Source organism: Rhinatrema bivittatum, chromosome 8 (genome assembly GCF_901001135.1).
Source record: "Rhinatrema bivittatum chromosome 8, aRhiBiv1.1, whole genome shotgun sequence".
Taxonomy (NCBI): domain Eukaryota; kingdom Metazoa; phylum Chordata; class Amphibia; order Gymnophiona; family Rhinatrematidae; genus Rhinatrema; species Rhinatrema bivittatum.
In genome coordinates, this window is record NC_042622.1 from 77654052 (window position 1) to 77726140 (window position 72089).

At 45.8% G+C, this 72089-nt stretch overlaps 1 protein-coding gene across 2 annotated transcripts; it reads right to left on the reverse strand.

Moving 5' to 3' along the window:
• Positions 1–300: 300 nt before the first annotated feature.
• Positions 301–49178, reverse strand: CERCAM (cerebral endothelial cell adhesion molecule). Of its 2 annotated transcripts, XR_003858281.1 has the most exons (14): positions 48756–49178; positions 47856–47966; positions 47026–47143; positions 46569–46703; positions 45292–45496; positions 43841–43960; positions 36079–36155; positions 35521–35627; positions 33843–33975; positions 12943–13070; positions 12504–12707; positions 11474–11700; positions 3723–3861; positions 301–792 (listed from the first exon to the last, which is right to left on the reverse strand). XR_003858281.1 is itself a non-coding variant. In XM_029613238.1 (13 exons), exons 1-12 carry the CDS (start codon positions 48953–48955, stop codon positions 11484–11486), a joined length of 1755 nt encoding a protein of 584 aa, XP_029469098.1. In that variant the 5' UTR covers positions 48956–49177; the 3' UTR covers positions 301–792; positions 11474–11483. The 2 variants fall into 2 exon arrangements, 1 of the variants encoding a protein (XP_029469098.1); XM_029613238.1 differs by lacking the exon at positions 3723–3861 and having other exon boundaries at positions 48756–49177.
• Between the last annotated feature and the right edge of the window lie 22911 nt (positions 49179–72089).

Genomic DNA, 72089 nt, shown 5'->3' on the forward strand with positions numbered 1-72089 from the left:
GAAAAAAGCAGGACACCTACTACAGCAGTCCCTGTTTGTCATAGAAGAGATATGAGCAGGCAATAATTTAAAAAAATAAATATGTAGCCTGGCCCCTGCCTGGCAGCTGGAGGGGTAGAGGGTTAAAACAAGGAGAAAAACGGGTGTGGAAATAATGGAACTATAGATATAGAGAAAAATCAGAAAGATAGGCTCAGTGAGCTTTGGCGCAGGGGGCAGATGTTGCTGGTCTTGCTCTGCAATAGGATTATCCCTGCTCTACTTCACTCTGTCACATCAAACAACAACAATGCCCAGATATCCACTCACGCTGTACGTGAAAGCTTTACAACAACACAAGACCAGTCAACAATGAAAATGATTTTACATTTTGTAGACAAAAAGTATGGTATTTTCAACTACTGTGTGAGGATGTAGAGGAAGAAGTCCTTTAAACAGTGCTGTCCTTTACTTTTTCTGTCCAAGTGTCATTGGAATGCTTCTGACTATTTTGGCCAGGAGTTGCTGCAACAGAGGGGCTGAGTTACTAACACCAAGACAGAAAAAAAAAATGCTTCTGTGCATGGCCAAAAGGGCAGGATAAAACTTGCATCTGCACTGAACTGTAAGAAAATTGTTCCTCTGATGTCCACAGCCAGTGTCCATCTGGTAGCGAGTTTAGCAATGCCAGCCTCTGACAGATGCCAGGAGTTGCAAGTCCTGAGCAGAAGCTGGAGAAGACAGTGGCCGAGCATTACTCAGGACAACAAACCTTGCCAGTGCAAACAATCCCGGTCTGAACCTAACAGCCACCTGCAGGAGAAAAAGAGAGAAGAGGCAGATATTACTCACACCAGAAGGGGGTTAACACCTGGCAAACACAACAGCAGTTGCCAATTTCATTGTGAGGGAAAAAGAAAAGTCATATGAACTGATGCTTAACTCCACCATATTCTTTCTTCAGTGGGGTGGGAACAGATAATCTCCTCAGCCACCCACAAGCAGGGCAACATTTTGGACCTCATTTTTGTCAATAATGCTGTATTTGACAGTTGTACAGAGTCAGTGGTAATCACCACCGGGCCGTGGTCTGACCACTTTTTAATTAACTTCAAAGTTCCGTGCCCCTCTACCTCCAGGATACTTGAGACCAACACTGGCGGGTCCCTCGTTTCTAGAGGGTACATTGATATTCCAAAACTGTTCTAACTTCAGTTCATTTTGCCCATCTATTACACTGGGGAACACAATTTTCGTTGACTTAGATCTGACACCTGTTTTTGACTAACTTGACATCTGAATCCAAAAATGACCCCAGTTTTTCTCTATCACGTCAACCTTTTAAGGTTCAGGACACCCTCCCTTTGTCCCAAAAATCATACAAAATGTACATACAAAGGAAATAAAAGAAAAAGTTACCTGAATATACTGTTTATTTAGAGTTATTTTATTCATAAAAAGGCTATATATTGCTACTGTAAGTCAAATTGTGTACAAGTAGAAAAGTTCTGCTACCAAACATACATCTCTCTCTCCCCCCCCCAGAGGTGGTAGGCTGTGCTCTGTCTCCCCTAGCAGCTTAAAATACTGAAAAAGCTATTTGCAAAAACATCTCTCCTCCCCTAGTGGTCGTAGGTAGGAATTACAACAATTCTGGCACTTACCGCAAAATGCGAAAAAGTTATCCAGATAGGCTGTTTATCGCAAAGTGCGCTATTACCATAAAACATGCCCCTTTTCCTATCGCATGCGATATTTAGTGCATTTTGATCCAGGCCTACGATAGGCTGTAGAGAAAAAACTTGACGTGATAGAAGAAAACTAACTGCAGTTTTGAAATCAGCATGCCTATTTAAGTCTAAAACAGCTGAAAAATCGAACTCAACAGGAATTATGTTAAAAATTGTTCCTCAGTGTTATTGATGATGGAGTCTCAAACTGGACCTCCATTATGGTCGACTTGCTCAATAGTGTTGTCCCATTAGTGTCCAAGCATAAATTTTCAAGGAAATTTTCCCCTTGGTTGACCCCTGCTGTGAGATCCCTTAAACTTCAATTGCGTCGCAGTGAACATCATTGGCAAAAACATCGCTCCTTGCTAAGTTTGTATCATTCTTCGGTTCAGGATTTGAAGTATGCCTTTTATTCTAAATGGATTCATGATAGTGGTTACAACCCCAAAGAACCTTTTAAAATAGCTAAATCTCTTACCAACATATTACCAGGATCATCTGGTACGGCCTCAGTTCCTCCAAGTGGACTTGAATACCATGACTTTTTAGACTATTTCATGGGTAAAGCTGCCACACTTTCTGCCTCCTTTTTCACTGTTCCGATTGGCTTTCCTCCTCTAGAGCCGAGCTAAAATCCACTTTGAGTGAATTTGACCCCACCTCTTCTCTGGAACTTGGTCAGGTAATTGCTAAATTGAATCCTGCACGTTGTGCCTTTAACCCCTGCAATATATCTGTGTTGACGGGGATCAAAGACGCATTATTACCCTCTCTTCAAGTTTTAGTCAATCCTTCCTAAACTGAAGGGGTGTTTCCTATTTTCCTCAAGCTTCTTTTAAACCTTTTCTAAAAAAAAAAAAAAAAAATCCAATTTGGATCAGTCAGATCCCAATAATTACAGGCCAATCTCTTCACTTCCCTTCTTAGGCAAATTGATGGAGAGTTGTGTTCTCATTCAATTGACTGACTTTGAGACCAAGCAAATTCTGGATCCCCACCAGTTCAGCTTTAGAAAATCACTCAGTGCTAAATTACTGATATTCTCTTTGATTCATTTAGAAGAGGTCTCAATTCAGGTAATAGCTACATCCTTGTTTCTTTAGATATCACAGCCGAATTCGACACAGTAGACCGTGCCATTCTTTTACATTGCCTTTTCTTTTACGTGCCATTCTTTTACATTGCCATTCTTTTACATTGCAAGACTGTACCCGAAATACCGCAAATGCGGTATTTCGGGTACAGTCTTGCAATGGTTCACCTCTTTTCTTTCATATCAGTACCAACGTGTTGAGTTTGATAACAAACACTCACATTGGGCTGAAATTATTACTGGTCTGCCACAAGGGTCAGCCCTTTCAATCATGCTCTTTAATTTGTATTTAACACTGCTGTGTAAAGTGCTAGCTGGGTTGTGCAATGGGTACAAACTTTACACAGACGATATTCAGTTTTTCGGCTGGGTTTAACCTTCCTGGACAGAGACAGTGGGCCTGGTGAATTTGTGCATGTTGACCATTAAGAGGTGGTTATTTTTCAATAAGTTGTCTCTTAATATCTCTAAAACCCACTTTGTGTTGATTCAGCACCCTCATTCTAAGACTCCACATCACTCAATCGTGATTGAGAACATCGCTTTTGGCTTAATTCATACATTCGCAATGTGGGCATTTTAATTGACCCTGCCCTATCATTTTGTCCCCATGTCAAAAGTATCATAAAGTCGGGTTTCTTTAAACTCCGCGTCCTCTGTGGCCTTAAACATTTGTTAGATAAGGCCAACTTTCGATCCGTAGTACAAGCTTCCATCCCTCATATTGTGGATGACTAATTCCATTCTTATGGGTCTACCTGCAGTTACTTTAAAAAAAAACCTCTTCAATTGCTCCTTAATACTGCTGTGCGATTTACTGCCGGCACTAACAGAAGGGATCACATTACCCCTGTTCGTATGGAGCTGCATTGGCTTCCTATTGCTGAACGCATTAAGTATTAGGTTGCAGTTATCACCTTTAAATTGTTCTCCTTTGCTGTCACTCCTTGGTGTAACACTCTGCTGCATCTTTATTGTCCTACTCGACTCGGTCCTGTTAAGCATGACCCTCTTCCCCTGGTGTCACAAGGGCCCTGTAGTATTTACTCCAAAGAACTGAAAGAATAGTTTATCCTTTAGCTTTGTCAATACCCTGATCACATATGTATAAGATCAGGTTTGTTTCAATTATAATCACACATCTGTGTAATACAGGTTGGCACCTTTATTAAAAATGGAGAAATTACTTACCTGATAATTTTGTTTTCCTTAGTGTAGAGAGATGGACTCAAGACCAATGGGTTTATGCTCCCCTGCCAGCAGAAGGAGATGGAGTCAGATTTAAAAGCGGACGTCACCCTAGATACACCCCTGCAAGAACCTCAGCCCTTCAGTATTCTCTTCAAAAGCCACTGTGGACATAGTATTGAAAAAATGTGATTAAAAACAGCTAACCGTAACTGTACTCAACCAAACACTGAACCCCAGTACGATTATAGATACCCTATTCTAGGGACTGTATGACGGCTTACCCGTAATGTCTTGGAATTGATATCCACTCCACAAGCGAATCCTTGGCACCATTCTTGGGCAGCTGTGGGCGGGATGTTGAGTCCATCTGTCTACACTAAGGGAAACGAAATTATCAGGTAAGTCATTTCTCCATTTCCTAGCATGTAGCCAGATGGACTCAGGACCAATGGGATGTACAAAAGCTACTCCCAATCGGGTCTGAACATTTAGGCAATAGAACCTGTAGAAGGTGTGCAAGGAGGACCGCTCAGCAGATGTCGATGGGAAACAGCAGCTAGCTTCCACCCACCCACCATGAGACTACCTGAGCTCTAGTGGAATGAGCTTTAACCTGAAGAGGTAATGGCTTTCACATCTCCACAGTCTCCTGTGACCACCTCTTTAATCCAATGAGCTATGGTAGCCTGCGAAGCTGATTCACCCTGCTTCCTTCTACCATCTTTCGGATCGGTTCTGAAACTTCCAGATACCGCACCAAAAGCCTACTGCCATTCAAATGGCAGAGGCGGCGGTATTCTTCCGCATCCTTGTGCTTATCTAGGGATGGCAACAAAATGAACTGCTTCAAATGAAACTTCAAGACTACCTTGGGCAAGAAGGATGGTACAGTACGAAGATGTAATGCTCCTGGAGTCATCCAGAGGAACGGTTCCCAAGACAATACCTGTAGTTCAGAGATGCAACGTGCCAAGCATATAGCCACCAAGAACACCGTTTTCAGGGTTATACCAAAGGATTTACTGCTCAGCAACCGAAAGGATGGCCCTACCAAAAACTTCAATATTAGATTAAGATTCCACAAGGGGACCAGCCACCATAGGGGTGGCTGGAGGTGCTTCACCCCTTTCAGAAAATGGGCCATATCCGGATGAGCCGACGGGCGGGTTCCGTTCACCTCACCCTGAAAGCAGGAGAGAGCTGCTACATGGACCTTTCAAGGAGTTAAGGATCAAACCTTTATTCAAGCCGTCCTGCAAAAATTCCAGAATTAGTGGGATTTTGACCATCTGAGGGGAAACACCACATTCCTCACACCAGGCCTCAAATACTCTCCAGACACGAAACATACGCTAGGAACAGAGAGAACGTCTGTGCGGAGTAAGGTGGCAATTACTGCTGCCGAATAACCTCACTTCATCAGGCAAGCCTTCTCAAGGGCCAGACCGTAAGACAGAATAGAGGCAGATCCTTGTGAAGGACCAGTTCCTGCTGTTGCAGGTTTCAACTCCACTAGGAATCTCTGCATGTCCACATACCACGGCCGCCTGGGTCAATCTAGAGCTACTAATAAAACTAATCCCCTGTGGCACTCAATTCTGAGAATGACCCTGCCCAGAAGGGGCCACAGAGGGAAGGCCTATAGCAGCTCTTCTTCTGGCCAGGTCTGAACAAAGAGGGTCGATCACCAGGGTCAACTGATCTCTTCTGCGACTGAAGAACTGGGGAACCTTCGCATTGTGAGATGCGATCAGCAGGTTGATGGACAGGAGACCCCAGCAATCTACTACCACCTGAAAGGCTCTGGCCAACAACACCCACTCTCCTGGATCCAGACTCTCCCTGCTTAAAGTCTGTACTGACATCTTTTCCTGCAATGTGGGAGGCTGAGATCTGTAGATGTATTTCTGCCCATTCTATAAGGAGATCTCCCTTAACACTTGCTGGCTTTTGGTTCCACCCTGGCAGTTGATGTAGGCTACCGTTGTTGTGTTGTCCAACATTACGCGGACTGCTTGACCCTGGAGTTTGTGGCTGCACTGTAGACACACCAATCTGACTGCCCGGGCTTCCAGACGGTTTATGTTTCAGAGGGCCTCTTACTTGGTCCAATGTACCTGGGCCCCCAGTTCCTGAAAGTGAGCTCCCCAGCCCTAGAGGCTCATTTCTTTCATGAGGACCAGCCAATTTGGAGGGGGCAGGGTACACCCCTGCCCAGATGAGCTTCCTGCAGCCACTACTGGAGCAGAGAGCATACTTCCATCGGTAAGTGGAGGCGAATCGAATAGTCTTGAGACAGTGGGTTCCAACGTGACAGCAGGGAATGTTAAGTGGTTGCATGTGTGCCCTCGCTCACAGCATTAGTTCCAGGGTTGTTGCCATCAAACCGAGGACTTGAAGATAGCTCCACACTATCAGGCGTATCAAGTTCATCCAAAGTCGCACTTGGGACATCAACTTCATTATCCGCATGATCGGGAGGAAAACCTTGCCCTGCTTAATGTCGAACCTGACTCCCAGATATTCCAAGGACTGGGAGGGTTTACGACCCAACCAAGTTCCTGAAGCAAGGAAGCCACCCTGTTGGGCACCCGGAGACACTCTTCCATGGACTTTGCCCAGATCAATCAGTTGTCCAATTACGGGTGCACCAGGATTCCCTCTTTTCTCAACGCTGCCACTACGACCACCATAATCTTGTAAAATGTTCTGGAGGTGGCAGCCAGTCCAAGGGGCAGTGCCCAGAACTGATAATGGTGGACCAGTACCCGCAAAGCATAAGAAAACAAGTGGGCCGATGCAGCGCACTGTTAACCCGCCATTGGATGCACGTTTTCGACGCGCTAGCGTTACCCCTTATTCAGTAAGGGGCCGAAGACACACGTCCAACCCACCGAACCTAATAGCGCCTGCAACATGCAAATACATGTTGATGGCCCTATTAGGTATTCCCGCGCGATTCAGAAAACAAATGTGCAGCCAAGCCGCACATTTTGCTTTCAGAAATTAGCGCCCTACCCAAAAGGTAGGCGCTAATTTCTTTGGGCACCGGGAAAGTGCACAGAAAAAGTAGTTTTCTGTGCACCCTCCGACTTAATATCATGGTGATATTAAGTCGGAGGTCCCGAAAGTTTCGGAAAAAAACAAAATTTGAAGTCGGCCCGCGGCTGTCGGGTTGAAAACCGGACGCTCAATTTTGCCGGCATCTGGTTTCCGAGCCCGTGGCTGTCAGCGGGCTCAAGAACAGACGTCGGCAAAATTGAGCGTCGGCTGTCAGACCCGCTGACAGTCGCCGCTCCGGTCCAAAAGGAGGCGCTAGGGACGCGATAGTGACCCTAGCGCCTCCTTTCACCTGTTTTTACGCCGGGCCTCATTTGAATAGAGAATCACGCGCACAGGAGAGTGGCCTGTGCGCGCGCCGGGAGAGCAGGTGTTTTGCCCGCTCTCCCGCGGACTTTACTGTATCGGCCCGAATGTTCTTAGTGGATTGGAATATGTAGGTAGGCCTCGGATAGGTCCAGGGAGGTTAATAACTCTCCTGATTGTATGGCCATTATCACAGAGCATAGGGTTTCCATGTGGAAATCAATCACTCATAGATATCTGTTGATGCTCTTGAGGTCCAGAATGGGGCGAAAGGAACCTGCCATCTCAGGTACGATGAAATAGATGGAATAACGCCTCGTATTTTCCTGGGGCACAGGTACTGGGTTTATAGCTCTCATCCTGAGGAGCCGTAACAAGGTAGTCTCCACTGCCTGCTTGTTGTGCTGGGAGTGGCAAGGAGATATCATGAATATGTCCCGAGGAGTACTGAGAAATTCCAGCACATATCCTTCTTGCATGACCTCCAGTACCCATTTTTCCGAAGTGATCTCGACCCACGTTGGTAGAAGAGAGACAGTCAACCTCTTATCTCAGTGTTCCGTGGAAGTTAAGTGGTTGCATGTGTGGAAAAACTTCACTGGGGGATTCGGGACGAACCTGAACCCGAGCCTGACCCTCTCTTTGGCTACCAACTCCGAAAGACAGAAATCCTAAAGGGCCGAGACCACTGAAATGTTGAGTTTCTGTAGGGGCAAAAGCGTTGGGAGCCCCTGGATCAACCCCTCATTGGCGAGAGGGCGCTATAACTGCTTTCTCTTATCTTCTGTTAGCCGGGGTACTGGAGATTCACCCCATTTACTGGTCAGCTTTTCTAATTCCATTTCCGAAGTAGAGTGATCCTTTAAAGGGCATCTTGTGAGATTTGCCTTGAGGTTGCGTCTGCTGACCAATTCCACAGCCATAGCTATCTTCTGGCCACCACCACCGAGGCCACTTCCCTGGCAAGTTATGGTCTAGGTCCGAGCCTGCTTCAGCTAAAAAGGCAGCAGCGGGTTCCATAACCATTCACAAGTTATCCACCTCCTGAGAGAGGAGTAGGCATGAACAAGCTCCCAGGCACAACAAGAAGCATCTGTAAGGTCATTGCTATTGCGTCAAAGGCCTGTTTAAGAATGGACTCCATCCACCTATTGTGCACATCCTTTAAGGCTGCTCTTCCCTCCACTGGGATAGTTGTTCGCAGAGACAGCCCAGAGCAGCACATCCACTTTAGGGAAAACGCAAAAGTTCTCTCACTGCCAGATCCAGTGGTTATAAAGCTTCCAACACTCGTCCACTTTTAAACTTGCTTCTGGGGCATCCCATTTCAGGTCAATCAACTCCTGGATGGCTTCCATTACTGGAAAGTAGCAAGAGGCTTTCCGTAGGGAAATCAGAATGGGATTCTTCTTTGGTTCTAACATAAAAGTCTTCCCCAGGAACTCCCAGCATATTCAGGATCTGGGAAACCAGGGTCGGCAATTCATCTCTATGGAAAAACTGTAACATGGTCTGATATGGATCTAAACCAGAGGGGATTTCCCCATCTTTCAAGGAATCTGGATCCTCTTCTTCATCCGTGCCATTCTGGTCCCTGCCATGGATACCCTTGGTGAGTCAAGGAATGCCTCAAGGGTCTGCCAATAGAACTGGGAGAGGGCGGGCTTACCGGCTGAGGTTCCGTCCAGACAGGGGCAAGTGAGGGTAGCAGACTACGCTTGTACAAAGGCTTGAAGGCTTTGAAAGAATTCCACCCAAGAGAAGACTGCTGGGTCCATGCCTAGCCCAGGAGGTACTGGGGTAGGTGCCACTAAATTTCCCTCTCCCATGGATGACCCAGTCCCGGGGTACTTCCGGTTAAGGCTATGACTGACCCATCCTCTGAATGGGAGGAACCAGGCTTAAAGTCTGGGGAGGCCAGCTCTCCCCTCACAGTGCTGACATAAGCAAGAATCCAGGTCAGACCATGCAGCCCTAATATGACAAGCAGCGCAGAGAGAAAAGCGATTATGTTTCTTTGCTGCCAGAGCCATTGGCGATGGTAACTGTGTTCAAACAACTCGCACTTAAAATTTTTTGCACACAGGTTTCAGGTACTTACGCGGGCCACAGGAAGGGGCATGCACGACTTTACTTGTATTCTGCAACTAGTAAGTTGTGCGTGTATGTACGTGTTCAATGTTATGCGCACAGCACATGTGCAGTGCCAACATGCACTGCATGTACCGAAGCTCTATGATGGGCAATATAGGCACTATAATGTGCACAAGATGGCGCCATTGCGGCCTACCATGCGGTGTAACGACCAAGCCTAAAGTGGTGCCTAGCCCACCAGGGGGCCACTCAACCTGCTTGGAAACCCACTTCCCTTTACCCCAACGGGATCGGGAATGATGTCGGTACGGCACGCCGAGCAAGGAGATCGGAGGAAGTCTTACCGAAACCACTCCAATGTCTCTGAATAGAGAGGAAATCCTCTTTTTTTTTTTTTTTTTTTTTTACAGTTACCTGGGCTCAACACTTACCGGCTGAGTACAGAGACGGTCTGCAGCTGCGGGGGGAAAAGGGCTTTGGCCATCATCGCCATGCTTGGCTTCCTACACCTGCTGCCTTTCAGCTGCTTAAGCAGCAAAGTCCACACTGGGAACTGGCACACCTGAGGGATCTTGGAAATCACCTCAGGAATTTTCAACTGGGGGAGGGACGTTTAGGTATCACCGCAGGAGAGTGGGGCTCAATCTTTTCTCCAATTTAAAAGGAGAATTTCTTCTTCCAAAAGGTACAGCAATCCCCATAGGAAAAGGATGTCTGCATCTGCTGGAGACTGAGAAATACTGAAGGGCTGAGGTCACCGCAGGGGTGTATCCAAGGTGATGTCAGCTTTGAAACCTGATTCCATCTCCATCTGCTGGCAGCAGAGCATAAATCCATTGGTCTTGAGTCCATCTGGCTACACGCTAGGAAATTTCTGAACAGAAAAAAAAAAAATGCACACATCTCAGCATCTCCTTCCTAACGGACAGCTAGTTTTAGTTTGTTCTAGGACCCACTAAAATCCATACTTGGGCACCAGCTAAGCCAGAGGCTGTAAGAGCAGCCTGGGGAAGTAACCAGTGTAAATATCAGCCAGCTTTTATGCAAAAGCAAAGCAGAGACTGCGCCTTGGTGTATGTTCCTGAGCTTACTTGCTCCCTCTCTAAGGCCGCTCTCTGGTGTGGGTCCCTAAGCTTGCTTACACATTCTCTGTGACTGTTCTCTGAGCTTGCTTGCACTCTCTCTCACTGCAACTATATGCTGGTGTTGAGCCCTAGCTCACTTGTGTTCTCTCTCTCCAACCATTTCCTGTTGCACGTCCCAGAGCTTGCTCGCTCTCTCCCCTCATAACTAGTCCCTGATGCAACTCCCCCAAGTTTACTTGTGTTCTTGCTCTCTCCTTGTGAATACAGATCGTGGAGTTTACTTGTGCTCGCTCTCTCTGCAACTGTTCCCCGATGTGGGTCCAAGGTTACTTATGCTTTTTCTCTGTGACTGTTCCTAGTGGGTGTCCCTAAGCTCGTTAACATTCTGCTCCCTAGTGAGGTCCCTGAAGTCACTTGTGCTCTCTCTCTCTCTGCAACTGCTCTCTGGTGCAAAGCTAAGCTTGCTTGCACTCTCTCTCTCTACATGACTGCCCCCTGCTACAGGTCCCTGTGCCCTTATGCTCTCACTCTCTCCCCCCTGTGACTGCTCCCTAATGCAGGTCCCCAAGTTTCCATGCGCTCTCTCTTTCTCTGCGAGTCCTCCCTAGCGTGGGTCCTTGAGCTAACTTGTGCTGTCATGTTGCAACTACTTCCTGGTGCGGGTCTCTGAGCTAGTTTACGCTTTCTCTCTGTAACTGCTCCCTGGTGGGGGGTCCCTAAGCTTGCTTATGCTATCTCTGTGTGACTGGTCCCTGGTATGGGGCCCTGAGCTTGCTTGTGTTCTCTACTCTCTCTGCTCTTGCTCCCTGGTGCAGATCCCAGAGTTCACGTGCACTCTCTTTTTTTAGATTGCTCTTGTGCATCTGCCCTTGAGCCTTCTGATGTGTCTCTCTTCTCTGCTCCCTTGATTTAGCACGGTTCCCTGTCCTTACCGTGCCACTGCTAGAGCTCACTGTGGCGTAGATCACCCCTGAAGTCTCTGCGGGTTTTCTGTGATCCCTTCCATTCTGTCTTTACTGCATCATTGTCCCATATGGTGGATGTCTCTGTGTCACTGACCCAATCTGGGTCGTCGGCATAGTAGACAGGATATACCAGCAGGGGGTGCACGGAGAACACTTTCAAATTCCGGTTCACAAAGTGTACCTTGTACTGTTCACTGAAGAGAGGAAAAGAGCCTTCATTAGAGCTCCAAGAGCAGATGAATAAGATTTTGTTAGCACATACTTCTTGCTATCTGAAAACAGGAAGGAGTTGTGAAATTTATCCTTCATGGGCTTTGGACTAATAATTTGTCTTTGGTAGGTCTGATGCAGACAAAAACTCCTGCAGATATATTTCATGAAGATAATCGCTTTCTAACTTCAGCACAGCTTTTCCTTCCCCATCCAGTCACACACGTCACTTTACAATAATTCTTAATACTTAGTACTGTTATCTATAACAAGTTATCTAGCTTGATTTTAAACATAGTTGCTCACTTGGCGAGGCGCACATTCTATCTTTTAACCACACAGTGTTAGACCCTTTCATCATTTTCCAATTTAAAAGGGGCCACATCAGCATGCACAGACCCAAAGCATTAACCAGAGAGGCAGATGGAGACGTAGTACAGATAAGCCACAAAGCAACAAAGGTCACAGACGCACACATATTGCCTCTCCCCCCACGGGTGTGCAGGTGCATGCACACTTCCCAACAGATTGGCACAACTCATTTTCCATAAGGTGTGCACATACAGTGACAGTTATGCAAACAGTAACAGGTACCTGCACAAGGAGGCAGATATTTGCACACTGCAACAGCTACAGATATGTGCACACAGCAACAGATGCATGCACCATCAGGCACACACGTTTAGACATCCACACATAGCAACAGAGGCCCAGGCATACATATTCTGGGAACTCTATTCTCAGTCATTCTTTTTAGCTTTCAATCCATTCTGGCCAAGTTGCTCACTTTGGGTGTGTGTCGGACATGATAGGCAGGAATTCATCCACGGGCAGCATGCGGGACAGAGGCTCTGCATTCAGCAGCTTCTGGGCTCCTTGCTGAGAGATGACATATGCCAGCGTCCAGTAGGAATAACTTGCACGCACCAGCTTCCTCACTCCCTCCACATGCTCCTCTGGCTCAGAGTTCACCTGCTTCCTCCCCAGGTAGCTAGAGAAGAGTCATCCAGTCAGTGGTCACATAAACATGTGGACTCCCAGAGTGCTTGCAAAGTATGAACGTGTGTAGTCTCTGTGTGAATGCCTTTGTATGCCCAGCTTCATTGTGTGCATATGGACATAGTCCTAGGATTACTCTGTATACTGCTTGTGTGCACATGTGTGTGTATCATCCTGAAGCTTTCCATACATATTCTCCCTAGCCCTGAAGCACCTATAAAACTTACATAAGATCCCAGTCTAGCTTAGTCTCGTTGATCTCCTCCATCAGCTTCATTAGCTGCTGCTTAAAGAATCCCTCAAAACGTACATCATCCTCCATCACCAGTGCAGTGTCCAGCTGTCGCTCCACCACCTGCCATGAACAGTATCAGAAACACAGCACTAGAAGTAACACCATTTCCAGGACCTGCCATGAGAGGCTCAGACATAAGGACATAAGAAATTGCCATGCTGGGTCAGACCAAGGGTCCATCAAGCCCAGCATCCTGGTTCCAACAGAGGCCAAACCAGGCCACAAGAACCTGGCAAGTACCCAAACACTAAGAAGACGCTGCACAGTGTGGGAAAGAACACGCTCCTGCAGACGTATGAAGAGCAATTTTCCAAAGTGATTTACCCAGTAAATTGTCTTCCTCTGCACAGCTAGCTGGACATGCAGGATTTCACTAGGTGAGTTCTTCTAAGCTGGATGGAGAGGTGGTGTCCCTGGCAACGCTCCCTCTAAAGTGTGTGCAGCATTCTACCAGTGACTATACACGACAAAGCCCACAAAGGGCCTGACGGGAGGAGCAGCAGGAGCCTGTTTTGCCTGTGCCAGCACTGCAAGCAAATTCAAAACCTTTGGGCCAGCACATCCTGCCTGCTGGTCTCACAACGTGAGGAAGAGTTGGCCCGCAAGTTTTGAAATTGCTCATGGTGCCAGCACAGAAACAGCTATCAATAGTTGCAGGACGGGCTCCCGCTGCTCATTTAATTCATACAAGCGGATTCTGGGCAAAAGGTGAAAGGGGCCGATACTAAGGAAGCACGGGAGAGGCAGAGGGCAGATGGAGAAAGAGGAAAGGGTTGATCCTGAAGAAAATCCAAAATGAGGGATTAGTGGAAAAAAGGTTAAGAATTAAAGGATGTACATTTTATTTAGTTAAACGTTTACCATTTAAACAATAAATGCATGGAAGAACCATCTGAAACTGTGAGCGAGAGCTCACCTCCAAATAGCTATGCAAACCCTGCTAATTTACCTCCTCTCCTGATGTGCCCATACCTCCCCAGGCTAGCCAACAGCAGTCCAGCTGCCTCATCACAGAGAGCCATGCAGCACAGGGTGACCTGAGCGGATCCCTGGATCACATCAGTATACTCTGAGAGGGCAATAGGAAAATTGGTTCTTACCTGCTAATTTTCGTTCCTGTAATACCACAGATCAGTCCGGAAAATGGGATTTTGCATCCCTACCAGCAGATGGAGGCAGAGAACAAAACTTTGTGGCACTGCCACATAACAGAGTGTGCCATCTGCAGTCCCTCAGTATTGACCTGCATCCAAGCCAGAGGGCAGATACCAATCCCTTTTTCCAGGGCAACGGGATAAAAAAAACTGGGTTGGAACTGAAATAAAAACACAACCCTGAAGTGGAGGCTCGCAGAGCGCAAAAAAGGGCAACACTCAGACAAAACGCCCAACCTCTGAACAGCATGAGAAATTTTTTCTGACATAGAATGCTCAAAACCACCAGGAAAAATCAGTCTTTCGGCAGTACAAATCTGAACAGATCTGTGGTATTAAAGGAATGAAAATTAGCAGGTAGGAACCATTTTTCCTTTCCTGTTCATACCCCAGATCAGTCCAGACAAAAAGAATGTACCCAAGCACCCCCACACTGGGCGGAAACTGAAAGACCCGCTTTCAACACGTTCGCTGAAGCTCGCCTCCTCCTGTGCGTGAAAGAATGAAGCAAGGACCACACAGTGGCCCTACAAATCTATTGGGGAGACACCAACTGACATTCCACCCAAAATGTTGCCTGCGTCCTAGTTGAATGCGCTTTGAAGCCAGACGGAATTTCATGACCTTTACAAATATAGGCCGAACAAATGGCCTCCTTTAGCCATCTAGAAATCGTAGCCTTAGAGGCTCTCTCTCCTTTCTTCACTCCATGAACACAAAAAGATGATTCGACTGCCAAAAACCATTAGTGACCTTCAAATAAAGCAACAAAGTGCAATGCACATCCAGAAGGTGAAGATCTCTAGACCGGTTCTACTACAGTTACCTCTCTCACCAAATCCTGCACTCCATTGAGAATTAGATCTAAAATTGCTCCCTCTCTCGTCGGTTCCTGAACGAATTGCTCCATAAAAAAAACCTGTCTTTTATTCCATCCAAGAACTTTTCTCACTAGCATGCCCTGATGCTTCACTTACCCAGTCAATATTGGGGTAACTGAAATCTCCCATTATTACTGCACTACTAGTTTGGTTAGCTTCCCAAATTTCTCTTAGCATTTCACCGACCATCTCACCATTTTGGCCAGGTGGATGGTAGTATACGCCTATCACTATTCTCTTCCCCAACACATAAGGGATTTCTACCCATAAAGATTCAATTGTACATTTAGTCTCATGCAGGATCTTTATCCCGTTGGACTCTATGCCATCCCAGATATAAAGCATCACCCCGCCACCAAGATGCTCCTCTCTGTCATTGTGATATAATTTGTACCCCGGAATAGCACTATCCCATTGGTTATCCTCTTTCCACCATGTCTCTGAGATGCCAATTAAGTCTATGTCATCATTCACTGCTATACACTCTAATTCCCCTATCTTACTTCTCAGACTTTTGGCATTAGCATACAAATAAAAAATTCACTTTGAAATATTTGTATTTACATTCTGCTTTTCTGTTGACAGGGATAAATTGGAATCTTTTAGCTCAGGTGAGTTTTTAATTATAGGCTCTTGGACTACCTTTCTTATTATTGGAACCTCTCTGTTGGGATGCCCCAATTAATGCATCATTAGTATCATTTGAAGATACCTCCCTCCGAACCATGCACTGCTGAGCAACTGTCAGCTTTCCCCTTTGTTCTAGTTTAAAAGCTGCTCTATCTCCTTTTTAAAGGTTAGCGCCAGCAGCCTGGTTCCACCCTGGTTAAGGTGAGGCCCATCCCTTCGGATAAGTCTCCCCCCTTCCCCAAAAGGTTCCCCAGTTCCTTACAAAACTGAATCCCTCTTCCTGCACCATCGTCTCATCCACGCATTGAGACTCCAGAGCTCTGTCTGCCTCTGGGGACCTGCACATGGTCAGGGAGCATTTCAGAGAATGCTACCCTGGAGGTACTGGATTCCAGCTTTCTACCTAAGAGCCTAAATTTGGCTTCCAGAACCTTCCTCCCACATTTTCCTATGTCATTGGTGCCCACATGTCTGTGAGCTTGGAGCAACGTGGAAATTACTGGTTTCGAATATCTCTTCAGGCGCAACTGCCACTTCTCAAAAGCCAAGCTGCGAGACAAAAGCGATCCTCCTGATCCAAAAATATGGGTCTTTGATGCAGCAATCTTGTCAGGTGAGCCAACCAAAGAGGACATTCTATCGCCAGATACACCGGATCTGCAAACCATGGATGTTGTGACCACTCCGGCGCTACCAGCACCACCATCCCTGGGTATCTTTCTATGCATCATAAAACACAACCAATGAGCGGCCAAGGAGGAATCAGATACAGAAGAATCTTGGTTCGCCACGTGCGCACAGAGCATCCAGCCATACTGAGCCGGCATCTCTTCTGAGACTGAAAATTCTTATCGTCTTTGAGTTGCCTCGCATTGTCATCAGATCCAACTGAGGAACGCCCCACCTGGCACAGATGTGATTCCAGGCTTCCAGGGACAGTTTCCACTCCCTGGGATCCAGCTGTTGCCTGCTGAGGAAATCCGCCTGCATGTTGTCCACTCCCACGATGTGCGATGCCGCAATCCCCTCAAGATGGCGCTCCACCCACACAAGCAATAACTGAGCCTTTCGAGCAATTGCATAACTTTGTCCCCCCCTTGGCAATTAATGTAAACCGCCATCATTGCATTGCCATAGAATATTCGAAGCATCAGACTCTTGATCAAGGGCTAAAACACCTTCAGAGCTCTGCGCACTGCCCTGGTCTCCAAACGATTGATGGACCAGAACGCCTCCGCTGCGGACCAAAGTCCCTGGGCCGAACGACCCAGGCACACCACCCCCCAGTCCTTGAGGCTGGCGTCCGTGGTCACCACCACCCAAGTCTGGGTCTTCCAGATCCATTCCCTTTTCCAGGTTGTGCCTCGAGAGCCACCACAAAAGACTGGACCTGGATTCTCCTAGAAGAGGTAATGGTAGTTGATACTCTTCTGACAATGGATTCCACCGGGACAAAAGCGAATTTTGCAACGGACATGTGAACGAAGGCCCACGTCACCAAATCCAATGCCGAGGCCATGGACCCCAATACCTGCAAGTAATCCCAGACCCTTGGAACTGAAAAGCTCAAACAGTCACTTCACCTGCAGCTTCGACATCCTGTCCACCATCGCAAACACCCTGCCTTTCTGGGATTCGAAGCGGGCTCCCAGATACTCTGACTGGGACGGAACCAGACAACTCTTTGCTAGGTTAATCACCCAACCCAGAAACCTCAGGATGTCCACACGCTGCACGGACTGACCATACTCCTCCTCTGACGTCACCCAAATAAGTCAATCATCCAGATATGGATGAACCAGAATTCCCTCTAGCCTCAAGGCCGCCGCCACAACCACTATCACCTTTGTGAAGGTGCGGGGTGCCGTGGCCAAACTGAAGGGAAGAGCTCAGAACTGGAAGTGCTTGCCCAGCACCATGAACCATAGAAACCTCTGATGTTCCTTTCGAATGGGAATATGAAGGTAAGCCTCAGTCAGGTCCAAAGATGCCAGAAATTCGCCTCTGTGAACCGCTGTAATTACCATGCGTAATGTCTACATCCGAAAACGCGGCACCCATAAGGATACGTTTACCTTTCGCATATCTACAATGGGACGAAAGGTACCCTCCTTCTTGGGTACCATAAAATAAATAGAGTACCTCCCTTAACCTTGTTCACTCAGTGGGACCGGACCTATGACTTCTAAGGCCTGCAACCTTTGTATAGTCCCCTCTACTGCATCCTGTTTTCTTTAGGATGAGCAATGGGACTCCAGAAATGCCTTCCTGACCGGGTACGAAAATTCTAAGGTGTAACTATCTCTTACCACCTCCAGAACTCACGGGTCCAAGATTATCTTGACCCACTCCTCGTAAAAATGGGACAATCTGCCCACCAAGGAGTGGGCAAGCCTGGCTTCATTGTGAAACCTTACCCACTCCGGTCTCTTGACTGGAACCATCTCTGGAGGATCTGATGTCTTCCCCAAGACTGTTTCGACCCCGAGATTGAAGCCCCTTTTCTGGAACGAAACCTCCTCAAATCCCGAAAACGGGACCAGGGAGGAAAAGTCTTCTTACTGCCCCTCTTATCCTCCAGCAGTCTGTTCCCTTTAGACTCCCCTGGGGACTCCATCTGCTGGTCGAGATCCTCCCCAAAAAGCAGTTTCCCTTTAAAAGGAAGGCTGCACAGCTGGGCCTTGGATGACATATCCGCAGATCAATTGTGCAGCCACAGAAGCCTGCACACAGCCACCGTGGAGACCATGCTCCTGGCCGAGGTACACACCGAATCACACAATGCATCAGCCACACCAGCCTCCAGCTGCGCCGCTGGGACGGGACCAAGCACTTCGGAAGACGACTGGTCCGGTGTCTTCTGAATCCAGCACAAGCAGGCCCGCTGTATCATACTGGCGCACACCGCAGCTCACAGACTTAATGCCGAAACCTCAAACACGCGTTTCAACTAAATCTCCAACTTAGAGTCCTTCAGGGCCGATGAACCCGCAACCAAGATCGTGGTCTTCTTAGTCACTACAGACACCGCCTCATCCACCTTTGGGATCTTTAGGCGATCCAAATGCTCCTTCAAAAGGATACAGTTTCACCATAGCCCTCCCGACCTTCAAGCCTGCCTCCGGGAAATCCCACTTCCGGCTGATCAGCTTCTGAATTTTCTTAGGCAATGGAAAAGGCACTAGTAGGACCACGCAGCCCATCCAGGACCGGATTCACTCCTTCGCTATCTAACTCCTCATGAGTCAGCTTAATCCCAAACTCTTTTAACACCTGAGGGATGAGAGGACGTAGCTCCTCTTTCTTAAACAGCCGGACAGAGGGTCATCCCCCTCAGTCACCAGGCCCTCATCCAGATACGGATCATCTTTACTCGCAATAGGATCAGGATTTTGCCCATCCAGATCCATGTCCGGGTCCACTCCCTTTGGTGACGCAGGGTCCTCCGGCATATCATCCAAGTCATCCAGGTCCCTGGAATCTCCTGCCGCACCAGTGTGCAACACCAGGTGCTTGAGCAGGTCTCCAGTACTGCTTGCCACTGCCAACCTTGGCCTTTTGGATGAGACTGGCTGTTTCCCCTGGATCTTTTCTCCCTGCAACCCTCCTTGCCTGGAAGACTCTATGTAAAAAGCAGGACAAACTCTGGAGAGATCGCCTCTGACTCATCAGCCCCCTGTTCCATGAGACTGTCCTCAGAGTCTCCATCTCCTTCCTGGCTGCTACCTGCACCGCAGGAGAGAGAGTGGGGGAGGGGAGCCTCTGGAGTCCTGGCTGGCTGGACCTCCCTGGTCGCAATCCCCCACGGGCACAGGCGAAACGGAGGGAGGGCCCCCCCTCCCCACACCGCTGCTGTGGTCTTCGAGGATTGGGAGGCCCTCCTGGTCCTTACACCCCCCACGGAGGCTCCCTGCACCCCCAAAGCACAACCAGCACAGAAGCCACAGGAATCAAGCCGGGCTGGAAATGTCTGCAGGCCCTGCATGCCGCCATGCACCATGCGGTCGACAGCGCAATGCAGCCTGAACGTGCTATCCCACAGTAGGCCACACCATTTGAGCTCGCAGCTAGGCCACGCAATCGCAAGCGGCACGCGGGAAATCGTGGCAGCCCGGGCATGTACCAAGAACATGTCGCACACCACAGGATTTTGCCCGCCAGGAAAATAACGACTAACAAGGCTCTCTCCAACTCCTGCCGGCTCCAGCAGCTCCCGGTTGCCGACCGATTCTCCTTGATTCTTTTCTTTAAAACTTGGTTTTTTTTTTAACTTAATTGAAAAGAACAGAAAAGGATACTTCCCTTGAAAGAGACAGCAAGTGGTAGGCAGGGACTTTGGAGACAAAGAAAAAGCCATCCCCTGGCTATCAAGGTCTCCAAACACAGCAGGCCACTGAAGTCAGGGGTATCCAACCCCCCCCCCCCCCCCCCCCCCCGGTCGCCCAGCTCTACCCGAGGGATGGCCCACAAAGGAACCTAGCACCTCAGGGAGCTACTCCAACTAATCTCCAAAATAACTCTCAGTTAGAACTGCAGGTTTGCACCTCTAGCATCTGCTAGAGACAGAAATACTGAGAGACTGCAGGTGCACTGTCGGATATGTAGCAGTGCTTCAAAGTTTTGTTCTCTGCCTCCATCTGCTGGTAGGGATGCAAAACCCCACTTGTCTGGACTGATATGGGTATGAACAGGAAAATAAAACTGTCCATACTGCTGCAAAGTCCATGAATTCTCAAAATGAAAGTAGGTACATACTTTCACTTTGAAAATTTCTGCGGGGACAAAGGGTCCACAGACACTTCTGTCTGCTTTTTTCTGCAGACACTTTTCTGACAAAAAATAAGGCTCATAAATCTGAAAATGCAAGTCTATGCACTTTACTTTTCTCCTCTAATGTGAACGCACCCCTGGAAACGCCTCCTCAATGCAGCCAACAGTATGTGCACTGTAGAAGCCTGCACGGGGAAAGAGCGGGCAATATTTAGCCAGCCAATTTACCTGAATAACTTTCCTCTATGGGGGCAATATTCAAAACTGTGCCGGCAGGTGCAAAGTCTTATGCGTTTCTTTTTATCTGCACTAAATCTCAAAGGAAAGGACATCACACTTTCCAGCTGCAAACTGCCTAAGGAAAAAGCACCCGACTTTTATGGCCAGCAATAGGACGCATCATTTCTTCCCTAGCCTAACCCCGCGCCAAGAACTCCTCCACGAAAACGCAAGTAAAAGTGTGCACACTGTTCCACACCACATCTTTTACCCATGTACACATACGGGGACAGGCGGTTTCCACCTGTAAAAATGGCTTTTGAAGCTTGCCTTCCCCCATGTCAGCAAGCCTATTGATCTCAGTCTCCATTTGCTGGTCGGTAGACATAGCCCGTCCATCTGGACTGGTGTGACTGGATGAAGGTAAGACTTTACTTACCGTTTAATATTTTACATCCCTTATAAGAATGGGAAGAGAGATGGACGAGGGATGATGTGGAGGTACAAGGGGTGGGAGATAAAGAAAAGGAATGAGGAGATCACACGATGCCGTGAGCTGGTGAGCAGCTAGTTAGGCAGCTCCTGCTCGTTTACATTTTTAATCCTTACCTTGATGTTTTGTTTCTTTTTTTTTTTCCTGCTATTATGAGTGCCAAAGACTTTGGGAAACACTCTATACCCAAAACGTGGGCAGACAAAGCGAAACAAAAAGCGATGGTATCGGATAAGGACGGCCCTGAGCCCGGTGCTCACGGCACAGGACAGGCTTCCCTCTTCGGATGAGGAACTTCATGACTCCTCTCAGGAACTCTCGACTTCCAGTAAAACATTTAAACAATACTTTGAGGCTTTTTCAAAAAGAATGGCTAAAAATACCAATACTAAATTAACTACAGAGGTGAAAATGGTGGCCATCCTGGTTGCGTTGGTTAAGGAGCACAAACAGCATTTAAATAATTTGGATGTCCAAGTAACCGACCTCGAACATGCCTATACGGCTTATGGAAGTAAAATAAAGACACTTGAAAAATCCTTCAAAATCTTTAAAAGATAAAACAAAGGATCTTGAAAATCACAGTAGAAGGAACATCAGAATAGTGGGCCTTCTGGAGAAGTCGGAGAGGAGTGGCGCAGTAAGTTTTATAGCGAAACGGCTTCCTGAACTCCTAGGCCTTTCAGCTAAGCATGATCACTTTAAAATGGAAAGAGCTCACCAAACTGTGGCTCCTCAGCCAGGTCCCCAGGGCCAGCCTTGTGCCCTTGTGAAGCATTTACACAATTTTACCGATAAAACAGAAGATTCTCAACTCGGTGCACCGAAAGGAAGAATTGGCTTATTAAGGATTTCTCTGCGGGACTGCAGAAGCTGCGGCAGGGTTATGGTGACGTGAAACGCCTACGACGAGAGTGCCATCTTCAATACTATAGGATATGCAGTATCCTGCAAAACTCTGAATTGTGATTAATGGAGAGCACCGGCTTTTTCAGACACCTTCTGAAGCGTTGGATTTTCTGCGGTCTTATGCACCTTCCAAAAATGACTCTCCCAATTGAAAGTTTTCTATGCAGCTGGCTATTTCTGATGAGTGTCTAGCTGACACAGCGGTTGCTGTGCAAATTTTTTAATTTTTTCTCTTTTATATTTTCTGGTTTTTCTGATCCTTGCTAATCTTGGCACTGGGGGTCGGACTTCATTATCTTTAGAGCCGCAGTCTCCAGGTTTGACAGATTTGGATATGGCTTCCTTTTTTTAGTTTTTCTTGGAGATGTGTCTGTTTTTTCATTGCAACGAATATTGGCTTGCAACACAAATGATATTGTTTTCGCACCTTGCATATTCTCTGTACCTCAAGACATTTGCAGATTTTGGACTTTTAACATAGTGAAGAAATTTATTGTTCTCCGTTTTTTCTTTTTTTTTTTTTTTTACTGGTCTTGCGACTGGATGTTTCATTTTTCACCTAGATTTTTTATTTTTTCTGTTTTCTTTTCGTCTCTACGAGGGACTTATTTTTGTTGCAGTAGTTCTGAGCTTGGCTTTTTTGCCCGCTTAGCGTTGCAAATTGGTGGGATGTTTTGTGAGGTCTTTGGAGCTCTGGTGGGGGAAGTTGGGAGGTTTGATGTTCTGGGTTGGTTCCTTTTGGTTTTGGAGACAAACCTTGATTGGCTGGCAGGTCTACACATTTTCATCATTTATAGGGAATTTTTCATTTTTCTTTAATATATCCCCCAGCTAATTTCTCTTTGTACTGATATTGTAAACGTTTTGAAAACTAGACACAGATATCTTAATTATGTTTTCTGCTACTGTGAGCTATGTATTCGCTTTTTATTGCCGTCTTGTCCTGGTTTTTTGCTGCCCTTAATTGCACAAAGGCTTTACTCCTCTTTTTCACTTAATGTATCTGAAGTGTTATGTCTAATTTTGGTTTAAAATCTGTTTCACTGAATGTCAGAGGTCTTTCTAGTCCCATTAAACGTAAGAGGGGTCTGCAGTATATGCGCAAGCAGGGGATGCACTTAGTTTTTTTGCAGGAGACATATCTAAAGCTGAGCATGATGAATTGGCAAAAGGGTGGGTTAGCTCTGTTTTTGCATCTTCATATAATACTAAAAGTAGAGGGGGACTTGACTTTATCCATCTCCAGGTCCTTTCGGGATCCTGAAGGTCGTTTTGCGATTCTGGAGGGCATTCTTTACGGGAGGATATTCTTTTTGTTAATGTTTACGGTCCCAATGGCGGCTCTGAAGAAATGTTTTGCTTCCCTTTTCGATAAGTTCAACACTTTTTCTTCTCCTGGGGGGGGGGGGGGGGGGGGGGGGGGGAAGATTGGAATTTGTGTGTTAATTCTTCTTTTGATCGCTCATGTTCTACGCGATCGGTTACTTCCTTGCCAGGGAATCTGCAAAATATTATTCAGTTATATGATCTCAGAGATATTTGGTGTGATATTACCCACTAGTAGGGACTACACATTTTATTCAGCCAGGCATTCCACCTACAGTCGAATTTACTTTTTTTCTTTGTAGTTCCTCCATTTTTCATGTGGTGTCAAATTGTGACATTTTGACTTCTCTCTCGAATCATAATCCTATTTCCTTAACTATTGATTTCCTGGGTTCTAGGAATCTAAATGCCAGATGGCGATTAAACCAGTCTCTCCTTAAACATCCCGAATTCGCAGCTAAGATCAGACAGGTTTTACAGGTCTTTAAAATACATCAACCTGTAGATAATTAGGATCCTAGCTTATGGTGGGAAACTCTGAAAACGGTGGTAAGAGGAGAGATTGTTTCTTTTGCCAGTTACATTAAAAAGCAGCAGTATGCTCAACAATGTTTTGTTACAGAAAATCAAAGATCTTGAACTTAAACATAAGACTGACTGCTCCCCTAAAGCCTACAAAAAATTGCAATTGGCGAAGGATGAATTGGCTCAATTACAAATTTTCCAGATAGAAAAGTTCCTATGTTTTCAGAGACAGAAATATTATGAACAGTGTAATGAACCTGGCATCTTGACAGTGCGATTGACTAAAGCTTGTCCCCCTCCTAATGTTATTGGCTCCATCAAAAACAGATCTGCTGTCTTGGTACATGCTCCTCCTCAAATTCTTACAGAATTTCAACAACGGGGACACTGTGTGTTCCAGAAGCAGAGATTTTGCAGTTTTTTCTCTCTCTCAAATATCAGAGGGGAAGAGAGCATTTCTATCAGCCCCTATAACAAGCCATGAGGTTCTTCAAGCTCATACCTCATTGGCATCTCAGAAAAGCCCAGGACCAGATAGCTTCCCATTAGAATATTACAGACATTTTAGGGACAATATGGTGCCTTTAATGACGGAACTTTAATTACTTAGGTACACCTGAGGCTCATGCTGAGTCTTTGTTGGATGCCATTATAACTTTGATCCCTAAACCGGGGAAAGATCCTTTGCAGTGTAATTCCTATCGCCCCATCTCCCTGATCAATACTGTTGTCAAGATTTTAGCAAAAATTTTGAAATTTCAAATAGAATTTCTATTACCTGCTTTAATAGATATGACCAGACTTGTTTCATTATGGGCAGACACTCCACTGCTAATACCCGCCGTTTATTATCATACATATGGAAAAGAAATGTAAGGTTCCTGGTATTGTTTTATCCTTAGATGCGGACAAGGCATTCAATAGAATTTCCTGGCAATACATGTTTCTTGTTTTGCAACATTTTGAATTCCCACCCCAATATATTATCTGGATTAGGGCCCTATACAAGGCACCTCAAAGCCAGAGTACTGGTGGATAGTGAGTTATCTAATTCATTTAAAATTTCCAGAGGTGCTAGGCAGGGATGCCCCCTTTCCCCCTCCTTATTTAAATTTAGCATTGGAACCTCCTGCCCAACAGATCTGGGAGGCAACAGAGGTTGTAGGTTTTTATGTCTGCTCTGAGGTACATAAAGTTTCCTTTTACGCAGAGGACATCTTGTTATATCTGACTCAAGTGCAGAAGTCTGTTCCAACTCTTTTATCCCTGATCAGGAAATATAGTGTTATCTCTGGCAATAAAATTAATTATACTAAGTCAGTATACTTTCCAATTGGACCTCAGGATCCTCTTCTGGGGGATTTTACTTTAGCTAATACTGGTTTGCGATATTTGGGGATTCTGTTTTCTCCTAATCTTTCTGATTTGTATACTTTGAATTATACCAAAATACTTTCTCAATTGTTTTCGGAATTGAAGTGTTAAGACCACCTTTCCCTTATCGGGAAGAGCACATTTGGTTAAAATGTCTGCACACACACCCCCCCAATTACTGTATTTGTTTCAACATCTCCTTTGTCCAGTCCCTAAAGGGGTGTTTCAACATTTGAATAATGCCATCACCTCTTTTCTTTGAAGGGGGAAAACCCCACATATTAAATTGTCCACCTTACAGTTAACAAAGGGCTGTGGTGGCCTTGATGTGCCAGATCTTTACTTGTATTCTATCTCTGCGCAGTTGCTGGGGATAAGAGGGTGGTGTGGTCTTTTAGGGACATCCTCATGGGTTTCATTAGAATGCTATCAAGCTGGAGAGTTATCTTTGGGCTCTTTACTGACTCTTGCACCATCCTCTCCAGCATACTGTAGAATAACTCACAATGGCCCATTTGTGTCTTACACTTTGTGCATGTGGCAGACCACGCATAAATTGTTAGACCTACCAGTAGTTAGCCCTTCTATCTCATCTCTGTCTGTGGATATTGAGAACTGGATGAACAAAGGCTTATGTTATTTAGATCAAATTTGGGTGGGGTGCAATTTTACAACATTTGAGGATTTACTCTTGAAGTATGGGATATCAACTCATATACGATGTATTTATGAGCAGCTGCGCAGAGATCTGTTGGGTGGAGCCTCTGACTTTCCTTTATTACGACCTTGCGGGCTTGGAGCAATTTGTACATCTATCTACAGTATGGAACCAAAACATTGGAGACTAGCCCTATCCTTATTAATAAATGGAATATAGATCTATATTTGCATTTAGATGACGACAACTGAGGGGCAATCTGGTATGCTACTTTTCAGCTCTCTCAATGTAACAAGAATCGGGAACTTATGTTTCACCTATCACATAGAACATAGCGATATCCTTTATTGTTTTACTAAATTTAGTTCCACTAGCCCTCTGTGTTGGAGAGGGTGTGGTTTTGATTCTTCGTATTTCCATGTGTGTTGGAATTGCCCAATTGTTATAGATTTTTGGTTACAGGTTCAAGATATTATCCTATAGATCACGCACTTTGTGGTCCAACTCATGGCCCCCCTGTGTTTGTTGGGGCGGTGGGAGGCAGCCCCCCAACTAAATGGATACGACAACTCACTGATCATCTCCTTCATGCTGCTAGGATAACTATTGCTTATTATTGGAAATCAAAACCTCAATTTGAACATTGGAAAAGAGTGATTGCAGAAGTGGCCATTACAGAGCGCATGTCCTACACGCTTCATAACCCTGCACAGCGCTACAATCCCATGTGGAGACCATATTGGATTTGGAGAGGACTTTATTGCGAGGACTGAATGTTCATTGACGTGTTAGGCTACTCATATTATTTGCTAGAATGTGTCTCCCCTACTTTTTTTCTCATGATATATTTGATTTCTCACAGTATTTTTTTTTTGTATTTCTGTGTCTCTAAATAAAGAATATAAAAAAAAAAAAGAGAAAAGTAATGGATGGGTTGGATAGAGGAACATGGAGAGGAGGAGCAGACAAGAGCTGAAAGATGTGAGAAGAGAAGAGATAGCAATGAAGAGAATGATGGAAGCTGAGATAGAGAGATGGAGAAAACGAGGGAGAAAGATGGAGCTTGAGGTTCCTTGGCGGTGAGAGCATCAAGTGGGATGTGGGAGGACAACACTTACCACGCAGTTGCAATTCTGTGCACACCTGCATACTCCCTGGAAAGAATTAGAGGGTACACCTAGGGGCATGTTTTTGGCAGGACTAGAAACCACCAAATATAGACTATTTTAAATGTGTGTGTGTTTTGAATAGAAACTTTGCCTGTACAATGAAAAGAAATGCAACCCAATTCCCCTAAACATTATTGGGGGGGCCAACTACAGAAACCGGTTCTTTGTTACTACAAGAAAAATGGATCTGTGGCTTTTAGGCCTCTTCTCTGTACAGAGCTTGTAAGAAGGAGCAGTCATTGGTGCTTCTGACTATAGGTTCTGGTTTGGCTTTGGACACGGGGAAACAGCGCAGAAGCTAAGAGTATCTACTGATAAAATGTTTCAGCTACAACATACTGATTTTTTTTATTATGCAAGTTGGGGATGAGCAGGGGATGTTTCTATCCCAGAAACTGGGCTTATAGGCACAGATATGCTTAGTAGCAATTAAATTAATATATCTGTTTTACGTTATCACTAGAAGAAACAAAAATGGTGCTGGACTTCTGCAAGCTTCCATGTGCTAGATAGCATTTTAAACTAGATAATTCTGAGATGATTTTTACCATTTTCCAATCTATGTTGGATCAATGTAGTTATGTCAATGGAGATGGGTGTAGCTAACATGCTAGTTTGAAATCATGTATGGAAAAATGAGAATAAAGAGGAGAAAATATGTAAATTTGTGATTTGGTCTCTTTTATAATATAAAATGCAGAAAAGACAGGCTTGTGTTTTCTCTCTCATATTATACTTTGCAATTACAAATGAAAATTAGTTTTTACCTGCTAATTTTTGTACCTGGAATACCACAGATCATTCCAGACTCTTGGGTTTTGCCTCCCTGCCAGCAGATGGAGACAGAGAAGAACAACTTTACTGACATTGCTACTTAACCTAGAGTGCTACCTGTACCCAAGTCAAGATGAGAATAACTATAATCACTGAGACCCTCAACCCCCCCCCCCCCCCCAAAGAGCAGAAGGGAGGTGGGGCCTCTATGGAGAACTCATTCCAACAACATTAAGCAGAAGATCATGTCAAACAAACCAATCTGTATCATTTACATACTGCCATGACAAGTGGTCTTTACTGAATCGGCGGGATTCCAGTAACGAAAATTAGCAGGTAATAACCAATTTTCCTTTCACGTTCATACCCCAGATCAGTCCAGACTCCTGGAATGTACCCAAGCTTCCATATAATGGGTAGGAATGTGATAGACCCACTCGCAATACACTTTCCAACCCCCTCAGAGTCCACATCTCTTGACATCCAACCAGTGATGTCTGGAGAAAGTGTGTACCGACTTCCAAGTAGCCACCTGATATATTTATTGTGAAGAAATGGTTGCCTGCACCCAAGCTGAGTGAGCCCTTAGACCCTCCGATACCAGACAGCCTTTACAAATAATCACGTCCTTCAGCTATCTCGAAAAAGTAGCCTTGGATGCCTTGCACCTCAATCTCCGGAAACTATTAGTCACCTTGAGAAACCTTAACACCGCCGGCTGCACATCCAACACACGAAATTCCTTCATGTGTGGCACAGACTAATCCAAATTTGGAAAGGCAGGAAATTCCACTGTTTGACTAAGATGAAAGGCCGAAACAACCTTTAGCAGAAATGAGTACACCATTCACAAGGTCATCCTGTTCTCCGTAAACTGAAGAAAAATCTCTACAAGACAACGCCTGAAGCTCTGAAATTCTTCTGGCCAAACAATTCGCCACCCAACAAAAAAAACAAAACAAAACACACACAACACTTTCATCCTCTACAATAGCTTGAATGAAACTTCACAAAACTCCCTCAGAACCAAATTAAGAGAAACACACTTTCCACACTGGGAGTTCAAGTGTTTGCCCCTCGATGAAAACTAATTACAGCTAGATGCAAAATCAGGGTACTCCCTGAACCTTACCTCAAAGACAGCCTAAAGCTGCCATCTGTACCCATAGGGAATTATAGGCTAGACTCCCTCACTAGACCTTTTTGTAAAAAAAGGTCAATGTATGAGAAATTGAAGCTTGAGTAGGCTGCATGCCCTGATTAACATACCAAGCCTCAAAAATCCTCGACAACCTAACATAAGCTAAGCCTATGGATGGCCATCCAGTCTCCAATAAGGTGGCAATGACATCTTCAGAATACCCTTTCTATCTCAAGCAATTCCTCTCAAAAAAGAAGCCGAAAGACAGAAGCAATCCACCTGATCCGCAAATATGGGACCCCAGCGCAACTGTCTCAGAAGGTGACCAAACCTCAATGGACCATTCACCTTCAAGTTTACTAGGTCTGCGAACCATGGCCACTATGGCCATTCTGGAGCCATGAAAATCACTTTGCCTGGATGTCTCTCTATGCACCATAGCACCTTGCCCAGCAAAGGCCATAGGCGAAAGATATAAAGAATCCCCAGTGGCCACGGTAGCACCAGAGTGTTGATGCCTTCTGCTCTGTGTTCTCACCTGCGACTGTAAAAGCACACTATTTTGGTGTTTTGTCTCGACGCCATCAAGTGCAAACAAAGCGTTCCCCACCTGGCCCAAATGAAAAGCATTGCTTCCTCAAACAGCTCCCACTCTCTAGGGTCCAACTTTTGCCTGCTGAGAATTCGCCTGCATGTTGTCCACCCCGGCTATTGAGACGCTGCCAGACCTGCCAGGTGCTGCTCCGCCCAGTGAACCAACAACTGAGCCTCCAGAGAAAACATTCGACTTTTGGTGTTTCCCTGTTAGTTGATATAAGCCACCATCAATTCACTGTCCGTTGAACTCGTACTGCCCGACCTTGTAACCATGACAAGAAAGGAAAACAAGGCTAAGCGCACCACTCTTGTCTTTAAATAGACCACGATGCCTCCTCCTTTCACCACTGATCTACACGTTCTGGCCCCGACACATTGCTCTCCCCCATTCAGAGAGGCTGGTGTACTCTCACAGTGTCAGCAGTTCCTTTCACCCAATCCGGGAATTTCAACTCCATTCCCCGCTCCAGATTGACATGACCCAGGATTGGGATAGCATTAGATGATTCTTCACTAGGTTTTCCACCTAGCCAGAGCTCTCAACTTCTCTAGGATCTGCTGTATTGCCAGATGACAGAGGTCTGCCGAGTTTGCCCGAATGAGCCAGTCATCCAGATATGGGTGTATCCGCACTCCTTCCTTCCGAAGGGCTACTGTCACCAACATCACCACTTTGGTGAATGTACATGGCACTGTTGCCAAACCAAAAGGAAGTGTGCAAAAGTGAAAATGGTCTCCCAGAATCATAAACCACAGGAACTTCTGGTGCTCCTACCTGACTGGGATATGTAGGTACACCTCTGTGATATCTAATGACGCCAGGAACTCTCTCTTGCAAACTACTGCTATGACTAAGTGCAGCATATCTATACAAAACTGTGGTACCTTGAGGGCCGCATTGATTCTTTAAATCCAAAATTGGTCTGAATGTCCCTTCCTTTTTCAGGACTATGAAATAAATGGAATGCCGACCTTTTCCCTGTTCTTCTTGGGGAACAGGCACCAGAACCCTCAGCAGTTACAAGTTTTAAGCGTGTTGCGAAACGCTACCTGTTTGATGCAAGTAGTGCAAGGGGAGACGAAGCTTCCCCTACCAAGCGCACAAATTCTAACGTGTAGCCTTATCATTACTCGCAAGATTCACTGGGCCGTTGTGATTCAGGTCTGCTTTTCATAAAAGTGGGCCAATCTCCCCTCAACAGCTGGAAGAGAAGAGTGGACTATCCTTGTTTCATGGTGAAGGCTTAGCTCCCCCAGTTCCTTGATTAGGGCTAACTTAGTTTGGTCTTTCACCCACCTTGAAAGGACTGAGTCCTGACCGAGGTTTGCCTCTGTACTGCCAATATCATCTAAAGTATTTAAAATGTGAATGAGTGGGAAAGGATTTCTCCCCCTCCCCCTTTGGCTTGTCTTCTGGCAATATATGTCCTTTGGACTCTCCCAAATACTTCACCAGCTGCACTAAATCCTCCCCAAAAATGCCTTGGATCAAGAGGGCTCCTAGCTGAGACTTTGACCAAACATCTGCAGACTAGTTTGCTAATCAGAGCAGCTACCTGGCCAAAACTGCTGACATTATAACTCTGGAGGACATCCTAATCAAGTCATACAAGGCATTCGCCCCATAGGCCACCACTGCCTCCAAGCGCTCCACCTGCTTCGTGGAGGATGACTACTCCTTCACCTGCACCTGCTGAACCAAGCACAAACAAGTTCTCTGCATAAAACTGGGTATCTGGGCTGCTGTATGCAGCAAAGCAGAAACCTCCAAAACCAGCTTCAGAAGCTCCAACGCATCCTCAGGTAGCAGATATAGCTTTGCCATTGCTTTTCCCATTTTCCAACTCAGGAGTATCCCACTCCCTAACCACCAGCTTCTTAAAAGCCCGATGGAAAGGAAATGCCTTCACTGGACCTCAAAGCCTCTCTATGATGGGATCCACTCTCATGTTCAGATTCATTCTGAGGTACCTTAACCTCCCTTCAAACTTGGGGAATCAGAGGCAATAACTCCTCTTTCCTGAAGAGCTCTCCGAAACTGAAGATCTACTAGCTGCATCATCCTCCAGAGGCTCCTTCTCAGGACTCTGGTCCCCTTCTGAATCCTCAGAGACCTCGGATACGCTTGTGATTCTCATTCTTTGGGTAAGTGTATGGAGAGGCTCCTTCAATTTCCCCCTCCCCCCAGGGATCCACTTTCCTAGTTTTACTAAGACATGAGAAAGTTTGGGAGTGAGGTGCTTGCCACGTGCTTCATTCTGAGCCAAAAACGCCTTATGCACGAGAAGCACACACTCCAAGCAAAAGGTCTCTACTGCAACTGAATCCTCACCAGACGAGACCACAGCCCCCATCAGAATCTTATTGATCGCTCTCTTCAATTGGAATGGCAGAATGTTTTCCCCTGGTCTGTCCTGCTCCCTAGTGCTTGTTTCCAACATAGCTGCTGTTCCCATGCAGCCAAGGGACAGCTCGGCCTGCCCAAGCTGACTGGGCCACTCTCCTGTCCCCCGCAGCTTTGCTGAACGGGCGCTGCACTCTCCCCATGGTACACATTGTTTAGAAAGGCCAGCTGTCGAAAACTGCAAACACTGCCTATGGCACAAGCGGCAGCACTTCCCACGCTCAGCCACCGCTGATGTAACACGGCCCTTCCTGCGTGTGCCTCCTGCCTGCTCGCTTCCTGTCACTTGCGGCTTCCTCGGCGACTCTCTCAGCCACACTGCATTGGCTCCGACTGTCCCATGGCTTCCTAAAGTGGCTCTCGTCAACTCCCTCTTCCCTTTCATGGCTCTCCGAGCCAAAAACAGTGGCTGCATTTCCTGGCAGAAACTTTCTGCTTCTATCCATGTCCTTTTCTCTCTCTCTCCCTTTTAAAAAAAAAAAAAAACACACAACCCACAAAGAAACGCAGCCTCACTGAGAAATTGGCCCCGAAGTAACAAGACAACAAATACTTCCCTGAAGTCGCTGTCTGTGCCAATTCCAGAAGAGGGAGGCAGGACCTCGTGGGGCAGAGAGGGAGCCAGACCACTGGCTTTCAACACCTCCACCGACTCCAGGCTGAGACAGTTCAGGGACACAAACACCTGCTCGCCCTACTCAATCGGTGAGATAGTCCCTCAGAAAACCTAACACTCCCAACAGCAATAATCCCATTTTCTTTTATTTCTTTTTAACCTAATGCCAGACTGCAGACTGCTGGAGACAGAAATGCTGAGGGACTCTAGGTTAAGTAGCAATGTCAGTAAAGCTTTTCTTCTCCATCTCCATCGGATCTGGGGTATGAAAAGGAACTCCCTATCACATTCGCTGCAACTATAATTGACAAGTTGCTAATAAAAGATCACTAATTATTCTGCAAAGGATGTCTCATTAATATGTATCTAAAAATGAGAAGGAGGCATGAGCAATAGGAATTCACAATAAAAAGCAGGTGCAAACCGTACAGATACTTCTGACCCAAGGACCTCTGCAGGATTACTCTATCTTTGCAGCTAGGTGGGCTGTTTGAGAATCATCCCTATAAACCCTAGGCCTAGTTAGACAGACAGACATTCTCCCCCATGTTTAAAATGTGGTTCAGTCTCAGGAAGCCCACTCTACACTAAAATCACAAATAGATCAAAAAGGACAGAAACCTTAATATGAAATCACAAAATACACAGGGGAAAATGGCTCCTATGGGACGGCTGTGAGTAGCACGGATACAGGTGAGTGGGTGGGGGGCTAGGGGGAGGAAGCCCCCCCCCCCCCAGGATCAATGTGAGCATCAAGGAAAGAGATGAGGGATGGAGGAAGGAAACCCCTTAAGAAGGCTTTGAGCAGCACTGGCACAGGTAGAGGAGAAGGAGGTCTTTAGAGGCTAGTCCCACAAGATAGCTGTGAACATCGCTCGAACAGGTGATGGACAAGAAGCCTCTCCAAGGATGGCTGTGAGCAGTGCCAATACATGTGGCCAGTCCCCCAACAGGAGTCCCACAAGATGACTGTGACCAGTGAGGCTAGTGGAGGAGTAGAGCTCTTACTATTTGGGATCCTGCTGGTTACTTGTGAACCACACTGGCCAATGTTGGAGACAGGATGCTGGGCTCAATAGCCCTTTGGTTTGACTCAGCATGGCACTTATGTTCTTCATGAAAGAAATATTGTACCAGAAGATAGAAAACAGTAATTTATAGTATTTCCCCTTGTCTATATCTTGGGTTTTACCTCTTTCCAGACTGTGAAGTGACTGAGGAAGCAACCAACCTCACCCTTGGTGAGGGTTCTGCCTGAGAAGGGATCATAGTATCCTGGCAACAGGTCTACACCCAGCTTCTTAATATCACTGCTGTTCATGGCACTGCAAACCAAGTAACACAGAAAGTAACGGTAACAGAGAAAGCAGATCAACTGCTCCTGGAATTACAATGGGGAGACTAGATGGGCCTTATATCCTTATCTGCCATCATATGCTGTTCCAGGAGTGCAACAGGAAAAAGGAGCTTGTGGGTTGTAGGATTATTTCCAGAAAAGAGAAGACACTGCTGTTATTCCCCAAATTCAGCTGGGTAAGCTGAGACTCAAGGAGATAACGTGACTTTGTCCCAGGGTCAGGCAGACAATAGCAAAGAGAGACCAATGACCTCATCCAGTCTGCCCAATTATTCCTGTCCACACTGCCAAGGATAAAACCCAGCTGCCAACCATAGAAGCTTCTACACATGGAGGATAACACTCCTTATCCAAGTTAATTTTTTATTTGCTTTCTCACTGGTTCTCTACCATCCTCAGTAGATAAGTATACAAGTTCCCATATTTAATCCAACAGCCAGACCCTCCCACCTATATATTAACACCAAAACTAGAAAGGCTGTTGCCTGAACATCCAGCTGCCATAGTCTGCTACCACAAACCTGCCAGTACTGACCTGACTGATTTTTCTGGAGTTGTAGCCTGCTGGAACCAACCCAGCTACCCCAAGACCTGCAGTATCATTAGCTTGTGCTTCCTTTCTTTGCCCTTATCACTTCTCCCTAAAGGGAGTGAAGGGTGGCTTGTTTGCAATTCCACAATCTCCCAAACCCTGTTCCTGCCATGGTCACAGACAATTTCATTCCTGGTGCATAGCCACGGCTCCCAGTTAATTTCCAATGTTGCCCTCACTTCCTTGTGACTAGAAATCCTCTGTGCTTATCCCATGTGTTTTAGAATTCTGTTACAGAATCTGTCTCCACTACCTCACACTGAGCACCCATTCCAGGAATCCACCACCCTTTCAGTGAAGGCATTTCTCTTCTGACTGGATAATTTCCTCATGCTTCTTTGGGCTTCAGACTCAATGAGAACCAGGTCTGGGATCCTGTGCTATGAGAGCGCTGCCTCCGCAGCATCTCTGGCCCCAGCTGACCTGAGCAGCAGTAGATATGAGCTAGAAATCACCCTAGATCCCTTTGCATGGCCAGCTCCAGCACTACAACAATTGAGCCACTACTTTCTGATGTTGCTTGCCTCCTACCAAAACCTGTTCTAGAGCACTTTATTCTGAAAAAGGTTTTCTGTTTCGCCTAATTTATATCTCTGAGGTATATGAAGGTGTCTACCATGTCTTCCCCTCCCCCTTTTCCTCTAGCATATACATACTTAGTCCTGAAGTCTTCACAGGGCTTTGCTGCAGACCCTGCACAATTTTAGTTGCATCTTCTTGAACTGTCTCCAGCCTATTTCCTTTAGGAGGTATAGCCTCCAGAATTGGACACAACTTTCTAGGCGAGATCTCGCCACCAACCTATACAGAGCTACCATCACCTTATTTCCTGCTACATTCTCCAGTTCATGTCCCAGATCCTCTCCTGACCCAAATGAAACGGTTGAAGCCTGACAGCAGCTGTCACTCACAAGGACTTACCTTCCATCCACAGCATCTATCACCTCACAGCTTATCTCCTGCTCATAGAGGGCATGGAGCATCCGCTGACGACGGTCCGATCGGCGCATCAAGTTAATTAGGAAAACCTGTCCGTTTAACGACAACCAGAAGAGTCAGAGCAGAGGAAAAATTGCAGGATTTTGTTTTTGTTCATCAGTTTCTTCCTGCTCCTTTAGGCTTCCAGGGTCAACTGGAACCAGACTCTGCTGGGCTACAATGCTATAAAGCTTTTCACACACTCCCAACCCATACAATTCAGCAAGTGTCCTCGGCCAAAGGTCGCAGACTGCAGGTTCCTCCAGAATCCAATATGCATGCACTTAAGTCTGGCCAGTGGAGGCTGCCTTTGAGCAATGGTCCAGGCTCCCTTACCCTCCCAAGAGCTATAAATACTGCATCCCCAGCCGGGCTGGGGAGCAGAAAACGGAGCGGGGACTCTGATCTAAGTCTCCCACATGCCAGCGTGCAGCAGTGTGCCTGACTCATCAAGCTGATCACTCTGTACTTTAAAGAAAAAAAAAAAAGTCTCAAACTAACCTCATCAAAGCCCATCTTATCGGGGTATTTAGGAGACATAAAGACGTGCTGAGAGGGAATCATAGGGGATCCATCCACTGAAAAAAAAGAAAAGTCAGACATTAAAGCTCTGACACCCCCTCCAACACCCCCCTCGGAGGCACACCCCCCAGCACAGACCAACTCCAGAGCATTTCCCCAGACGTGCACCTCCCAGCACCGACACCCCTCCCTCCAAAATGCACCTCACAGCACCAACACCCCCCTGCACTGGTTCCTCCTCCCCCCTGCCAGAGATGCACCTATACCTCTCCACTGCTCTCGCCAGAAAAATGTCACCCAGCACAGCCACCACCTTGCACTTTCCTCCAAATGTACCTCCCAGCATAGACACCTCCTCTCACACCTCCCAACACTAAATCTCCCCCCCCCCACCACACACATGAGAAACTTTAAAATATGTCAGGCTTCAATAAATTATAGGAAGGGCAAAATTTTCCATCGAAAAAGAAATTAACAGACAAGCGATCACAACCTGAAGTTGCAGGGAGAAGCTACAAATGAAATATGAGAAAATACTTCTTTACTGAGAGGGTGGGAGATACCTGGAACAGCTACTAACAAAATTAGTGACAATCTAAACCATGAGAGGATGTAACATGCTTGGGACAGGCTCAGAGAGTAGTGGCAAGGGCAACAGGTTGGAGAAATTAAGAAAACATTTAAGTATTTGTTGAGGCACAAGAAACTTTAGCGGGCCAAAGAGGGGAACTGTTCCACCACTCTGTGTCCATCGACTTGTAAATCTATATCAGACTTGATTACAACACTAACAGCAGTGGTACAGCTGCGTTCAGGCTTCCAAGGTGGCATGGGAGTAACCATTATGGAGTAGCAGTTACAGTGAGGCTGGGATAACTCGGATGAAGCAATCATAGTTAAAATCAAATATCCATGAGCCTGGTGAAACAAAAACGTTTTAGACAATAGCCTCACAAGTTTTGGAGACTATGCAGACGATTGTTGCAACACTGGGTGGTAGAACATGGAAGAAGGTCCAAGTTCTGCATTAAATATTGGTCTAGTGAGAACAAGGCCTAAAATTGCCTACCAGCAGAGGTTGGGAGTGGCCAGTACTGTACCAGAATTTGGAAATGCTTCGGACAGATATGGATGGCAATGGTGGAAACTGGGTTGAGAGGTTGCATAAATACATGCGGCTGGGAACGGGCTGGTGTTGTTTTAAGCATAGGAATTTATATGCTTACACCTCATTACTTCCCGAGATACTCCTCCCAGCATTAACTCCCATCGCCCATCTTCTCCACACCCCCCCCCAGGATAGGCACCTACAAATATTGAAACCCCTTGCATCCCTCCCGCCACACACACTTCTCAGCACCTCTACCCCTACAGACATGCAACTCCCAGCACCCAATCTTTTGCATCTCTCCTCATCAAAGAAAGGAAAATTGGTTCTTACCTGCTAATTTTCGTTCCTGTAGTACCACAGATCAGTCCAGACTCCTGGATTTTGCCTCCCTGCCAGAAGATGGAATCAGAGAACATTTCACAGACACTGTACATAACCAAGTGTGTCACCTGCAGTCCCTCAGTATTGACCTGTACCCAAGCCAAGATGATAGTAACAAACCATAAATTTCTAAGCAAACTCCCTCCCCTCCAACAAGCCGGGAGAAGGTGAAGTTGCCCAAAAAGACAATGGAAAACGTTTCCCAAACTTAACATAAGCGATCAGCATTGAAAACCTCCAACTCCACACTATATACAAAGCAACAGTATGCACAGTGGACTCTCCCCCCAGTAAATGGGCGAGTCTCGGACTGATCTGTGAAAATTAGTGGGTAAGAACCATTTTTTCTTTCCCTGTACGTACCCAGATCAGTCCAGACTCTTGGGATGTACCTAAGCTCCCCTTAACTCGGGTGGGATGTGGAGAGTTCCAGTCATAGAACACTCTCACGGAAGCCGAAGCCCTGACAGCCAAGCGATAATGTCTAACAAAAGTGGGCATCGACTTCCCAGTAGCTTCCAGCAAATTTCATGCAGACACACCCGCTGTGACTCAGCCCAGAAAGTCACCTGAGAACGCGTCAAGTGTGCTCCTAAACCCCTGGGCAGCAGGAGCCTTTTAGAAATATAAGTCGACTCGATCACTTCCTTCAGCCACCGCATAATTGTAGCTTTAGATAACTTATTTGCCTTCTTTGGACCACTCAACAGCACAAAGAGGTGATAAAATCTACAAAGAGGTGATGCGATCTATGGAAATCATAAGTGACCTTTAGATACCTCAATAATGCAAGCCTCCAATATAAGAGCCAGTCTTCACAACCAACCTCAACCTCTTCACAACCAACCTCAAACCCTCTCTCACTAATTCCTGCTGAATATTTATCATACTATTACCATTCACAACTGTGTCATATTTATTCATTTGATTACCTATGTACCGTTTCATAGTCTTATTTTTTCACTTGCTATTCTAATGTATCAATAGGCTGAAATGTAAATATTGTGCTGTTCAATTTCTCCCCTTCCATCCCAAGTTTATTTTCCTTGTTTTTTGTAACTTTCCCTCTCCCTTTTTCTGATTCACTGTATTTAAAGTTCAAGGTTCTTATTGAAAATATTGTTTTTTACGTTACGTTATGCTTTACACTCCTTGTTATTTGTAAACCGGGTTGATGTGATGCCTATCATGAAACTCGGTATAACAAAAACAATAAATAAATAAATAAATAAATAAATAAATAAATAAGAGCCTAAGCTCCTCCCTCCTCATGAGGCGTAGATGAATCCAAATCCATAAAAGCTGTAAGTTCTACTGTCTAAGATGGAACACCGAGACTACCTCAGGCAGAAAAAAAGGCACCATGCATAAAGATACCCCCGAATCAGACATCTGTAGGAAGGGATCTCAACACGACAGCACCTGGAGCTCCAAAATTCTCCTGGCTGAACAAATAGCCACCAAGAAAACCACTTTAAGAGTCAAGTCTTTAACCATAGCTTTCTTTAGTGGCTCAAACCAAGCCTCACACAATCCTCTAAAGACTAGATTCAGATTCCAAGATGTACAAAGGTTCCGCACCTGAAGATGCAAGTTCTTACTTCCTTGAAGAAACCATAGAACATCCGGATGTGCGGACAGAGGATACCCTTGCACCTTACCCCGGAGACAACCCAATGTCGCTACCTGGACACTCAGAGAATTAAAGGCCAGTCCCTTGACCAGAATCTTTTTGTAGAAAAGCCAAAATATGCGACATTGTAGCCTGAACAGACAGGCTGCACTCCGTCGACAGCAGACCAGGACTCAACGATCCTCCAAATTTGCACATACGCCAAGGATGTAGAAGGTGGAAATAACTGCCTCGGAATATCCCCTTCAACTCAGTTGTCTCCTCTCAGAAGCGAAACCACGAGACAGAAGTGAGCCGCCTGACCAAAAAATATTGGGCCCTGGTGGAAAACAGTCAACCAATGACTGACTCTCAATGGCCCGTCTATGGCCATGTTGTTCCGATCTGAGAAGCATGGTCGATGTGGCCACTCTGGAGCTACCAGGATCACGTTGCCTGGATGTTTCTCTATCCGCCATAATCCCTTATCCACCAGAGGCCATGAGAGAGAAGACTAAAAAGAAGCATCCCTCGATTCCACGGCAGTTCCAGAGCTCAGATTCCTTTGTACCATGTTCTGTTCATGGGCTGTAAAATCGCAACACCTTGATATTCTCTTTGGTCGGGATATCCCCATCTTCCATGAACGAGAGACATTGCTGCCTCCGACAGCTCCCATTCCCAGGGCCTAGCTTTCACCGACTGATAAAATCCACCTGAACATTGTTCACTCTGGCGATGTGAGATGCTGCTAGCCACTGCAAGTGCTGTTCTGCCCGGTGAATGAACTCTCAGATCCCTAGAGCCACTGCCTGATTCTTGGTTTCACCTTGACGGTTGATGTAGTTCACCATCGTCGCACTGTAAGATAGGATCCATACTGGATGGCTGTGTAACCTTGGCAGACAGGCAAGCAACGTTAAATGCACCTCTCTCATCTCTAACCGAATGATAGGCCATGAAGCTTCCTGTTTCATACACTAGCCTTGCGCTGACTGATCTTGTCACACCACCCTCCATCCAGAAGGCCTTGCATCAGTGGTGACTATTATCCAATTCGGAATCTCCAATTCCGCACCACGCTCAAGATTGGTGCAAATAAGCACCATGAAAGACTGTCCCTGGATTCCCCCTCTAATAGAAGAGGAAGATGAAACTTCCAATAACGGATTCCAGCAGGAGAAGAGCCCCCTGCAGAGGCCACATATGTGCAAATGTCCAATGCATTAATTCCAATGTCTATGCCATAGAACCCAGACCTGTAAACAGTCCCAGACCCTGAGCACCGAAAGCTCTAGCAGAAGCCTAATCTGACTCTGCAACTTCAGCAATCTCTCTCCGTGAGAAACACTCTCTCCCCCAGTGTGTTGAACTGAGCTCCCAGATACTCCAGAGTTTGTAAGAGGACTAAATGGCTCATTGCTAGGTTCACCACCCATCCTACAGACTTCCAGCACATTGGCACCCTTTGTACTGATTGTCATCAGAGGCCATTTGATTTCACATGAATAAGCCAGTCATCCAGATACGGATACACCAACACACCTGCCCCCACCACCATCATCTTGGTGAAGGGACATGGAGCCGTCGCCAGCTGAAGGGAAGGGCTCGAAACAAAAAAAGTGTTCCTTAAAACCATGAAACTCAGAAATCTCTAGTGCTCCAGCCTGATGGCTATGTGCAGAGATAGATCTCTATCAAGGCAAGAGATGCCAAGAACTCTCCCTTGCATACTGCCGCTATGACGGACCTCAGAGTTGGATCTCAGAGTTTCCATGCAGAAATAGGAAACCTTGAGAGCTGCATTTACCTTCTTAAAATCCAATATCTCTTGAATTGGATACAGGGGGAAAAGAAACAGGATGCTTAATTGATCTCCGGCCACACTAAGGGGCAGATTTTCAAAGGCTAAGTGCGTAACATACGCGCGTAACCTGAGATAATCTGCCCCTGCACGCGCCGAGCCTATTTTGTATAGGCTCGGCGGCGCGCACAAGCCCCAGGACGTGCTTATGTCCCGGGGCTTGCAAAAAGGGGCGGTGTCGAGTGCTCCGGCACAGGGGCCTGTGCCAGGGCATGGCGCGCCGGCAACTGGCCGGCGCACGCAAGTTACACCTGCCTTGGGCAGGCATAACTTCTGCTGCAAAGGTAGGGGGGAACGGGGGGGCCAGAAAAAAGTTCCCTCCAAGGCCGCTCCGATTTCAGAGCGGCCTTGGAGGGAACAGGGAAAGCCATTGGGGCACCCCTCGGGCTTGCCCTTGCGCGCGCTGACCCTGGATTTTATAAAATGCACGTGCTGGGCGTATATTTGATCGCGCCGGGTTGCGCGAACAAATCTACACCCGAGCATAAGATTTAAAATCTGGCCCTAAGTGTGTTCAGCGTCTGAGCCAACAACAAACTCAGTAAGACATTTCTGTGAAAAAAGAAAAAAAAATCTGAGAAGAGTCCAAAGCGGCTTTCAATCATATGCAATTTCTCCCTCTTCTAGAAGCAAGAAAGCCAATTCCCCATCAGAATCCTCCGATGTCTCATGATCCACACCCCCTTGAACTTTACTAGGGACATCCTCCCTGCCGTGACTGATAAATGGGAGGCCCAAGCACATGATCCCTACATAGTAGGTTGCGTCACCTTTGCTGGGCACCCCTGCAGAAAAGTCTGCAGGCCCTGGAAATATTCCACCCAGGAGGAGGAGGATGGATCTATACCACAGTCCAAAGGCCCAACCTTGCTCTCTCCTACCTCTCTCGGGGAAGCTTCTGCCCTCAGGAACAAGGGAGGAGACCATTGCCTCGCCTCCCACTCCACTCCCTCTCCAAAGATACCATAGGCTGAGAGTATGAGAAAAAGCTGTAGTAGTCAAATCACTTTGACCATCTAAACAGCGCTGACACAAATGGAGAGAGTGAGGACTAAATTGCTATCCAACGGCAAGCCTCACAGAAAGTAAAGCACTTGGACCTGCTTGTTCCCAACGCTTAGCTCTCCTGTGCGCACATCAATGCCACCTGGGCGTACATGCACACTCCTCCAGGACGCGCACAAATACGCACTCAAGACTAGGTCATGGTCGTACGCACACGAGTACATGCACAAATACGTGCTCAAGTTTAGGCTGCAGTCTTATGCGCACGAGTACCTGTGCAAATACGCGCTCCAGTCTAGGTCGCGGCCTTACGCGCCCTGGTCCCAGCACATGCAACCGCCACGTGGTGAGAATGCACGCATACGCCTACGCACACAAGAAAAGAACCTCTGCAGTGGCCTACCACATGGCTAAGTAAAGCCTGCCTGCACCTTCAGTGTGTTTAGGCCCGGGTCCGTTTAATATCCGGCACCAAAAATTATCGGCCTGAGAGGCTTCTCAACAGCTCAGGCCTCTTGACTGGCCAAGAATCCATGGAGACTGGGGCCAAGAGCCAGCATCTCGCTAAACATGCTTTGTGCACAAGCAAATTAAAACTGGCAGAAGACCTCTACCAGAACAAGAGACTCCTCAGTGCAAGTGCACCTCTGCAGGACAGGGAACCACCGGCAGTAGTTGAGGGGATTCCCCTGGCTCTGTCGCCGAAGCTGCTAGGGAATTGAAAATGGCCACCATTTCTGCGCTGACAAGGAAAGCCCCAGCGCTAGACCCCGTCACCTACTGGTGTGGTCACGCTTGACGCAAAACTCCTGAATACATTTGCTGCATGCACACGCTGTTCCTCCCTGCACCTGTGGCACCACCAGCACCTCAACGGATAGCAGGGGAACAGTCCTTCAACGCCATGGAGCCAACACCTGGTCTCCTCCGCAAACAGAGAAGCTGCTGAAAAACCCAAACACTGACTTCCCGAGCAGCAAAGGTAGCTTCCCCACCTGGAACCTCACTGCTGCACAGATTACTATAGTTCCTTGTTCTCTCTTTTTATTTATTTTCTAACTCTCTGAGAACAAATAAAGATATATAAAAACCAATACTTTCCTTTGATGCAGAGGTTCAGGTTCCAGGAGCGCAGGCCGCATAGCAGATCAGAAAAGAGCCAGATCACTGGCTATATTAGACTCCTTTTACCAAATTTTAGCAACCCAGCCCAGGACAAACTGTTTAAAAAGGGATACTTCCTTGCTCCACTGGCCTTGCAGTACAGAACTTCCAGCAGTTTCCACAGGTATCTCGTGGGGGATGAGGGATCTGGACCACCAGATGTCCACCCCACGGACCTCTGGACCGAGCTATTAGAAGGGTCACTAACCCCCTGCTCGTCCACCTCAAACCAGGGGGAATGGCCCCACCAGGACCGTACAACCCCCTGGGAGAATCCAGAAATTTTATCATAATCTTTTTTTTTTTCTTCTCTCTCCAGACCGCAGGTTTTACACCATCTACCATCTGCTGGAGACAGAAATACTGAGGGAATGCAGGTGGCACACTGGGTTATGTACAGTGTCAGTGAAACTTTCTCTGCGCCATATGCTGGCAGGGAGGCAAAACACAGGAGTCTGGATTGATCCAGATATGTACAGGGAAATACACTGTTCAGTGACAACACCCCTATACCTCTCCCCCCACTCCAGAGAAGCAGCTCACAACACTGACCCCTACCTGTATCTCTCCCCAAGAAAAAAAGCTAGGTTTTCCTTGCATGTACCTATAGTGCCCAGCAGAAGGTGTAGGAAATTGAGTCTCTCTTCCTCCAGACCATGATGGGGTTGGGCCGGGATATTAATGTATCCAAAATGCTGCTGGTTGCAAAGATAAACCTGTGCATCTAACAGAGAACAGGAAGAGAATGAAATATATGATAATAGTGCAGTACAGGGAGCAAAAACAGGGAGGCATGTGAACAAGGGGGCTGTGAGCCCTAGGGGAATGTGCAAGATGGCCTTAGAAAGCCAGAGATGAGAGAGCCAACACCCCCAACTTCAGATGCCAGGTCATTCACTCTTTCTGCTCTTCTCTGCTTCACAGCTGTTCAGGGAGTGTTTCCAGCCTGGACTGGTTTACCCCTCTTTACACAACCTGGAACTACCAGGCTCCCTCAGAAGCACCATGCTTGCCATTGTAATGAATATTATCTTGGGTAGTTGTTTACAATAACAGTATTCCTTGCATAGACTTGCCAAGTCTACCTAGTATTATATGAGAAACACAATACTTTCATACTAGTCTCTCTTTGTTCTTCTTATCTTTACATGTTACACCACTATTATGTAATTACTTGACTCTGAAAAATAACATATGTGGTCTTGTTATTATAAATTAGGTCCTTTTTGTAACGCAGGTATCCTTATAGCTCAATTATAGAGCTAATGGCTACCTAGTGAAACTTAGTTATGCTGTTATTATTTGTCAGTTAGAGTGCATGTCTGCCTATGAGTCTCATTTACTTTAGGGGGGGATCTAGAGGGATAACAATACACACACAAGGTTAGCTGTTAGCTTACACATTTAGCCCATTTCCCATGGCTTTCGAGATAGTTCTTTGTTCTGTTAAAATCTTTACTGGTCAAGATAACCAACACGTCTGTAGCTGTGTTGATTAGAAACTCCTGAGAATAGTGCCTGAAGCTCCCCTGTGGTTTCTTCTTTGTGACTCTATGAATAGACATCACCTGTCTGGTGCCAGCTTGCCTGCCTCTACAGATATCCAGGGACATTCTGTAAGTCATGCTCAGAAAGTCACTCAGAGTCCATTCAGCCCAGGCAGGCTAAAGAAAAGCAGAGGCTTCTGGGGATTTCCTTCTCCATGTTGGTTTTCTGTTCAGGCATACTTCTCAGGAGGACAGAAACCCTAGAACCTCCTTCCAACCCCCAACTCTCCCAAGGAGCCTCTGGCATCCAGTATGTCCCCAAAGTTCCCCAAAATGCAGGAGGACAAAGAAATAATAATCAAGTTTGACACCCCACCCAGATATCTCATTCTCTAATCCATAGTCCCCCTACCCCTTCTCCTCTGCCAATCTACAGCACCCCCCCCCCCCCCATCCCAAATGCCAATTTCAGGCCCCGGCCTCCCACTTTTTACCCAGTCCCTTATCCTCAGCACACCTGACCCTGCAGACCCCTGCACTTCCACCGACCAGCCTCCAACCCCCTCACCTGCAGCAAGACAGGAGTGCGCAAAGATGATGATGTCATCAAAGGACCAGCTATAGCTGGGGCGTGGAGGATAGAACCCCAGCTTCTTGGAGTCTTTTTTGCGAAGGTCAATCAAGAAGGCCGCGAATACCATGGGGACATGGAAACATCCCCTGCGCAGACGATTCTTGGTGGGGAAATACTCTGTTGTTCTCCGATAATACCCCTGGAAAGCACCCATAGAACAGTAAGTGGGATACACAGCATCACCTCAGCACTCATGGGGGCCGATATAATAAGATCCGCAGTTAAACCGGAGCTAGTTGTCTATGCGTATTTTTTTTTTCTTTTTAGCACCTGCAACAAAACCAGGCGCCTCCACGGGATGTAATAAAGGCCGTGTATGTAAATAAGAAGCAGCCTGAAAAGAATATGCAAACACGCTCACAGCCCTATGCAATAAACCGCACACAAACAGGCGCCGAAACCCGCATTAATGTGGTGACCCGCGAGTGATCCTCAGAGAGGAGCCTTCCCCTTTCAATAAAACTGTGAAGAAATCAGTGGTGCGGGAATGGAATTGAAGGCGGGTAGCGCAATATCTATCCCCTTCATGATCTCTCTCTGACCGCCTGGCAGCTGTTCCGGCGGAGACTGGCAGGCACAGGTAATGCAGCAGAGATTTTTTTCTCCTGACCCACAGAATAAAACAAACATCCGGAAATAGTGAAAATAATCCACGAATATCCCAGACCTACATGGACAACCACACTAATGCCAGCAAAACCCGTCTCCAGACATGCGCTTTAACTTAACTCCTGCCCAGACCCAGGCACTTAAAAAACCCACGTAAAATACCTGCACTATCCGATGTGCGCCTTACTGCATAGCCCATGAAAAGTTAATTTGCCTCATTTACATGCACTAGCACTGAACCAGCCGTGTAATTTTAAGCGGGTTTCTGCGTGCATTTTTCCTGCGCTGAATACATTACATACCTGCCTAAGGCTAGCGCAGGAAAAATAAGCAAGTACACGCAAAAACCTGCAGCGGCTTTAGCACTGCTTAGTACATCGGCCCCATAGTGAGCCCACACACACAACATGCACCTAGCAACCCCCATCCAAAAGACGCTGTAACCCACTACATGTACACACAAAATTATTCTATATACAAAGCACGCTCCCTGTCCACACACACATAGGAAGCCCCATCCAATGACCCTCCTCACCCTCAACATATAGCCATCCTCCCCGTACACACAGCCCCACCTCTTTCCTGCCATCATCCATCCTTACCTGTGGGGTTATACCACACCAGAAGTTGGAGTAGAAAGTCTGGGAATCCAGCATAGGAGCAATCACTGACCTGTTCTCTGCTATAAGCAACTTCAGGGTTTGATTATTCGTCAGGATGCTATCAGTATCAAGATACTAATGAGAGAAAAAAAAACAAAACACAGCAGTCACTCCACTTACTACTAGAGCCCCAGCACAATCACCCCACTGCTCAACTCAGAATGCTCTCAGCGTCTGATGTCCCTTCGCAGGATATTAGAGTGCAGTCTGCTGGCTATATTTTTAATAATAAAAACAGTAATGATTTAGATTGTAATGAATATTATACTCTGCACGTGGCTCACATAGACCCACAGATTAAGTCACCAAGTCTCTCCTTGGTGTTACACAGTACAAGTGTTCATAGCAGGTACAGCAGTAACTCCTGATCCCCTCCTGAGTGTCTGGGGTTTCTTACCAGGATATAGTCTGCCCGCTGTCTCCGGGCAAAGTTCAGCGCAGCCTGCTTCAGCTTCAGCAAGTGCTCATAACGTTCCCGTAGCCAGTGCTTGGGGCCCAACTCTCCAGGATAGGAGCTGAAAAACAAGAGACAGATGGTGACAGTCTACACACACAGACTCCCCACAAGTCCCCAACACATATCCTTACAGCTACAGCCACAGCTGGTATCCATTGTCCATCCGTTCCGTCCCCCCCACACACACATTTTCCCTTTAGTTACACCCCATGTATTTCCCCAAATAGCCATATCCCACAGCCCCCAAACACATACACCGTTCTGCATGGCTTCCATACTATCCCACACACCCTTGCAACAAACCTGCATGACTCCCTCCACATGCACCATCACACACACATATATTAGTCAGAACCCATGTCCCCAAAACCCTGCACAACCACATGCCAACCTAATGCTCCCTTATATTCCTTGTACAGACCTCCACAGCTGCACCCTAAACATCCACTACACCTTGGACAGTTCCCCACAGCTACACCCCACATCCCTTAAACACTTTATACAGTCCCCCACTGCTACACTCTACACATGCTCTACATACCCTCTGCAACTACACTGCAAGGCCTCTCCCTTGGTGCCTGCACTGTAATACTCCACACAGTCGTACTCTAGTCCCCACATCTAGCACACTTTCCCACACACCTCATATGTACCCCTGTAAAACTCCCACAATAACCACTACACACATCAAAAGCCCACCATGGACAACATACAACCACTCCTTCTAGCTCCTCCTACCACCGCCCTCCTCCTCCAATGAAGCGCCTTACAGAGGCTCATCCTGTGGCCTCCACTCAATGGAATGATAGTGTCGGTGCAAAGCCAGAAGCCACTGCTGCAGAACCATGGTTGTGTTATCTGCATTGTGATCGGTTGCACACCTAGAAATAAACACAGCATCAGCACCCTTCCACTTCATAAACGTTGCCTCAGTACTCTCCCTCTGCAAGATTACCCCCCACCCAGTTCTGTTTGATCTATGAACATTACTTACAAGCCACTTAGACAATGTGACAGAAATTTAATAACCCCTTCCATAATGGCAGCCTCATCACTCCCACTCCCCATACTGTAAGAGCCTTCATAATAGCCTCAGTTCCAGGCCCCCCATAGACACTACCAGAACCCCATCCTCCCCCAAACCACTGTTAGATTTCCCCATCCTAAAGAAGTGCATTAGGGCTGAGTAAGGTAGGAAAGACTTCAGAGCAGGAGGGAGCTGAGGAAAAATGGGGCGAACTGGTTGGTAATCGAAGGCTGGGGGGGGGGGTTGCTTAGGGGGATTTAAAGATAAGGGAACTACGAGGTGGAATGGAGGACAGATTTGGGGAAAGCGATGGGATGCTGGAGGCAGAGTTCGTTGGGGTAGAGAGGTATTGTTGGAGGGAATTAAGGGAAGGAAGGTGCAGGAGGATGAGTGTGTTGATGGCAAAGCTGCTCGGGGTCTCTGGGAATGGAAGCGCGTAGGATGAAGGGAGTTAGCGACAGGAGATACAGGGGGAGTTGGGTGGGAAGAGTTAGGACGAGGGTGGGCGGGACTATGAAGTATTGGGATAGCTGGGGTGGAGCTGGTTTGGGAAAGTTAGGAGGAGGTGGATACAGGGGATGAATACCTGCATGGAGGTACAGTAAGTGGGAGCGGACTGTGGGGGAGTTTAGGAAGCGCTCACCAGATGGAGATCAGATGCTTGGGGTAGTCCAGCCTTTCTAGGGCCCCTAGAAAGTACGGCAACGAGTGTACGGCGTTGCGAGCCGCGATAGCGATCACCACGGTGGGGAGCTGTTGCACAGCCTCTGGGTCTTCACTCTCTGCAGGTCGCCCCCAAGCCAACAGAAAACCGTACAAAAGCAGCAGGGCAGCGTGAAGCATGGCAGCTGCGAGCCGGGACCGGACGCGTCAGCATCGGGGAGGAGCCTCTGGAGGAGGGGCGTAACGGGGAGGGGGAAGATTCAGGGCGGAATTGCGCCAGTACGGGAGAGGAACCAGGCGAGAAGGTGGGAAAGTTGAGGTCATCTTTAGTTGCTCCTGAGCTGCAGTAAAACTTACAGCAGCAACGCCGTAGGCCTAGGGCATGGAGTGTCATACCAATGTGGAAGGCCCTCCCCCACCGCCACTGGTCAAGACTGAGAGAACCCCTCACCGCACTACCATTGGTTCAAACTGAGGGAACTCCTCCCCCTACTATCACTGTTCAAGACTGAGGGAGCCCCTCCCCTATTACACTGGTACTGACATGAGGGAGTCCCTTCCCCCTGCGTGACACTAGCAAAGGCTTGGGAGGGGCCTTCTCCCCCTATAGGGTTGCCAACTATCATGGTTTTTTTCTAGACTGTACAGATTTTTAAGGTACTGTACAGGGGAAGGCTAAATGTTGGGAAATGCCCTGATTTTAGTCCTCTCGCTGCCGCTTTTAGCATCCTTTCCTTCCCTGTGAGTAGCTGCTCTATATTCAATATGTGAGAGATACTTTTAATTTGGGCCACTCCCATAGACTTTAACCCATGATTTAATCAGAAGCCTAAAACATTTTTATAGAGCAATAGTTTGGCCCCTTGGCTTTAAGAGAAAACCTTTTTTTGGAGTAAAGTTTGAGAGCTAGTGGTCATGATATGAGACTTCAAAGGGGCAGACTCAGGAATAGCATCAGAAAATAATTCTTCATAGAAAAGGTGGTGGATGCTTGGAACATCCTTGCAGTGGAGGTGATAGAGGCAAAAACAATAACAGATCAAGAAAGCCTGGGACAAGTATAGAGGATGATTAATTGTAAAGAAGTGAGGGGGAAGTCAGAGATTAACTGGGGCCTACGGCACTAGCAGGAAATAAACTGGATAGACTAGAGAGCCCCGATGTGTGCCCAGGCCACTCTCCTGGGTACGCGATTCACTAAGCCAAGGCATGCAAATTAGGGACCACAGTAAAAAGGAGGCGCTAGGGACACTAGCACATCCCTAGCGCCTCCTTATTGACAGAAGCAGCGGCTGTCAGCGGGTTTAACAGCCATGGGTTCGGAAAACGGACGCCAGCAAAATTGAGCATCCATCTTCCGAGCAGCGGGCAGATTTTTTTTTTTTCTTTGGGGTCTCTGACTTAATATCATGGCTTGGCTGCACATTTTACTTTCTGCATTTGCATGTTGCAGGCGCTATTAGTTTCGGGGAGTTGGCCGCGCATTTTCCATGCGCTATTACCCCTTACTGTATAAGGGGTAAAAATAGCGCGTTGAAAACACGCGGCCAAACGGGGGCTACCATTGCGCTCAGCCTGAGCGCACTTTACTGTATCGGCCCGAAACTGAGAGAGCATTCTTACTGCCTGACTCTAGTACCGAATGAGGAAGCCCCCCTCACTGGCTGTCACTAATACAGACTAAAGGAGCCCCTCTCACTGCCTGACACTAATTACAGAATGAGGGAGCCTCTGTCACAGACTGTCACTAGCCAGACTGAGGGAACCCTTCTCCCCTTCTGTGACACTAGCACAGATTGAAAGAGCCCTCTCAATGCCTGACACTAACTAGTACATAATTATTTATTTATTTATTTTATTTAAAATTCTTATAGACCATTTTTAGGACAAATGAGCTACCAATACATAAAATCCATAAGGGAGTCCCTCTCACTGGCTATCACTGGCACTAACTGAGGGAGCCCCTCTCGGATTCAGATAACTATCGGCATGACAGTTTTTAAATGCCAATGATACTTCTTGTCACTAGCAGATACTGAAGAAGGCCCTCTTCTCTGCTGACACAAGCACATACAGCGATGCCCTCTGCCTGCCTGATTCTAGCACAGAGAAAAGTTCCTGGAAGTTTTATTAACAAAATAACATATATTTTGGTACAAATAGGTTCATAAATTCTTCCTTGGAAGTCAGAGATACTCAGCTCCAGTTGAGGCCTGCAGATGGTGCAAGTGTTCCAAGTTTGGTATTGTAATCCCACCACAAGCAGGTCCTAATGAGAATAGTCAGAGTGAAAGGAAAAAGGAATGAGTTGTCCAGCAATTAGCAGCATACCCAAGTCAAGCAATCCTGGGGAACCCACAAATGTTACTACCATGGGGATGACCTCAGTTGGGCTGAGCAGCAGCCATGGGCCTAAAACTGACATAAGCCTTTCATTGACGCAAATCAGGAAGTGCTGCAGGATGGACTCAGCTTTGTATTGCATCCCAGCCATGGACCTCAAGGGTACACAACTCCTCCCTGAATGGATCATTGTCGACCATTTGGGGTGGCCCAGTGTGGCTGAGAGCCATGAAGGCAGGCTAGTAGCCCCGAGGTAGATATTCAGCACCATTTAACCAGATAAGTTCAGACTTTTCCAGCTAAATGGTGCCCTTTCAATATTTGTCCATGTTTAGCGGCCTTCACTTAGCCAAATAACTATTTATATGGCTAAATAGTTAGTTGGCTATGTGGGAATGTGGGAGGGGACATTCCAGATTTAAGGTTAGCCTGATAAACTTACCAGGCTAATTATTAGATAGTTGGGCGTATTCAGTCTTGCGGCCATGCTGCTGAATATCTAACAAAGTTATCTGGCTAACTTGCTCAGCTGGATAGCGGTTGAATATGGACCTTGGGGAAGATAACATTGAAAAAGACTATGGCTAGTAGCCAATTAAGAAGTGCCAGCTGGGATGAACTTGGGCTTTCAAGAAGGTACTTTTGACTTGAATTGGCCACTGATGGAAACAGGATACTGGACTTGATGGACCCTTGATCTGACCCAGTATGGTATATCTTATGTTCTTATGTTAAGGCTGAGGTGACTTGCATGGGGAGCTATGGTTTAAACACAAACTTCAATGAGAATATGGAAGCCGGTTCTTTCTCGTTTCTATCCACAAAATTACTAACCTTGGTAGCTGTGGAATTTATTACCAAACTTTGCCCTTTAAGTGATTCCTTGATAGGGAGGAAAAAGAAGTGTAAATGGGACATCATGGCTTTCCAGAGGGGGGGGAGAGAGAGAGAGAGACTAGCCATAATGCCCTCATATTAGGTAGGTATTTATATCTCTATAGGAGGCCCACCTAGTAGCTCAAGGTGAGGTTTAGGTATTAGTGTAGGGTTTAGGGGCCACTTTGACATTCAAAGTGAGACGTACGAACAGAACAGTGCTCTCTTGTGAAGATTTGATGACCTTCGGAGTGAGGAAACTCACACAAAAAAAAAAATCTACTTGTAATCTGGATTGGCCACTGTTGGAAACAGGATGCTGTGCTTGATGGACCCTTGGTCTGACCCAGTATGGCATGTTCTTATATTAATCTGCCAGTTGCTAGTTTCATGGAGTGTCGCCTAGTCCTAGCGTTATATGAGAGGTAAATAACCTTTTCTTATTTTCCCATTCCACCCCACTCATGATTTTATAAATCATATCTCCTCTCAGTCAACTCTTCTCCAAGAGCAATAATCTGTTTAGCCTTTCTCCATAAAAGAGCTTTTCCATTCCCCTTTGTCATTTTTGTCATCCTTCTCTGTACCTTTTCCTTGTCTGCTATGTCTTTATTGAAATGGGGTGACCAGAACTGCACACAATAGGGTCTTTCCATATCAAGTGGACCAGGGGTCCACGCTCAACCTCCAAATCGAACAAAATTTTGCACGGATGTTCTCTAGGGTCTCAAATAAAACCATACTACATTTTTCACCTGGATCTCCATTGATTGGAAAGCTAGAGGCAATTGAATGGAGGTCACCTCTGAGTGCCATGCTCCGTGCAACCTAAAATGGCCATTTTGTCTATGTATTGCACCCTGACAATACGTCTCAGGGGCCTGAAATTTGTGGATTAATACAACCCCTGGTGGTAAGTTCCAGTGCAAAGTTTGGAACATAACGAGAGCTTGCCTCTCTTATTATGAGCCAGCGAAGCTTGTGCTTACCATGCTTGTAGCTTATGACACATCTTGCTTCGACATTCTTTTATGAATTACCCCTCAAAATGGACATTTTCTTGTGCTGTGTTATTTACTGCATGCAAGCCTGAACATGCAAAAGTATCACCTTCACAAGGTCATGTTAGCAATGTGTTGTGGCAGAGATTTGGAGTACATGCCCTGTCCTGTGACATCATTGTGCTCTTTGTGGTATCAAGATTTTCTTTGTCCCAAAGGAGGATATTGAAGCAATCAGACCTGTTCAGAATGAGAGGTTTAGTAAAGGTCATACAGTCACTAGCACAAGGGAAAATCATCAATTCAAGCCCATTGATGCAACTAAAATTTGCGTTAGCAAAATTTCAAATGATGTCACCTCATTCATTGCAAGTGTTCTAGAACATGAACGTGAATATTTTCCTGCCCTTCAAGTATCCAGCTTCCAACATGGTCAGAATTTAGCTTGCATCTATGATAAATCCTGGGGGATTGGCTATATATGTGAAGTCTCGACTGAGGAATGTAATGTCTTGGTCAATTTCTTGCACCCCCAAGGTCCTGCCAGGTCATTTTACTGGCTGCCTCCTAAAGACACCTGTTGGGTTACAGAAGAGCACATTATTTCTGCCCTTGATAACTTCATCAGGCAGGCAGTACATTTATTCACAAGCCACTTTGTCACGCATTGATGGGACATTTAAAAGCATGTGCAAGGCAGGAAAAAGGACTTAAGTGGATTTTAATGAAATCTGCAGTTTAAGCAACTCTCATATGTAGTGTCTTGCCTTTTCTTGTTTTGTGCTTAAATAAAAGCTTGGAAACCTGTGGCTAGTACCTTGGTCTGGTTGTCTAGGTGATGGGATTGTCAATTTTGCTGAATTGGCAGTGGCTCAGCCACCACTGACCAATGCAAGGTAACTAATCAGCATACAAAGGTTTGCACTGACTTTGATGCCTAATTTATGAAAATATGTCTAAACAAATGTGTCAAAAGTGTGGTAAGCACAGTAAACTGAGCTCAATTGTAAAATTTCACATCTCTAGTTCATCTGCATGTTTCATAGTTGGGTGCCATATATGGCTCTTTTTAACATAGTACATTCACGCATGCAAATGATGCTTGTCTTTGTGACTGTAATTCTGAGCAAAGTAAGGCTGGGTCCAAGACAAAACAGGGTAACCTTGTAGCAAAAAAGGTGCTCTTTCAAATTACATTAAAAAGAAAAACATTAAAAACTACTCAGTACAGATATTTGCACCTAAAAAATGGCAAACATTTGCATAAAAAGGTGATATCATGTCTTTATGTAACTATATCTTTGTTTCCAGTTGGCTGCAAAGCCTCCTAGTGAAAATCCTAGATGTACATCATGAGCCATGACTACTGATCCAGTTATGGCCTGAGGAGCAATGAGGAGTCAAAGAAGGCCTTAAATTTCTTTTGTAAAATTGTATTAGGTTCCAAATTTTGCATAGGAAATTAGCACCAGGGGTTGTAATAATCCACGAAATTTCAGGAACCTAACAAGGGTTGTTTAGCTGCAGTGCCCGGACAAAGTGTCCGTTTTGTGTTGCGCGGAGCACAATACTCTAAGAGTGACTTTCATTCAGCTGCCTCTAGCTCTTGAACCAATAGAGATCCAGCCGAAAAATTTTGCATAGTTTTGTTTGAGGCCCTAGCAAACATCCACACTAAATTTTATTCAATTTGAAGGAGGTCGAGTGTGGATGATTTTCTAAATTAGTCCCCTTGACATGGAATGTCCCAATACTCAAGCAGTCACACCATGGATCTATACAGAGGCATTATGATATTCTCAGTTTTATTCTCTGTTCCTTTCCAAATAATTTCTATTTGCCTTTTTGACTGCTGCTGCACACTGAGCATTGCCTACGGGGACTCCAAGTTCCTTTTCCCGAATGGTGACTCCTAACCTGGAACCCAGCATTGTGTACCCGTAGTTGGGATTTTTCCCTGCCTGCATTACTTTGCACTAGTCCACATTAAATTGCACCTGCCATTTAGATGCCCAGTGTCCCAGACTCACAAAGTCTTCCCCCAGTTTCTCATAATCTGCTTCTGTTTTAATAACTCAAAACAATTTTGTGTCAGCTGCAAATTTGATCACCTCACTCATTGTTCTTTTCTCCGGATCATTTATAAATATGCTAAATAGCACAGCTCCCAGTATAGATTCCTGGGGCACTCCACTAACAACCTTTCCATTTGCAAAACTGACTAGTTAGTCCTAGACTCTGTTTCCTGTCTTTTATCCACAATAAAACACTGCCTCCTATCCCATGATCTTCCAATTTCCTGAGTAGCCTCTCATGAGGGATTTTGTCAAATGCCTTCTGAAAATCAAATACACCATATCAATCGGCTCACCTTTGCATATTTATTTACACCTTCCAAAAAATCTAGTGAATTGGTAAGACAAAGTCTAGTAAGTTAGTAGGGCACTGTGGCAGATTTTGGGTATGCTTGGGACAGATATGGAGGGCAGTGATGGGAAAAGGACTGAGAGAACAGTTAAATGACATGGGGAGAGGAGAGAAGTTGATGCTGGATTGCATATTTATTTATTTATTTATTTTTTGGTTTTTATATACCGGAAGTTCCTGTATAGTATACATATCACTCCGGTTTACAAGTAACAGAGATAACTATCGCCTGCATGGCGGTTTACATGGAACATATTGAACATTAAACTATTATAAAGCAGAATACAACTTGAAATTAACTTAAAGAAACAGAGATGGAGCAAATAAACATATAAACATTACATTATGGCTGTGAGACCGGAGGGTTGTCATACTTTCTGATCTTAGCTCTCTGGGAATGCCTGTCGGAAGAGCCAAGTCTTGAGTTTCATTTTAAAGGTAGTATGGCACAGCTCAAGGCGCAAGTCTGGTGGTAGGGAGTTCCAGAGAGACGGGCCCGCTGTTGATAGTGCGCGTTTCCTCAGGGAGGATCTTGCAAAACTATCACTCAAAGTGGATGAATCTGAATAGACTGGACAAAGCATTTCAGTATTTATCTGCTGTCACTTATTATGTTACTATGTAGATGCCAAGCCATCACCTCCACATCCTACCTCCCTGAGCACTGTAAACCCCTCCATGGATTCCAGGGAACACAAAGCACTGTCAAATATCTCAAAACTGCCAACAAATTAAGAAAATTCTTTCAGTTCACATGTTCATGCTCTGACTTATTTGATAGCAGGAGGTACATTTTCAAAGGCTTAATCAGGATCTACAAGTATAACATAAGGAGCTAGGCAGGAAATGTAAGGAGTTACATGGGAGTAAACACTTTAATTTGTACATAAAGAATATTATTCAACCATGTAATTGACCTCACCTCCACGAGTGTCTTATACAGGGTTCCATTATCATGTATATAACCTGTACATAACAAATGTTTTTCGCCAAACCCAATGCTTATTCTTCCCCCCTGTTCCCACAATTCCCCCTCCCCTACCCCCCTGTTTTTTCTCTTAGCTTACCCATTCCCTGCCCTTCCCCATGTCACCCCCATTTAATCCCCCCCTCCTCTAGTTTTATCTAGTTATTATTTATCTGTTACTGTTTCACTGTTCTTTGTAAAGGCCATGCCTATATATACATTAGTTGTAAGTTACTTGTAAACCGACACGATGTGTGAACGGTTGTCGGTATATAAAACCACCTAAATAAATAAATAAATAAAATAAATAAAAGGAAACACACGGGTAATAAAGAAGTTACCCAAGTAATATAGGGAGTTAAGTGGATAATAAAGGAGTCATGCAGTTAAGGTAAGGAGTTACATGGGTAATAAAGGAGCTACAAGGGTAATAAAAAAGTTAGGCAGGTAATAAAGGAATTACTGTGGTCATATAAAGAGTTATGCAGGTAATACAGGAGTTGCTCAGGTAATATAAGGAGTTATGCAGGTAACCAAGGAGTTACTCAGAATACTATAAGGAGCCACAGGGGTAATATAAGGAGTTTCGCAGGAGTGATAGAGGAGTTACTCAGGTAATATAAGGAGCCACATGGGCAATATAAGGAGTTACACAGGTTGACTGGCTGAATCTACATAAATAGTTTTCAATTGCCTGAAAATACATGTAGGTTTTCACAACGTGCAGGCTTCTGGACACATTAAAGAGATGCATTACATGAGCATTTTAGAGATGTGATTGGAAACTTCATCTGGTCATTTATGGGTAAAAAGTCAAAACTGGGCAAAGCTGATTTGCACCAATATTCAAAGCAAAACTACTGATGTAGTTTGCTTTGATTATCACCTAAGGAAAAATTTTGTGCAGAGATTTGGATCTGCTTTCTCTGTGCATAATTGTTTGGCAAAAAATGACATGTGTAGTCCATTCTCTGCCATCCCCTTGCCCTCAGGATCACCTCCACAGTTGTAGAAATACATGTGTACTTTTACCTGTATACAGGGTGGGCAATAACCAAAGACCAAAACACTTTTAACTCCAGAAATGTATTTGATTATTGCCTTCTTAAGTTTAAAAAATGTTTACGTGTAGTAGGTATGCCACTAATGCATGTACTTCATGCTGCGCTGTTGTTCAACACTGTTTAAGTATACACATACATTCTTAGCCACATAAGCCAATAAACAAACACAATATACATTAGTACCTTGTTTTTGAAACTTGTCAGAGTTTGTGTGGGCTGAAAAGTGCACGTGTACATTTGCAGTTAGGGGCCATGTTGAATATGTACCCTTTTTTAATGTTCTATTCTTTTTAGTTTTCTGTACTCTTCTGACCATCTATGAACACACACATTACACATGCTTCCTTTTCACATACAAATACACACACACACAATTAAACAGTTACAGACCTGAGGTTCACTGTGTTCCACCTTCTGAATGCCTGACAAGCTGTCGATGTGGTAATGTAGGGGAAGGTTTACAAGTAGTATGCACAGATATGGACAAAGTATGCACAGAGCATACATACATTCATACATATACATTATACACATATAGACAGTTTGCACATACAGTAAACATACACACATATATTACAGGCATACACATATAGACTGCAAGCACACATGGTATACATTTATTTTATTTATTTATTTATTTTCAGCAATTTATATTCCACCCAATTACCAATTTCTGTTCTGGGCGACTAACAAATTACAAACACAAAACCCAATACAAAACCTTACAATAATAAAAATATATAAAAACTAATAAAAAATCATACCTAAAAAGATAGGCTTTCAAAACTTTACAGAATGCCTTATAATCAGATATATGGCGCAACTCAAGCGGAAGGATGTTCCAAAGAGATGGCCCAACACATGAAAAGGCGCAATGACTAGTTTCTTGAAAATGTGCTGTAACACACAATGAGATTATTTTGCTGACTGTCACTGCATACAAATATACATAAATATACATACATCTGAAATATTTCCATTAATATTTATAGGGGCAGCCCCAAGGTTCAGCTGAAGCACTGCACTTCAGTGACTGAGTCTCGTATCTATCAATATTGGCAGGATGAGATGGACGTCATGTGCACAGAATTGCCTCTTCTAGGAGACTCCTTGCTAGCCTTGGCCCAGTTCAGGAGACTAGTTAGCCATGAAAGTAATCCTGGGGAGCAGAGGGGAATATAAAATATAAGAAAAGAGTTATCCAATGGAACTGAATCCAGGGATTGGTTACTGAAAGACGGTGTCCTTTTTTTCCCTGTCTCATTCCTTAGCATCTCAGCTGCTCTGCCATCCCCAGATAGCATTGCCCAGCAGCTCATGGACCTTTCCCTATCTAAGGACTGGAGGAGATTCCCCCTCCATCACCACACATTGGTGTAGTAGGGATTGCCACAATAGTGGAATACATCTTCCCTCCCTTGAGCCTGAGCATCCCATTGTCATTCCTTGTGACCTTGGACAAGTCACTTTTATCTCCATTGCCTCAGGTACAAACTTAGACCTAGATTCATCAAAATGCTATAAATATAGTGGAAATAGTGCCCGCAATAAAAAAAAGGAGGCATGGTCAGGCTGTGTGAGAGAGAGAGAGAGAGAGACCAATATGTCACTCTACTATTTATACCACTGTAAGAGGGGGCACTTTTAACTCGGCTTGGGGTTTGGGGGGTTCTGTTGCATTTGACGTTAGGAGCCACTCATTACCATTGACTCCACCCAAACTCCTCCCACTTGCCTAATTAATATGACATTTAAATGATAAATGACCCAGTTAGACTGTAAGCCCTCTGGGGATAGGGAAATACCTACCGTACCTGAATGTAATCTGCTCTGAAGTATCTGAAAGGCAGAATATAAATAAATACTGCTTCCACGTTGCACCCAGGTCTGACCAGCCCTGAACCCAGGTCCCCAGTGCCAGCACCTCGGCAAACAATGTTATAACCTGAGCCGCCCCAGGATAATTCTTTTTAATTTGAAGGTGCCCTGTTGGTGTCAGCATTCTCTGAGTAGGGAATTGAACCAGCAGCTCATACTAACTGTCTGACTTCATTTGCAAAAGCAGAAATAAGTTAATTCAGAGTCGGATGCTCAAAGTTAGCCAGCAGCTAGTATACCACACAGTTCCCTTTTTTAGATGGAGGAAGGACCTTTGCAGCATTGAAAGTTCATTGTCACATCAGCTCTGAATTATTCTTATGTTGGTCCAAGTCAGGTATCACAACCTGCAGACAATTCATATGTAAAAAAAAAAATAAAAAAATCAGACTATGATGGCAGACAAGCAGAAGATCCACTCAGTCTGTCCATGTGCTCCTTCTTACTGCAATACCTCATACCCTACTCCAGGCCCAGATTTAAGAGGTTGGTGCGCACAGACAGGACTGAGAGCAGGGTGGGGAGTACCTCAGACAATACAGAGAGGGGTCTCCTTGATATGAGAGGGTGAGGGAGGCAGAGTGCCAAGGTGACCCTAAAGCAGGCTGCAGCAAGCATCACTTTAGCCAGATATTTGGTACTTTCAGAATGTGGCACCCTAGGCAGTTGCCTGTGCCTAAATCCGGGTCCGCTATACTTGATTGGCTATATTTTTGTTTCCACACCACTAAGAATCCTATGTAGTCGGCAGTTTTCCCATAGTTACACAGAGGTCCATATTACTACTTAACTAGTACTACTTAACATTCCTATAGCGCTACAAAACATACACATATTCCAAAGATTTGCCTAGCTAAGTTCAGGATTTAGCTGGTCAAACCAGAAGATTTAGATTTCTCACTACATTCACTGCCCCTAACTTATCTGAATGAGTCAGGGGGTGTTCCGGGACGGGGCTGACTTATCTGCATAATGCCAATATTCAGAGTTATCCAACTAACTGGCCGATACAGTACGGTGGAGCGCACTGTTAGCCCGCGTTTGGCCGCGTGTTTTTGACGCGCTATTTTTACCCCTTATACAGTAAAGGGTAATAGCGCGTCGAAAACCCGCGGCCAACCCCCCACCCCGAAACTAATAGCGCTCACAACATGCAAATGCATGTTGATGGCCCTATTAGTTATTCCCGCATGATACAGAAAGTAAAATGTGCAACCAAGCCGCATATTTTACTTTCAGAAACTAACGCCTGCCCAAAGGCAGGCATTAATTTCTGCTGGCACCAGGAAAATGTACAGAAAAGCAGAAAAAACTGCTTTTCTGTACACCCTACGACTTAATATCATAGCGATATTAAATCGGAGGCCCCAAAAATAAAATGTAAAATGTGCCCGCGGCCCGCAGGTCGGAAGATGGACGCTCAATTATGCCGGCGTCCATTTTCTGAACCCGTGGCTGTCAGCGGGCTCAAGAACCAATGCTAGAAAAATTGAGCGTCGGCTGTCAAACCTGCTGACAGCCGCTGCTCCTGTCAAAAAGGAGGCGCTAGGGACGCACTAGTGTCCCTAGCGCCTCTTTTTACCGCGGGCCCTCATTTAAATACTTGATCGCGCGCCCAGGAGAGTGGCCTGTGCGCGTGTTGGGATAGCGGGCGCTCGCCTCGGAGCACCGGCTCTCCCTTGGGATTTACTGTATCAGCCTGTAAGAGCAGTCCGTGCCGTGGAGCAGTCCTAAAGTTATCCAGATAAAATTATCTAGATAACTTTGATTTATCCAGTTAGATTCAGTGATGCAGCCATGCCACTAAATATCCCATCTAAGTTATCCAGGCAATTTACCTGGTCTGCCCATGTCTGAATATGGACCTCAAAGTGTGACAAACCCATTAGTACATCAGGCCCTAAGTATCCTTGTAAATGTCCTAGGTTTTCTTGAATAACAATGTTTTTACCTTCATCACCTCCATTGGGAGAACGTCCTAAATATCTACTACCTGGCCCCTTTCTGTGAAGAAATACTTCCCTTTTCTTTATTGTACTTTTATTAAATATTATACTCATATCCTTCTGCTCCTTTGGGCTTCCATATCAGTCAGAACTGACCTCAATTGGGTTACAGCATCATGAGCTTTCTTTTGCAACTACTCAGGGCATTTCCCTTCTTTTTCTAACCTTCCCAGCCCTGTTCATTGGAATGATGGTCTTGCACTGCATTTCCCTCTGGAACGCGATATGTATGCACTTTAGTTCTAGCCAGTAGGTGTCTCTCATTAAGCAAAGGCTAGTACTCGCCCCAGGGCCTGCAAATGCTACTTCACTAGCTCTGCCAGTCCATGGAGCAAATGCTGAACCCAGGAATCAAATCCAGGTCTTCTACATGGCAGTGCGTGGCATTACTACCAAGCCACCTAATGTTAGTCCTGAGTCTATCCACTTTCAGCCTCATACCATGGCCTCTTGTTCTAGAACTTCCTTACCACTTGAAAGTGTTTGACTCTTGTGCAATATATACAGCTTTCAGGTATGTTACTGTCTATCATATCCCTTCTTTTTCTTCTCTAGAATGTACATATTTAAGACCAAATTTTCAAAGGCCCGTGCGCAAATATCGGCGGTTACCAGCGTGGCCGGGCCCTGTCCACCACATGCATTTTCTAAAGGGCCCGGCCATGCGAATAACCACCGATACGCGCACAAGTGCCGGGCCCTGAAAAGAGGGTGGGCTGGGGGGTGGTCTGGGCATGGTGGGGCAGGGCGGAGGCCAGCTGGGACAGAGGAGGAGCAGTAAGTAGTGAAATAAAAAAAATTGGGGGTAGGTAGGTAGGGGTTAGGGGTCGGGGTGGAGAGGGGAAAGGGAAGGAAGGTTAGGCAGGGGGGTAGGGAAAAAAGGCCGACCGCGTCGCCATGCGTAATTTGAAAATTCCCCCTCCCTGCGTGCGCGAGTCGCGCTCCGCCCACACATGCACGCGCAGTTGTTAAAATCCGACGCACATGTGCACGCGCCGGGAACCGCACGCACATGGACGTGCGTGCGGTCTTTTTAAAATCAGCACCTTAGCTCTTTAAGTCTCGTTTCATAGGACTTATGGTGCAGACTTTGCATCAGGTTTATGTTTACAGCTCTCCCCTGGATTGTCTATACCCTTTGGAAGAAATGGCTTTCAGATTGGAATGGCTCCCAGATGAGGCCTCACAGATACGCACACACAGCCTCATGCATGCCAGTGTAATCACTTATTCTCCATCATGATTTGGACTGAGTAGATACAGTCCTGCTGAGATCGTGGATGGGATGATTCCCTAAGAGTACAGCTGCTGTGAAGGCAGCTGTCAGTCCCAGCCTTCTGAGGGTGTCAGCGCCTGCCTGTGCTTGTCTCTGAGCTCCTCTTTCTTGCTCGATCCCCTTCCCCCCCCCCCCCAACTGCTTCTACTATGCACACAAACATAATGGATCTCAGAACCCCAACTGCACAAGAAATTTAACCCTGCATGTGCCTGAGCTCCCAAAACAAAGACTAAGGAAAGACTGAGAGCAGAAGGGTTAAAGCTGAGAATGAGAAATGCAAAAAGAAAAATGTTTTATCTTTCTTTACAGAATATAGATTATATGGGTCAGGATACAATCTGCAGGTAAGACCTTTTAGTAAATCCATTTATTTTATTAAAGAATTCAAATCACTTCGATATTTTAATTCAGGGTGAGCTAAAATGATGCTGCTTGAATATACAAGAAAATAGTGGTTTGGAGTTAGGGTGGGAGAGGCTAGGGCTCTTTGTAGGTGAGTGCAAATGTGTGTATTGAGAGTGGAGTGGGGCTGGGATGGGAGTTGCCAGGCCTGGGTTTAGGATTAGGAAACATCTGTAGGCAATTGCCTAGGATGTCAAATGCCCAGGCCAAAGAAGAGCCTGTTTCTGCTTGCTAAAGGGCCACGTCTCTGCACAGCTTCAAAGGGGCATTGGCATGGCACTCTGCCTATGGGCAACAAAACCTTAAATCCAACCCTGGGAGCTGCTAGGGTTATGTAAGTGGGCAGGTATATGTGTCCTGGTACACGGGAATTATTTGGTATGAGGTGGGAGTTGCTGGGGCTAAGTAGATGTGTATGTATATGTTGTGTGTATGCGTGTGTATGTGAGTGTTTATACGGGTAGGCGTTGCTAGACCTGCAATTATATGTTTATGTAAGGTGTGTGTTGGGGATCGGGTTGTATGGTGCCTAAATTCCTTGTTGAATGTGTGGGATAACGCTAAGACTGAATGCTGATTGGTGAATGTTGTCAATGAAGTTGAATGCTAGGTTTGCGCAGGTAGATGGAAGGCCCCCGTGTGCCGCAAACAATGTGTGCTCCGCTTGCAGCGAAGATGGAAGGCCCCAGTGAGAGAGAGAGAGAGTGTGTGTGTGTGTGTGTGTGTGAGGGAGAGGGGAGGGTGTGAGAGAGAGCATGGTAGGTAAGAGAGCAGGGGGGATGCTTGAGTGTGGGTTTCAGAGAGAGGGAACCTATATGAGGCGAGGGGGTCTGGGGAGGTTACATGGAATAGACTTAGTTTTTGGGTACTTGCCAGGTTCTTATGGCCTGGATTGGCCACTGTTGGAAACAGGATGCTGGGCTTGATGGACTCTTGGTCTGACCCAGTATGGCATTTTCTTATGTTCTTATGTTCTTATGAGTATATCTGTGTTTATTGGTGAAGGCATGGGATTAGGTATGAGGTAGGTGTTGCTAGGGTTATGGTGAGTGTTTATGAATGTATTTATACGTTGGGTGTTTGTGTGGGGCTGGTTGCAGTGCGGCAGTTGCTCACTCTCAGGCCGATACAATAAAGTCGCGCAGAAAACGAGTGCTCAGTGTTGAGTGCCCGCTTTCCTAACGCACACCCAGCCAACTTTCCTGGATGCGCGTTAGAATATTTAAAGGAGAGGTCGCGCTGCCAAGGAGGCGCTAGGCACAAATGTGCTCCCCTAGCACCTCCCTGGCATCAGGCGCCCAGGAGAGGTGGCTGTCAGCGGGTTAAGAAAAAGGATGCTCAGTTTTACGACCGTCTGTTTTCCTAACCTGAGCACAGCCAAGGGTTAGGAAAATGGATGCTCGTTAATTGTGCGTCCCTTTTCCTAACCTGACCACCAGCACACTTTTTTTCTTTTGTAAACCTTTTTGTTCCTCCGACTTAATATCACTACAATATTAAGTCAGGGGATGTACAGAAAAGCAGTATTGGGTCGGGTGCACATTTTTTTTTGGATTTGAGGAGAATAGCTAATAGCCTCATCAACATGCATTTGCGTGCGATGAGCACTATTAGTTTCATGAGGGGTTGGACGTGAGTTTTGGACATGCTAATCCCCTTATGGTATAAGGGGCTGTGGACGAGCGTCTTAAGTTCTTAAACAGTGCACTCAGCTGAGCGTGCTGTATTGTATCAGCCTGGCAGTGTGTATGGAGAGTAGCCTAGCAGGCTACAAAAAAAGGGAAGCCAGGCTTCAAATCCTGCTGACGTTCTCTGTGACTTTCTCACTCTCCTTTGTCTCAGGTACAAATTTAAAGGTGAATTTTAAAAGCCTGATGCACGCGCTTTAATTTGGGGATGTGCAAATATGTCGGGCTTGTGCACGCTGAGCGGATTTGAAAAGCCACCTGGATTCGCACCTAAATGTCGCAGCGTGCACATCTCGGAAGTTCTCAACAAGAGGTGGGGTGTGGGCATGCTCTGGCTGGGGCATGGGAGTTTCAGGGCATGAAGCTGGGGTGTGCGCGTAAATATTTTCACAATCCAGTGTGCGCTGAGGCCCCCTGTCGCGTAACTTTACTTCTGCTATGGAGGACGTGTAAGTTTATTTATTTATTTATTATTTTTATATACCGACATTTGATCTCAATCGAGATATCACATTGGTTTACATTCAGGTACTGTAGGTATTTCCCTATCCCCAGAGGGCTTACAATCTAAGTTTTGTATCTGAGGCAATGGAGAGTAAAGTGACTTGCCCAAGGTCACAAGGAGTGACAGCAGGACTCGAATCCTGGTCTCCTGGTTCATAGTCCACTGCTCTAACCACTAGGCTATTCCTCCTATAAAATAAAAACAAATAGGAAGATCTGAGGGGTTTTAAGGATCGGGGATAACTGGGGGGAGTGAAGACTATTAAACTAGGGGGGGTTGGAGGACCTCTCTCTTAACTGGGTGAATTGGGAAAGAACTGGTAAATCTGGAAATGGCGTCGGCACATACCCCTTTTAAAATCCCCCAGTTTACACCGTAGAAGTGGCATTTGCATGCCCTTACATAGAAACATAGAAATGACGGCAGAAAAAGACCAAACGGCCCCTTCAGTCTGTCCAGCAAGCTCCCATACTTATCAGTTTCCCGTACTTATCAGTCCCCCAGACTGTCAAGGTCAGGGCTCTTGCTGGTTTCTGAGTCCAATTTTCCCTCCACCCCCTGTCGTTGAAGCAGAGAGCAATGTTGGCGTTGCATCAGAAGTGTGGTACCAGGCTTATAGGTTAAGGGTAGTAACTGCCGCATCAAGCACGTTGCCCCCATGCTTATTTGTTATCACAGACTGTACAGTTCAATGTCCTTGTTGGTTGTTGTCTGAATCTAATTTCTCTTTTCCTCTTTACTCCCTGCTGTTGAAGCAGAGAGCGAAGATTGAGTTGCATCATCAGTATGAAGGCTTATTTGTTAAGGGTAGAAGCCACCACACCAGCAAGCCTCTCCCATGTCTCTTACTTCATTTCCCTCCTCTAGCCTTTAGGGATCCACAGTGTTTATCCCAGGCCCTTTTGAAATCTTTCACCATTTTTGTCTTCACCACCTCCTCCGGAAGGGCATTCCAGGCATCCACCACCCTCTCCGTGAAGAAATATTTCCTGACATTGATTCTGAGTCGTCCTCCCTGGAGTTTCATCATGTGCATGCAGCCAGGCTATTTTATAACATGCACACATAGACATGTGCAAGTTATAAAATAGCCTTATCTGTGGGTGCGGGCTGATGAACTCGTACACAGGTGCGCCCACACGCCGGTTTGAAATTTACCATCGTAGGAGGTCATTTTCAAAGGAGTTACGCACGTAAATATGACATATAATCATAGCAATTTTCAAAAGCCCATTTACTCGAATAAAGTGCATTTATTTGAGTAAAACCTGGTTTCATTCGAGTAAATGCTTTTTCAAATCGGGCCCTTAGATTCTAAGCCATCTGGAGATAGGGAAATGCCTGAATGTAATCTGTTTTGAAACGACATGAAAAGTCGCATGGGGTGGCAGTTGCTAGGCCTACAGTTCTACAGTAATACAGGTTGGGTGGTGGGGATGTAATTGTATGCTGCTAACTTCGGGGTATATTTTCAATAGGGTGCCTAACCGGCACACTGCACCCCTACTTTTAGCCTGCACAAATCCAGTCAATATTCAAACACAAGGGAGCCGCATACATTGTGTCTGAGCAATGACTTATGCAGGGAAAAGTCAGTGCATAAAATCGTATCAGCAAAGTCTGCATGTCCACTCTCACCATTCAGAACATTGAGGCAAAGGCCACACAATGACCCTACTCATGGACATTTATTTAAACTTCAGTGTACACTCAGACATTTTTCTCCTGACAAGTTACACCCTAGGGATTGTTTGTTTTTACTGCAACTAAATGTATGCACGTACTTTTTAACAGATGAAAATCCAATTAGCTTGATTCTGCCATATTTTCAGATAAACCTAATTTTTACCCATGTTCTTTCCAACTAAGACTTTGGAAACTCACCCTTTTATGTAGGTTGTGTGCTGGGGATTAGGTTATATGGTCCTATGTTTATGTAGAGTGTGTGTTGGCTGTGTGGATGTTGAGCATGTGGATGTATGTTATGTGAATGTTACAGAAGCCGAGGCCAGGCCTACACCATACAAATGTTACAGGCTCTCGATTAGGTTTGTGCTGCACAAATGTTACAGGTGCCTGACACCGGCCTGGGCTGTACCAATGTTATAGGTGCCTAAGACAGGTCTGTGTCTGTGACAGTGGGGCCCTCCCTGCTCTGATTATCTCTCCTCTGCTTTTCTCCTGTTTGGCAGGAGGCAGCAGTCTCACCATAGCAGAGATTTCCTGGGAGATACATGATCTTTTTCTTAGAGGCTGTGGCTGTTTCAGTGCCAGCATCTGCTTTTAACACGAGTCACTCCTGAAAAAAAACCATTTTGTTTTTGATCAGACCAGACACCTTCCATCCCACCTCAGCAAAGCTCCCGAACAGAGCGGGAGAAGGGTCACACACACCCCCCTCCCCCGTGCCCACTGGTTTTGCTCCTCATTACCGGGGGTACGAAGTTCCCACTCATGAAATATCAAGAGGCTAATTTCTCAGGGCGCAGATGCTGGAGAGCAAGATCTGTGCTGAGGAGGTGGGACAGCTCTTATTTCTGATTCAGTGACCCAGAAGCTTCTAGTTTCTGCCTCCTGTTCTTTGGCTAGCTCCAGTCCAAACGCGGACAGCTGTGACGGAAAACAAAGGCTTTTCATTCACACAATACCATGCTGTCCCAGATTCCCAGATGCTGACTGCTGTGATGGACAGTGACCTGGCCAAAGAGGCATTCAAGGACTATGCCAGGCCCCTGCCGGCAGGAGACAATGTTGGCAGTGATGAAGAGTAGGTATTTCAAAAGGTTTTGTTTTCAGATGACCCACAGAATCAGCGTGACCTTTCACCCTTGACCCCCAGCCACTCATGCTCCTTCATTCCAATAGCAACTGGCCACATTCCTGCCAGCAAGGAAATAATCACTGTGTCACTGAACTACTGAACAGAGTGTTCTCCATCACAAAGGCCAGACAAAGGCTGAGTCTGGGGAAGGTGAGACCCTCCCCCCCCCCCCCCCCCCACAGCTCTGCCAATGCACCCCAATTCTGTCCTGCAGCACCCCTGCCATTCCAGCACACTGAGGCCCTCACACTGTCACGACACCTCTTCTAATCATAGATTTAACATTATTTTAAGCAGGTGAAATAAAATCAGAAAGTTGACCAAAACACAATTTTGCTATTACTTTTAGAGACTGCAATAAAGAATGTGGTCTCTTTGCTAATGAAAATTGAAGACCCTTGCCTCTCCCTGAGTTAGTGGTCATTTCTACCACAAATTGTTCTCTGGATGATCTAAAAGCTTCCAAGTGTCCCTCATTGTAAAGCTGATCTGTGGGTTCTCACAGTGGTCTTGTTAAAAGTGGCAGGTTTCAGCCCTAATCCCATCAACCTTCCCTGGTGGCCCACACATATAGTATGACATGAAGATCTGTTCTTCCTTGCTCCACAGCACAGAAATCCTAACCAGGAGAAGATGTACCCGTGGTAAAGTCTACCCAGGGGAACAATCCAACCAGGAATAACTTAAGCGGACATTACAAAAGAAAACCTAACAAAAGCAATGAGAATCCTGAAAGATTTCAAACATATAATGGCAGGATCCTCTCTTTTGTTCTCCTGTACAGTCTGCTGGAGCTACAATCAGACTGACTGCAGTTTACATCTGGAATGTTTTTTTATTCCTGCTTCTTCGGAGGAGGAACTAGGAAGCTTTTCACAGGCCTCATTCTGCTTCTAGGCAGATATGAAGGGGAAAGCAGTTGGAAAAGTGATAAAATTCTCCCTACTTCCTCTGCCCAAAGTTTCTCAGCTCCAGCAAAGGTTGTATGACTCAGGCAAGCACCTCTGTGGGCATGCTAGTGAGGAGGGTAATCTCTGCTCTGCCACACCTAATAACCTCTAGAGAATAGAAAGAGGTGTGCACTTTATTGGGATCTGAAATAATAGGATTTTCTGATGTACTGTAAAGCTGCATTTTCACTATAGTGAAACCAAATCCCAGCAAGCAAACCCATGAGGATGCCAACTAATTTCCTGCACAATCCAACCAGACGAATTCTAGGTTGAGAGGTATTACTAGTGGGGGAAAAATAAAAAGAGGTAATAATAAATCTGTACATACAGGAATACTGTGTTCAATTCCATAGACCATGCCTCTAAAAAGATTTAAAAAGAATACAGGCAGTCCAGAAAAAAAGTTATAAAAATGGTACACAGTCTATATGAATGATGGTGAACTCCAGTCCTCGAGTGCCACAAACAGGCCAGGTTTTCAGGAAATATACAATGAATATGCTTGAGAAAGATTTGCATGGACTTCCTCCATTGTATGCAAACCTTTCTCGTGCATATTCATTGTGGATATCCTGAAAACCTGGCCTGTTTGTGGCACTCGAGGACTAGAGTTCGCCATCACAGGTCTATATCATGAGCCCCATGATGAGGACCTAAATATGCATGCCCGAGACTAGGAGAGGAGGGAGAAAGGAATCGGAGAGAGACATTCAGATACCTCAAATGAATATATAATGCAAATATAGCAAGCATTTTTTAAGTGGAAAGGAAGTTCTAGAACAAGAAGTCATGATATGAAGCTCAAAGGGAGTAGACCAAGGAGTAAGATATGTTACTACTTCCTCACAAAGGGGCCGATGCAATACAATTTGTGGAAAGCGGGCACTGAAAGCGGGTCTGCTGAGTATGAACACCGATGCCGATAAACTTGGCGTCGGTTTTCATAACTGCAGTCAGCCAGTTATGAAAAGCGACGCCGACTTTATCGGCGTCGGTTTTCATTAATGCAGCCGGCCGGTTATGAAAACCGATGCCAAACATATTGGCGTCGGTCTTCAAAGCAGCCGGCAGAATTTTTTTTTTCTTTTTTTTTTAAAAAGTACAGAAAAGCAGTTTTTTCTGCTTTTCTGTACTTTTTTTCAATGCGCTCAGCTAATAATGCCTGCTCCAGGCAGGCGTTAATATCTGAGCAACAAATGTGCATCTGAGACGCACATTTATTTTTTTGCATTTGGAGTGAATGAGTAATAGCCTCATTCACACGCATTTGCATGTGATGAGCGCTAACTCATTCACTCCGTGTCTGATGCCCATTAAATAGGCACTAATCCCCCTATTGCATTAGGAGGTGGATTAGTGCCTATTTAACCCACGTCCAACAGCGGGTTAAACAGTGCACTCGGTTGAGCGCACTGTATTGCATCGGCCCCAAAAAGAGTAACAGATACAGTACATGGAACAGCCTCCCAAATATCAGAATTTAAAAACCATGAGGCTGACACAGAGGATCCTTGGTTGAAAGGAAGTAAAGGTCAAGGTGGAGACTGTGCTGGGTCTACAGACTGCAGCATGAAAAGAAAATGGGCAGATTGCATGGGCCTTGTGGTCTTTATCTGACATCATATTCTGTTTCTATGTGTCAACCAACCCCCAACACACTCCAACCTACATACATCAAAAACTAGCTCACATCAATTAACCAACTTTCTTCAACAATAACAAAAAAACACCAAAAAAAAAACCCAAAAAACAATCCCCCATAAAAACCAACCAACTAAATCAGCCCATTTAGTTATTTTAAATACTTACATGCCACTACATCCAAGGTTCTGAGCGGCTGTCAATAAAAACATGCAGACATACATGAAAACACTTCAGTTCAAAGCTTATAATCAGACATGGAGAAAGAGAAAGTGAAGATAGGACAGCAAAAGAGAAAGAGGGAGAAGGAGAAGGTGAGCGAATTGGGGAATAAAGTTCAGGTACCAAAGGAGAGTGCAAGAAAAACGTGAAGAGGAACAGCATGGTGCAAAATGCACTTTAGGAAAATGGAAACGTGACCTGCTCTTACACCACACAACTCTGTTAAATTGGAAATGACTGCTGGAACCTGATGACGTTCCGCCACCTTAGAGACCTGTATGTTTCAGAACAGATGCCTAAAGCTCATCCATTTCCAATTCCCCTTGCAATGCCTTCCTAACTCTGTTTAAGTACCGTCTTCAGTACATTGGTAAGGTTGGCAGTTATGATGCACCGGTTCTCTCAGTGCTCAGCTTCCCTCTTTTTTCTGCCTGTGAGTGTATCTAGGTCTTGACCATTTTTCCCCCTTATATCCCTTATATATATGTCTTATATCCCTTCCCAGCTTAGTCCAGTCATTGCAGTGACAGTTCTCAGCTGAGGTCCTGCACCAGGACTCCTTCCAGAACCCTGCAATCATGTGTGCTAAATCCAGGCACTAGGGCTCACTGTTGTGTACTGACTATGACTCTCCCCCACATCCCTAGCCAGCCCAGGAAACAAACCCAGCTCTCTCTGCTATGCACTGTCACTCGGCCACCAGGTCCAAACATTCTGACCATTTTCATTTCATTGCCCCAGATTGCTCTCTGCTTTCCTCTGTCTTTTGCCATCTACCATGTCCTCTAGTACTGGTTTAGCTAATTTGTTACCAGAACCTCTGAGCACATGACCAGCAAGTCTCATTTTCCTTTTGATCAGGTCTTCTACCAGGATTCTTCCATCTCCCACCATTTTAGTCTTTCATTTGAGATCATGTCCTTCCAGCTAATCTTCAGAATTGTTCTATAGTACTGTATTTCAAATAAATATATGTTCTTTATTTTCTCTTTACTGTAAATCATAGTAGTGTAGTTACACTATTCATTTGAGCATCAATGGTCATAAGAGCATAAAAATTGCAAACTGGGTCAGACTGAGGGTCTATCAAGTGGCCAATCCAAGTCACAAGTACCTGGACTTCTCCTTCAAGAACTTGTACAAACCTTTCTTAAACCCAACTATGCTAACTGCATTTACCATATCCTCTGGCAATGAATTCCAGAGCTTAATTGTGCATTGAGTGAAAAAGAATGTTCTCC

What these genes read in the sequence shown, in the direction of transcription:
- CERCAM (XM_029613238.1), bottom strand. Translation starts at nt 48,955, where the DNA reads ATGCTTCACGCTGCCCTGCTGCTTTTGTACGGTTTTCTGTTGGCTTGG. An exon ending in CCTTCTGCTGGGCACTATAG is followed by an intron (nt 36,156 to 43,840) that starts GTACATGCAAGG and finishes CTTTTTTTTCAG; the next exon opens with TGGATGGATCCCCTATGATT. An exon ending in AAGCTAGACTGGGATCTTAT is followed by an intron (nt 12,708 to 12,942) that starts GTAAGTTTTATA and finishes ACTCTTCTCTAG; the next exon opens with CTACCTGGGGAGGAAGCAGG.